General features: G+C 46.8%; 1 protein-coding gene across 1 annotated transcript; it reads left to right on the forward strand.

Annotated features, from left to right (window-relative positions):
• Positions 1-22075: 22075 nt before the first annotated feature.
• Positions 22076-49530, forward strand: LOC140208516 (NACHT, LRR and PYD domains-containing protein 3-like). The gene is made up of 11 exons (XM_072277253.1): positions 22076-22155; positions 28451-28547; positions 31902-32261; positions 32820-32986; positions 35877-36048; positions 36155-36220; positions 45744-47481; positions 47984-48070; positions 48226-48396; positions 48552-48719; positions 48884-49530. Exons 2-11 carry the CDS (start codon positions 28538-28540, stop codon positions 48972-48974), a joined length of 3030 nt encoding a protein of 1009 aa, XP_072133354.1. The 5' UTR covers positions 22076-22155; positions 28451-28537; the 3' UTR covers positions 48975-49530.
• The last annotated feature ends 22559 nt before the right edge of the window (positions 49531-72089 follow it).

Here is a 72089-nt window from a genome sequence, read left to right on the forward strand (position 1 = left end):
ACAATAAATTGGCGAGAGGGGTCTAGTTGGACCAGGATGGCAGCGGAGGTGAAAGGCCTCTTCAGCGAGAAGGTAGAGTCCACTTCGGGGGTCCAGTGAAAAGGGATCGTAGGCGAGGTGAGTCGAGTAAGGGGCGCTTCCACCCGGCTGTAATCCCTGATGAAGTGACGATAGAAGTTTGCGAACCCCAGAAATAGCTAGAGTTGCTTGAGTGTCGTGGGTTTTGACCACTCCGCCACAGCCTGGATCTTTTCAGGATCTGCCCTGACTTGCCTGCTCTCGATCATGAACCCGAAGAAACTGACAGAAGGGTCATGAAACTCGCACTTGTCACCCTTCGTGAATAACTTGTTCTCCCAAATCCTCTGCAAAACCTGACGGACATGGTGGGCGTGTTCCTGAAGACTACGGGAGAAGATTAAGATGTCGTCCAAACAAACAAACACGGACCGGTTAATAAAGTCCATAAGGACATCGTTGATCAGGGCTTGGAAGACGTCTGGGGCTTTGGTTATACCGAATGGCATGACCAGCTATTCGAAGTGACAAAGAGGGATGCTAAAAGCTGTATTCCACTCATCTCCCTCCCTTGTCCTGACCAGGTGGTAGGCACTTCGTAGGTCCAACTTAGAGAAGATGGTGGCTCCACGAAGGGGTTCGAAAGCAGAGTTGATAAGAGGCAGTGGCTACTTATTCTTTATGGTGATGTTATTCAGGCCCCGGTAGTCAATGCAGAGGCACGGTGAGCCGTCTTTCTTCCCCACAATGAAGGATTCTGCGCCAACTGGGGATGATGAGGGTCCGGTAATGCCAGCCGCGAGAGAGTCATTTAGGTAAGCCTCCATTACTTCCCTTTCTGGCCGGAACAGGTTATGAAGCCTACTGGTGGGTAGAGGGACTCCGAGCAGAAGATCAATTGCGCAATCATAAGGGACGTGTGGAGGCAGGGAAAGAGCCCGTTGTTTGATGAACACTTCGCCCAGGTCGTGATACTCTGCTAGAACCTTCGATAATCAGGGGTTTCAGAGGCAGACGGAGTCGCGGTGACTTTCACGGGGGAAAGGGTCGATTGTAGACAAGTGGAGTGACAGAACGGACTCCAGCTGGCTATCTTCCCAGTGGACCAGTCAATGTGGCGATTATGGCGGCTTAACCAGGGGTACCGTAGAGCTACAGGAGCTTGAGGAGAGGAAATTAAGTTAAATCGTACCTGCTGCCGATGGTTCCCGGAGACAATAAGAGACAGGGGTGGTGTGCAGTGTGTGAATCGGGCCAGAAGTCTGCTGTCCAGTGCCCGGGCTTCCAAAGGGGAACTCAACGGCTCCCGAGGAATTCCGGCCGGGAAGCTGTGTTTCCATCCAAAAGGTTTCCCTCAGCGCCGGAGTCCGCTGGAGCTGACAGAGGCAGGGACTGTGGGTTGTAAAGTAAAGTAGCTGGGATCTGCCTCCGGGTTCGGTGGACGGAAGGGAATGTTCTCTGGCTCACCAGGGTCCCCCTTTCTACTGGTGAGCCTTTTCTTTCGGCCGAAGGGGACAGGTAGCACAGAAGTGGCTGGACTGGCCGCAATAGAGACATTCCAGAGTCGCTCTGTGGGAGGAAGGCGGTTCAGGCCCAGCTACATGGTATCCTCTCCCGGGGCGGTAGAGACGGCCGGGCTGGGAGCTATTCTAGGAGCAGGAGGAGAAGAGAGGCTTGTGCTGGTGGAAGACGGTACTGAGTGCCGTTGGGTGGCCAAAGGTGGTGGACGACCAGTTCTTTCTCTATGGCGTTCTCGAAGACGATTGTCCAACCTGGTGGCGAGGGAAATGAAGGAATCCAGCCTGTCGGTGTATCTCTTGCAGCCAACTCGTCTTTCACCATGTTGATAAGACCATTCCGAGAAAGCCCCTGGAGCGCCTCGTCGTTCCACACCGAGTCGGCTGCAACTCTATCGAATATTCGGCAACACTGCATGAGCCCTGACGGAGAGTGAGTAAATACTTAGGGGCATATTTACCACGGACGGTGTGGTCGAATACCTTTCATATTTCTGTGACAAAGGTGGGAAAAAAGAGTAGATATCCGGTTGATTCTCCTAAACAGCTGTGTCCTACGCTAAGACACTTCCCCGCAACAACCCCATGCAATGTTTGACGTATCCGTGCAGTACATGGGTGACTGCTGTTCGAACACCAAGGAGCATTGCAGAAGGAAGCCCAGCACTTCCCCAAATCCCCAGCGTAGTGTTCTGGTTCAGGCACACGCGGCTTTCTTGGCGGGGGTGTTGCTGACGCGTAGGGGGTTGCCACTGCAGGCTGTCTGGGCTGGTTAGACAGGGTTCCTGGAGTGGATGGGATAAAATGAGTGGATGCACGGTCCACCTGGTCACCAATCTTCGTTACGTCAGCAGACAGGGAACGGAGGCTGTCCATGACCTCCCGAAGAAACTAATCGTGCAGACCCACTAGGGAGCACTATTCAAATGCAACACTTTCAGTCCAGTATTTGTCGCTTTCTGTTTTAACTACATCACGCCTCTATGGCCCTGTAACTCATCCCACTGGCTGTGATTATGCCTGATCTCCTGCTTTTCCTTTCTATTATCTCTGTTGCACGCGATCTGCGATTTATTTCTGTTTTCCCCTTCCTCACGCCTATCACTCCGGTCCCTATCCGCCTGCGAAATTAGTTTAACGCCCCTCCCCCACCCCCTTACATCGCTATTAAATATGCCCGCTGTCATATTGGACCCCTTTGGGTTCAGGTGTAATCCAGCCTTTTCGTACAGGTTGTACCTCCCCCAGAAAGTGTCCCAATGATCCAGGAACCCGAAGCCCTGTCCGCTACAGCAGTCTCAGCTACTCATTAATATACCTGATCGTGCTATTCGTTGGTACGAAGCACAGGCAGCAATCTCGAGATTACTACCCTGCATGTCCTGCTTTTCGACTTCCTCCCACACTCTGAATTCTCTCGTCAGGACCTCCTCCCTATTTCTACCTCTGTCATTGGTACCAACGTGTACCAAGACTTTTGCTGTTCACCCTTTCCCTTCAGAATACTCTGCTGCACGCGATCCGAGACATCCCGTAGCCTGCCATCTGGGAGTCAACACACCATGCGGATGTCTCTATCAGGCTGACAGAAACTCCTGTCTGTTCCCCTCACTATGGGATCCCCTATGACTACCGCATTCCTCATCTTCCTCTTTCCCTTCTGCACCACGGAACCGCGCTCAGTAACACAGACCCGATCGCTGTGATCGTGCTCTGTCAGTCATTCCCCGGAACCGCATCCAAAAACGAGATAATGATTACTGAGGAGAATGGCCACAGGGGTTCCCTCGACTATCTGAGCTCTTTCCCTCGCTCCCCTAACCCTCACTCATTTATCTAACTCCTGCAGCCTCGGGCTGACTAATTCCCTGTTGCTCCTCTCTATCTCCTCTTCACTCTCTTAAATAAGCTGTGGGCCATCATCCCTAACATTGTGTGACGAAAGAGGGTTACAAAAGTACACATAGACTAAGATGTTAACTGTCCTGTGCTGGCACCAGTGGGATCAGCAGTTGATCTGCTACCTGTCTTCAGGAGAAAGAGAGATAAATAAGACAATGGAGCAGCATTTGGAAATGTCAATGAAGAGACGAGAGAGTTTAACGGAAGGAGACATCAGTCTGGGTATTTGTCAAGATCGGCTCCGTTTGAACCCTGAACTGTTTGAAGTGTGATGGACAGGCGATACCCCAGCAGGGGGATAAAAAGGGACAGGTTCGCTAAGGCGACACACACGACACCACGGGGTAACGAGACCCTGGAAGCGGTGCCCCCCCCCCCCCCGCAAGTCGGCGGGAGTCTTTTGGAAGGCTGGTGCGGGACCAAGCCATAGACGCACAGGGTGAGAGGTACGATCGGCGGGAACCTGGTGTGTGTGTCCGCTCTTGCCTGGGTGCCAGGTTTACTGCAGAGGATCGACCGTATCTGAAGGAGGGGTCACAGTCGGTGACCTCAGAAGACGTTACAAAGGGCTCGCCCGAAAGCTGCCTGTGAGCAATATCGAAGGTCTGTTTGGGAATCCGATTTTCAATATTCATTTCGCTCTCTCTCTCCCGCGGCGACAGTGATTACTGTGAACTGAACTGAACTCAATTGAACTGAAATTTGCGTCACTTTGAAACTGGTCATTTACCCCTGGACGACGATAGAGCTTGATTGATCCTATTATCCTAGTTCTGTGTACATGTGTGTTTATTCATTGCTAACCTGCTGCATTTGCATCCTTACTATTAGAGTACTGTGTTGCTTGTTTCTTTAATTAAACTTTCTTAGTTCTAGTAATCCAGACTCCAACTGAGTGGTCCATTTCTGCTGGTTTGGCAACCCAGTTACGGGGTACATAACAATTGTCTCTCAGGAGCTGCATCTCGGTGCACCTGGCGCAGATGTGGCCATCGGGGGGACTGGAAGATTCCCAGGATTCCCACATCCGACACCCGGAGCAAAGTACTAACCCTACCGACATGCTCTCTATTCCATAAAGAACCATGTCTGGGTAATACGTACCCACTGAACACTCCGCCCCTGACTCTCCTGCTATGACGTCTTTCTCACACTCATCCCGCGGTTCTCCACCCCAGACATTCCCAGAATTCTTTGCTCCCGCCAGTTTCAATGGGTCACTATTGCGGACACGTCTCCCCCTCTGCCGTCCGATTCCTCAATGGACATTAAACCCATGAAACTACCATATATATTATTTCTGTTTTTTTGCACTTTTTTACCTATTCAATACCCATATACCGTAATTTATTTAATTATTTATTGATTTTTTTTTTTTTACGTTTTCTTCTATATTGTGCATTGCATTGAACTGCTGCTGCTAAGTTAACAAATTTCACGTTACATGCCGGTGTTTTTTAAACCGGATTCTGATTCTGATACTTAATGGAATTTAAGTCCTGCGGTATTTGTATTTCATGCCCCACCGACCACTTTTCCCTCACCACTTAGAAAATTGCCTAATCACTAGTGATCTTTATCTGAGTTATTCACTGCTCGCTAGTTCGCAGATGAAAACCGGAAATAAACTCTTGTCCCGGGTATCGTTGTGACTATACTAAGGATCCAGAAGCACCTTGCAATCTCAATATGAACGGATGGTTGCAGATTCGATGTTCGTGTTGTGGAGATGAGAATGCTAATCCGGAATATAGGATGCAGTTGCTCTGGGAGTTTTTGCCTCAACTTGGCCGCAGGGGAAGCCGAGGACAGATACGTCGCGGGATTTGCATGTGACAGTGTGTCTCATCTGGCACGGCTATTTCAAGGCCCTGCCGATGGGTAAAGGAAGAGGTGTTTTGACAGTCGTTTCACCTTTATCTGTCTTTTCCAGCGCTATAGTTCCCCCGGCCTCACCCCCGTGCCTTGTATATTTGAATTTCAAGCCTGAACGTTAGCAGGTTTTATGGAATGCGGAGTCAGTTAATAACAGACGAATCTTGTCAGTTATTGGTTAAAACAAGGTAAGTAAGTAACAATAATAAGCGTAACATTTATAGAGCAAATACTGAGCATGCAAACAAATAGGTGCAAATTCCTAACGAGGGAGATTTTGGGGCTAAGATTTAATCTAATCGGACTATGGACACATTTAGAATCGGTTGCGGAACCTGGTGGCCGGGGCTTTCAAGTTTTTGTATCATCGGCCCGATTGATGGTGACGGTGAGGGTGGTGGGGGAAAGAGAATTAAAGGCGTGGTCGGCCTTTGATTATGGTAGCTGCTTTTCCGAGCTGAGCTCGTTCCAGGAATCTTCAGCTACTGCTGTACCAAACCACAATGTATGCTTGTACGTGTGAAACCGAATCTCTCTATGTGTCCCTGTTTGGAAACTTTCCATTCAGGAACATGCTGGTGAGACTCTTCAGCAATTTGTGCTGGGGATCTTTCTCCCGACAGTGCGTTGTCGAAAGCTGCGACCAGCGCTTCAGTGGAAGCTGAAACGAGCCAATTACATTTGTAATAACATATCTTTGTACCTGTACATTGTGCCTCGTGAAATTAAAGGAAAACGTTTCCTGATGTGTAGCCACTAAGTTACATGCCAATCGAAATATTCTTCTGGTCTGAGTGTACTCCGGTTGTGTAAAATGCACGCTGTTCCTCTTCGTTCTGTCTAGTACACAATACCCTTCACGTTTGATCCATTTGTTGCCAAAAAACTGAATGCAAAATATTGCACCACAAAAATAGCGGCAATGATTCTGGGAACAGTGACTATGATCAGCTGTTTAAGTATCATTTACTGGTATTTCCGCTTCTCACAGTATTATACAATGATATTTGCTCCATTTATTTGTTTGCCTTCTCTATATTATTTCTCCTTATCTTTCGCGATGCCAATGAACTTATTTAATTGCACTCTCACTTCTGTAAATCCCTTTCCAGTTGGTTCTCTTGACGAATGGATTAACCGCCGGGCACGTTTTAGTCACCAGCAGAGGGCGCAGGAGACTCCGGTGTGCTGACAAGGGGCAGCGTGACAGAGACCCGGAGATGGACAAGGGCCCGGAAACCCTCGTTCAACGTGGTGCTTAAGGACCGTAAGAAATACAAGATAACACTTACGAAAGAAAGCAAAGAAGGGATTATGTCGCCTTAGCAGACAAGGTGAAGGAGATTCCTCAGGGGTGCCGCAGATATGTTAAGTGCTAAGGGATTGCTAGAGACTGACTTGGTCCTCTGGGAGATCAGAATGGTAAGCCGTGTGTGCAGCCAAAGAGATGGATTTAATGTGCATCTGTTTGAAATTGGGAGACGGAGAAACGGCATCAACTTCATGGACTATACAAATTACAGAGGAGTTGTTTGCTGCCTTGAGGCACATTATGAGGGATAAATTAAGGTTCGTCTTCTGCTGTTTTCATCTATATCAACGATCTGAATGATAATGTGGTTAAATGCATCAGGACATTTTCGGATGACGCCAAGCTTAGAAGTGCGTTCGGTAGCAACAACCTGACACTCAACAGCAGTAAGACGAAACAGCTGATTACGGACTTCAGGAAGGGTAAGACGAAGGAACACGCACCAGTCCTCATAGAGGGGTCAGAAGTAGAGAAAGTGAGCAGCTTCAAGTTCCTGGCTATCAAGATCTCTGAGGATCCAACCTGGTCCCAGCATATTTTTGTCGTAGTAAAGAAGGCAAGACAACAGCTATACATTATTAGGAGCTTGGAGCGATTTCGCATGTCTGCAAATACACTCAAAAACTTCTATAGTTGCACCGTGGAGAGCATTCTGACAGGCTGCATCACTGTCTGGTATGGAGGGGCTACTGCACAGGACCGAAAGAAGCTGCAGAAGGTTGTAAATCTGGTCATCTCCATCTTGGGCACTAGCCTACAAAGTATCCAGGACTTATTTAGGAAGCAGTGTCTCGAAAAGGCAGCGCCCATTATTAAAGACCTCCAGCACCCAGAGCATGCCCTTTTCTCATTGTAACCATCAGGTAGGAGATACAGAAGCCTGAAGGCACACACTCAGCGATTCAGGAACAGCTTCTTCCCCTCTGCCATCCGATTCCTGAATGGACTTTCAAGATTTGGACACTACCTCATTTTTTAATATGCAGCATTTCTGTTTTTGCACATTAAAAAAATCTATTAATACGTAATTAATTTACTTGTTTGTTTATTTATTATGCTTTATTTTTATTTATTATCTTCTTTTTCTCTGTCTGCTTGATTGTGTATTGCATTGAACTGCTCCTGCTAAGTTGACAAATTTCACGTCACATGCCGGTGATAATAAACCACATTCTGTTTCGGATTCTTAGGCTCCCTAATTATCTATCCATCTATCTATCTATCTATCTATCTATCTATCTATCTATCTATACACCAAAGACATTTGAACAGTAGGGTATAATGATCAGGGGAGGGAGCCTGCCGTGTATCTAAACAGTCATTGTTCCGGAAAGTTATTTAATTTTATTTAAGTTTCTGTAGAGTTCATAATTGATGTTCCATTTACACCCTCTCCCCGACCACGCCCGAAGTTGCCAAATATCAGTGATCGTTATCTGTGTTATTCGCTGCTGCTTTGGGTGATATTCGTACGCAAATTCTGCATGATTTTTTTTTCACTGATTTCACTTGCGATTTGATTCTAATAATTGTTTTTTTCGATAGACTTCCTGAGAAGCAATGATTAACGAACGTGACAGAGAACAAATCGGATAAAATGTATGATAATAGAGAACGCTTCCGGATGTTTATCCACTGATTTTTTTATGCTTCTCGCAGTGAACCTGGTGACGATTTTACTCCTGTCAGGAGGAAAGTGCGGTCTCTCCAGAGTTGTCACTCGCTACCTGGTTGCCATGGCAGCGGTGGATCTTATGGTCGTTGTCCTGGACCTAATATTGAGCAGGATCCCGCACACTGACGTGCCAATGGAGCTGTTCCGCTGGACTAGGAATATACCAATGTTTAATATCCACACCGTCCTGCTTTACACCGTCACCGAATGTCCGGTCTGGTTCACCGTCACTTTCACCTTTGACCGGTTCGTGGCCATTTGTTGCCAGAAGCTGAAAACAAAATACTGCACCGGGAAAACTGCGGTTGTGATTCTGGGGATGGTAACTGTGATCAGCTGTTTAAGAAGCATTTACTGGTATTTTCGGCTCTCGGGGCGTTATACAATGATAATTGATCCATTTATTTGTATGCGAACATCGCGTTATGTGTCTTTATCTGTCGCAATACCAATGGAATTATTTAATTACCTTCTCACCCCTGTAATCCCATTCCTGCTGGTTCTCCTGACGAATGGACTAACTGTCCGGCATGTTCTAGTCACCAGCAGAGGGCGCAGGAGACTCCGGCGCGCTGACAAGGGACAGGGTGACAGGGACCCGCAGATGGAGAGTCGCAGGAAATCCCTCGTTTTACTGCTGATCATCTCTGGCAATTTCGTCCTGCTGTGGGCACCGTTCACTGTGTATTCTGCGTGGAACCGGCTGTCTGCTTCCTCTGCGGTAACGCTGCCTCCTGATTCTCTGCGAGGACTGGGCTCGGTGCTGCAGCTTCTGAGCTGCTGCACAAGCACGGCTCTTTACGCCGTCACCCAGACCAAGTTCAGGGAGCAACTGAAGGACGCGATAAAACATCCCCTGGCTCTCGTTGCTGCGAGGATGTCATGAATTACTGATGTTTCCTTGCCTGGCCCAACTAATTCACCGCTCATTACAGGCAGATTCCGCACCAATGGAGCCCGCGTTCTCCTTGTCCGTCTCATTCCTCGCCAGCTTTACCATCGCCCATGATTCCTCACTCTGGCTCACTGACGATCATTTTAATCGTTTGTTTTTCTGCATTCACCAGTTTATATCCACCTCTCTTCCCCAGTGGAGCGAGCTATTTTGTTAGTGTAGATCAGCGCCATCGTTGTGAGCCACAGTTCTGCCGTCGAAGTCCCACTGTTCGCCTGTCCCAGCCACACTGCTCCGCTCCAGCTTGAAACCTCTCCCGTGTCCGCGAAACCTCTCCGGTTTAACAGTGACTGCGAACGGTCAGGTTCACCCACTTCGCAGGTCATACTGGAAATCGGCTCTTGTCCCGGGTATCGCTCTGATAAATTCATGAATTGCAGAATCATGTTGCAATCACAATGTTAACGCAAGTTTGAAAAATCGATGCTAGCGTTGAGGAAATGCGATTGTCAATTGGCAACGTAGGGGTGCAATTGCTCTAGCGTTTTTTTTGGGCGCGGGGGATAGCAAGGACAGACATGTCTCGGGATTTGCATTGTATCTGTTGCCCAGCGCTATTTCAAGGCCTGGAGATGGGTGGAGGGAGAAGTGTTGCGACAGTTATTGCAACTTTATCTGTCTTTCCCAGCTAAAGTTGTTTGTTTTTCCGATACTGGTGGGGTGCTGAATTTAATGATGCTTTGAAACACGAACGTTATCAGGTTTTTCCCAACGCGGATGGTTCAAGAGAGCCGAAACTCTACGGGTTGCCTCTATTACAGAGGCCGGATCAGACCGAAACTGTATCACTGAATGTGTCTCACTGAGCAGAGAGGAAGGAGAGCCGACCGAGGAACTGTCTTCTGGAAAAGATCAGGAAAGCACGAGTAAAGCTACAGAGTACAGCAAACACATAATTACAGGCTCGGGCAGGTCTTCTACTCCACTGATAAAATATTATTGAAATGATCCCGAGTACGATAATATGGACTCTTCACCTCCCATTTATTCCGTTGTGATTTCCCCCTTTTTTGGGCTCCTTGTTGTTCAGTGTATCTGCAGTTGTTTCACTTTATTCAGCATTGCTACTGTTTGACCTTGTTCTGTTTGTTCTACTTCATATAATGATTTGGACTGTACACAAGACTGGATTTTCACAGAATCCCAGTACATGTGACGATATTAAACCGATTCCAATTGCATCCACCTGGAGAACAAATCTGAATCAGTCTTCCCACCATGGGGGAGTCACAGTCCGTGGACAGATCGGGCCGCCTTGTCCGGACCACAGTGAGAGGTGAGCGGCGACTTGGATATCAGGGGTTCGCAACTTCACAGAGTACGTCACGGCGGTACGTCATTTCCGGGTAAGGTACTCTTCCTGACTAGAACTGGATGACGATAGCTTTATGCCCTTCTATCCTAATGTAAAACCAGATTATTCTGATCTGCTGCCTCCGCTGGGCGCTCGCGCAATTTGTTTCATATCTGTAGCAACTCACCTGGTAAGGAACAAAGCGAACCAACATTTTCTGTGTTCGCTGTATTTCAGAAACATCTTTGGGACCTGGCTGCTGACGCCTCCTTGTGTGAGATATATTGCAAACTGGTTATCGTCTGCCGATAATCGCGTTCCTCTCAACCTCAGGGTGTTTCTCTACAGCGGACACAAACCGATCCAGTTTATCCGTTTCGCGCTGGTTTATGATTATTCCTCTCACATGTACCGAGATACAGTGGAACTGTGTCTGGCGTTTTGTTCCATGAAACTCCAATCATGACACAATGTATTGAGTGGAACAATGTACAGCAATATCATGTCTCTGTTCTTATGCACCGTGTCTCGTGTAATTAAAGGAAACATGCATTTCAGTGTAGATGGAAATGTTGGGCTGGGGATTCATCCTTCAGTGGTCCCGGGAATCTTTTGCATCCAGGAAGCCGTTCTGTTCTCACCCTGGTCCGGGCAAAGAAACGCGGGGAAATACAGCGCACATACTTTGGTGTTTTACCTATCGGGATCTATAGACTTAAAACACTGGAACGGCTCGTTCCTTCAGACTTATCACAGACCTAATGTAATTGGTGTATGTTCTAAACTTACCAGACTTCCCAAAATCTCTCAAAGTCATTTAGAGTCATTGGGCCAGCCGAAAAAAAATGAGCTGAAAATTGGTAGATCAAATTTCATGCAGGTAACTGCGAGCTGTTGTACTTTGGGGTGACTTACATGTTGAACTTTGAGGCACCGATGAGCGCGGTGGAACAGAGGGATCCGGGAATAGAGATCCATAATCTCCCTAAAGCGGCATCACAGGTCGACCCTGTCGTAAAGAGAGCTTTTGGTACATTGACCTTCATAAGTCAAGGTATTCAGCATCGGAGGTGAGATGTTATGTTGGAGTTGAATAAGACGATGATGAGGCCGAATTAGACATAGACATAACATAGTACAGCACAGTACAGGCCCTTCGGCCCACAATGTTGTGCCGACCCTCAAACCCAATCTCCCATCTAACGCCCCACCTGAAATTCCTCCATATACCTGTCTAAGTAGTCTCTTAAATTTCACTAGTGTATCTGCCTCCACCACTGACTCAGGCAGTGCATTCCACGCACCAACCAGTCTCTGAATAAAAAATACATTCTCTGATATCCCCCTTGAACTTCTCACCCCTTACCTTAAAGCCACGTCCTCTTGTATTGAGCAGTGGTGCCCTGGGGAAGAGGCGCTGGCTATCCACTCTATCTATTTCTCTTATTATCTTGTACACCTCTATCATATCTCCTCTCATCCTCCTTTTCTCCAAAGAGTAAAGCCCTAGCTCCCTTAATCTCTGTTCATAAGCCATACTCTCTAAACCAGAGCAGCATCCTGGTAAATCTCCTCTGTACCCTTTCCAATGCTTCCACACCCTTCTTATAGTGAGGCGACCAGAAGTGGACACAGTACTCCAAATGTGGCCTAACCAGAGTTTTATAGAGCTGCATCATTACCTCGCGACTCTTAAACTCTATCTCTCGACTTATGAAAGCTAACGCCCCATAAGCTTTCTTAACTACCCTATCGACCTGTGAGGCAACTGTCAGGGATCTGTGGACATGTAACCCCAGATCCCTCTGCTCCTCCACACTACCAAGTATCCTGCCATTTACTTTGTACTCTGCCTTGGAGTTTGTCCTTCCAAAGTGTACCACCTCACACTTCTCCGGGTTGAACTCCATCTGCCACTTCTCAGCCCACTTCTGCATCCTATCAATATCTCTCTGCAATCTTTGACAATCCTCTACACTATCTACAACACCACCAACCTCTGTGTCGTCTGCAAACTTGCCAACACATCGTTCTACCCCCCACATGCAGGTCGTTAATAAAAATCACGAAAAGTAGAGGTCCTATAACCGGTCTTTGTGGGATACCACGAGTCAGAACCCTCTAATCCGAATGTACTCCTTCCAGCACGACCGCCTGCCTTCAGCAGGAAAAACAATTTTTAATCCACCTGACCAAACTTCCCTGGATCCCATGCCTTCTGACTTTCTGAATAAGCCAACCGTGTGGAAACTTGTCACATGCTTTTTTAAAATCCATGTAAATCACATCCACTGCACTTCCCCCATCTATATGCCTGGTCACCTCCTCAAAGAACTCTATCAGGCTTGTTAGACACGATCTGCCTTTCAGAAAGCCATGCTGAATGTCCCTGATCAGACGACGGTTCTCTAAGTGCCCATAGATCCTATCTCTGAGAACCTTTCCCAACAGCTTTCCCGCCACAGACGTAAAGCTCACTGGTCTATAATTACCTGGACTATCCTTACTACCTTTTTTGAACAAGGGGACAACATTAGCCTCTTTCCAATCCTCTGATACCATTCCCGTGGACAACGAGGACATAAAGATCCTAGCCAGAAGCTGAGAAATCTCTTCCTTCGCCTCGTGGAGCAGCCTGGGGAATATTCCGTCAGGCCGCTGGGATTTATCCGTCCTAATGTATTTTAACTACTTCAATACCTCTTCTCCCTGAATACCAACATGCTGTAGCGATGTGCTACACACAGTGCTAGAATAACGACACGTAGTCGGTAAGTGGAGTTGCGATAAAAGAGATTTATTCAAACTTTGCGGCCTCCTTTAAAGCCTTCCCGTTCCCGCCCTCCCTGGGCAGGCTGCTGTGGGGAATGCATATTCCCAGACCCTTTCCAAGCGCGGGATTTTCCCCCTGCTGGTGAAGATGGCCTGGCACCCTTTTTGGGGCCGGCCCTCTGCCTGCGCGCGCTGTTTCGTTAGCCGGTTCTTGTGTGCTAGAACGTGAGTCGCCACAGTATCACATTAACCAACCCAAACCCCTTGTCCTCTAGTAGCTGAGTTCCAGAAAACATCTGGTCAATGGGATGCTCTGGTCCGAGATTAGATGATCCTCTTAGATTTATGTTTCAGGCAATCGACGGTGATGGGGATGAAGGAGCGGTTGTCCCCTCAGTGAGTTGGGCAACCACTTCCAGTTTGTACCCGGAGGATAAAGATAATTCACATCTTTGCACTCGCCCGAGTCAAGGTGGAGACAACGGAAGAGAGAAACAGATGGGAGAACGTGTTTATTATGTGGTCTTCCGCAAATAAAGTGGGGGATAATTAACCTGATATGAATGGATTTTAACAAGGCATTAAAGATATCCATGGTAGGACCAATTATAACGTCAGAAGGTTTGGTATCCAGGGAAAGTTTGCTGGTGGATTCAGAACTGACGCTCACAGAAGGCAGATGATAGTTGTGGATGGAGCGTTTTCTCTCTGGGTATCCGTGACCAGTGGTGTCCTGCAGAGATCTGTTCTGAGACCCCCGGCTTTTTTCAGTTTTTATCAATGATTTGGATGAGGAGGTGGAAGGGTGATTTATTGTATTTTCAATGATGTGGAGGTTGGTGGAATTATGGAGAGTACAAAAGTTTGTCACAGATGACAACAGGACAGTGACAGGACGCAGGGCAGCGCTGAGAAGTTACAGATGGAGTTCAACCCGGAAAGGTACGAAATGATTCACTTTGGAAGGATGAATTTGAAGGCAGAGGTGATACTTTCTCGAGTCAACCGAGGGCCACACAATAGTACGAGTTGCACAATGGAAACAGAGTGATGAGACTCTCTCCAATAAGGCGACGGCCGCCCATCGGTACGAGTACCACAATAGTCACGGAGCGGTGCACTGCAAGAGCAGAAGGAAGTGTGATTGACAGGAGAGCTTGACCACATCCGCTGCTCTGCACGTACTTATAGTGACGCTCGAAAGGCAATATAGCTGAAAATAAATCAGGAGATAAAAAATCAACTTCCTGGCAAATGATACAACAACCTGAGAACCTGCGGATTGTTCGTAGATTTTACTTAACATATTTGTTCAAACACAGAATGGTGGGAGAAAGAGTTGTAGAATTGTGGCAGGTTTGAGAATATTTTTAAAGTTAAATAGACTGCAACGCACATTACAGGAATGGGGTGATCAAGTCATTGACTGGCAGAGGTCAGGTTCCTGCCAAACGACCCTTGTGTGCACTGGAAAACATTGTTCTTCAAACTGTCCACAGCCCTCGTTAATTTCCCGAAGGCACGTTCCCTTTTTGACCTCAGGTCTCTGGAATATCGCTGTGGATATTTTAAAGTGTTTTGAGGGATATGTGCTGTGTATTTTATTGGCACTCATGTCAGCTGTCACTGTGATTTCCATCATTCAAACCGCAGAAATGACTGGAACGAGGAAAGAAAAGAATCAGCGAATGTTCCCCTTTAATAAAGAAGTGTTCTCCATTTCACCTGCCAGAACAAACTCCTTCCCTCAATTTCAGAAGGCAATGTGTTCCTTCAAATGTTACAAAATGATTCGACTTCAAGATGAATGAATGCCTACTTTCAAAGCAACACAGATATTTTTTTTTAAATCCAATTTAATAGCTGAAGCCAGGTATCATGGAAAATAACGTGAAAAAAGCACATCATATTTTGTTTTAAAGTAAATAAATTGCAATATCCCTTGAGGAATGACATTCATGACATGGGAACAGAGTGAGTAAAAATACTTTAAGGTAAGTGTTTGTGCAGTTGGTTGTTATTAATGTCCCTGACAAGATAGCCACGCTAAATGCCTCAGTGGAATTGCACTCACCTCAATAAAACTCTGCTAAACCGATCCCCAGTCCATCTGAGCAGCTGAAACGCTCCGTACAACTGAACGCTGCTTCTGACGGAATATGGGATATCCGGCGATTTACTATATCGCGGCCATTTTCTATCCCACACTTGTAGCGGTTGGTGTCCCCGGTAAGATGCCGGAGCTGGTTACTTTATGTACGGTGCCGTCGTCTTGCTGTTGCTCTGCTGCGGGATCCGCACTGTTACTGAGCACGGATGCGACCGTCGGCTGAAACGTGTTGCCGGAATGGAGGGTTCAGGCATATGATTGTTTTATTTGCATTTTCCATACTTAGATCGCAGTGTTTTCCGCTTTTGTCAATTAAATTCGTGCCGATAATGTCACTGTTTCACAATTTCACCTCGCTAGGCTTTCTGAAGTGACACCGGTCTCTGCTTTTCTAGGTCCGAGTCTCTATCAGTGTAGGAACTTCGACCTTATAACAACGAAGCAGCTTATTTAAATGATTGTCCAGTCTATGTTCGACACGTAGGTCTGTTCTTCTGTAAATTTTACTGTAATTTTCAGTAAATGAGAAGTCGTGCTTCATATCTCCTTGACTCCACTTTGTCACCGCTACAAACAATCCCTTCAGCTATTTCACATCTAATAATGGAAATGGTGTTGTTTACAGGAGCGATCGTCCGTTCACCGGTACGTGAGTCGTGGAAATCGGATGCCTCGCTCTAAACTGTGGGAAGGTCGCCAATCCACCGACACTCACATCCGTCATTGTCCTCCAGCCGGAGTGCAGCGACCGAGTCCGTACACACTGGACTCCCGCTTTCCACTTCCAAACAGACCATACCCTGCGTCGCATCGGTAGAATGGGGGCATTCAGGGAGCTGATCATATTTGTATTTTGTTTCCAAATTTCTTGCAGTTAACTTAACGGCGATTGTGATCCTCTCTCGGGGAAAATGCGGACTCTCCAAATGCATCACCGGTTACCTGGTTGGAATGGCAACAGCGGATCTGATGGTGGTTATCGTTGTTTCTTTAGTGGAACAGACCAACAATATCTACATTTATTCCAGATCCCTGCTCTTTACTCCTGTATGCGCTCTGACAATTACATTTCGGTCTGTAACAACGGACTGTTCTGTTTGGTTTATGGTCAGTTTTACCTTCGATCGCTTCATCGCAATATGTTGCCGAAAGCTGCGGGAACGATACTGCACCGAGAGAACAGCAACGGTGGTTATCGTGACCGTGGTTATAGTGAGCTGCGGGAGATGTGCCCCGGTTTACTTTGCAATTGAACCTTACGTCATCATTGACAATACGCCGTGGCGGTGCACCGGCACATCTGAATTCGCTACTTCACCCGTGTGGAGAGCATACCAATTACTGGGGAGTATTTTAACACCATTGCTACCAATCGGCTTAATCCTGGTGTTTAACGGGTTAACCGTAAGATATATCGTTGTGGCAAATCGAGTCCGCAGAATGCTTCGGCACAGCAGCGACAATCAGAAAGATGCCGAGGTGGGAAAACGCAGAAAATCGATTATTTTGCTGTTTTCCATATCAGCTAATTTCATATTATTTTGGATGCCCTATGTAGCCCATTCCCTGAAATGGCAACTGCAAAACTATTTTTACCAGAACAGATATTTGAGTTCCCCAGTATACATCCTACAGCAATTTGGGTTAATGTTACTATTGCTCAGCGTGTGCACCAATACTTGTATCTATACACTGACACAGAGGAAATTCAGAGAAGAGCTGAGGAATGGAATGAAGTATGTGTTTACATTAAATGGCCATCTGTGTAGATAACACCCGCCTCCAATGGCAATTCAGCGGAATATTCAAATAAAGCCGTTTCACAATGAACAGGGTTGGCAAATATGTCATAAACTTAATTAATCATACGCCTGCTCATCCTGAAATTGTAGAATTGGCGGAAGATTGCTGACTTCATACAATTCGGGTAGGTAGCAATACAAACGTTCAGTGCTGCTGGCGTGTTTGTTACAATGGTTGAGGTATGTTGCAAACTATCACAGACACTCGACTGTCACAAGGGCAGGGATGGCTGCAGGACTTTCCGTGTTTTAGATGTTGAAAAATGGGCAGGGTCGGGTAACAGAGTGTAAAGGGAGTGCGAAGGCAGATCAGGGATAGTAAGGCAGATGCAGAAAGGGAGGGCAACGTGCAGCGTTCGTTTGTTAATAGACTGTGAGACGAACACAGAAACATGAAGGGCGCGATCTCCCTATTTGGAGTATTCTATACAGCCGCTCACCAGATTAACAAAAAAAAAAACCCGCAACGGGAACAGCGAGGAACGGTTCGGGAGCGGAACGGCGACACGTGTCATGCTATTGGCACGGGTAAATGAAACAATATTCTTTGGGACCTGCCCAGGGTAAAAGGTTTCGGTATGGCAGAATATCTCAGTTGTGTCCAGGAAGGATTCACGTCACTATAAGAAGACAGGCGGATAGCGAACAGTCCAAACCGGATCTAACATTAGAAAAGGAAACGGGTCAGGTGACAGATCTCTCCGCGGGTCGGCATTTCAGAGCGATAGGGCAGAACTCCCCGACATTTACCTTGCACGGGGATAGGACCAGGAGCATGGAGTGCATTTTATTGGGGCTCTGCGAATTATGGGGCTACCTGACAGGAACTTGGGAAGGTAAATTGGGAAATGGTGTACTCCGGGAAATGCGCAGCAGATATGTGGTGATTGTTGAAGGAACAATGACATGAGGTTCAGTATAGGCTTGTCTCTTTATGGCAGGGAAAGGATGATAGCGTAAAGTAACCCTGGGAGACAAGAAGATTGGAACGATTCAAGAGGAAGAAAGAAAGATACTTAAGATTTAGGAAGAAAGGATCACATAGGGCTATGGCGAGTCACAGTGCAGACAAGAAAGAATTTAACAGTGGACTTAGAAGAGGTAGAAGGGGGGTTGAGAAGGCCTTGGCGAGTTGCACTGTGAAGAGCAGGAGGAGACTGGAGAGAGTGGGGGCAGATCAGAGGAAAACTTGTGTCTGGAGTCCAAGGAGGCAGTGAATCTCCTCACCGAATACATTGATGAATGTGAACACAGCGAAAAAAAGCAGATATGCTCGAACATGCCGACGCTGAAAAAGAGGATGCGCTGGAAACTTGGAAAACATTATGATGGATAATTTCCCCGATATAGGAAAGGATATAGTCCAGGCAATTTTGGAAGGCGAGCGAAGTTACTGCTGAGCTTTTGGACAGGATATTTGTGTCTTCGCTGGCCACAGAGGTAAAACTAGACGATTTCAGGTTGGAAAAAGTTATTCATTTGTTGACGTAAGATAACAGCTATACTTCTTGAAATTATAGACCAGGGAGTCTTACATCAGTAGTGGGTAAACTACTGGAGAGGATTATTGAAGAGGAAATTAATGAGAATTTGGAGAAACGTAGTTTGGCTACGGAGAGACAACATGGCATGTTGTCCTTCCTGAGCCAGACAGAATTATTTGAAAAAGTGAAATTAAAACAAACAGAAGAATCAGAACAGTAGATGTGGTTGCATCAATTTTGGTCAGAAGTTTGATCAGTTCCCCATAGTAGACTCATTCAGAAAGTCAGGAGGCGGGTGAACCAGGGAAACCTGGCTGCTTGGTTCACAATTGGCTTACTCACAGAAGGCAGATGATTAGAGTGAATTCTGACCGGAAGGCAGCGGGCAGCGGTGTTCCACAAGGAGGATCGAAATTTCGGTACACTTTACAACTATACTTGAAATCTGCAGTTACGGTGCTCCGAGAAATAGGGCTGAGGGGAATAACCGATTTAATCTGATCACCCAGCAGCAGCTGGATAATTTATAGAATTATATTATGAAGACTCGCAGTCCTCTTTTATTGTCATTTAGTAATGCATGCATTAAGAAATGATACAATATTTCCTCTGGTGTGATATCACAAAACACCGGACAGACCAAGACGGAAAAAACGAACAAAACCACATCATTATAACGTGTAGTTACAACAGTGCAACAAGACCATAACTTGATGAGGAACAGTCCGCATCTCACGCAGACGGGAGAAGGAACAAAAACTCTCCCTGCCATGCCCGACCACAGTCAACTCTGAGTCTTCAGAAAACTTTGAGCTCCGATCAGCCCTCCGACACCGAGTACCGAGCACCATCTCTGTCCGAACGATTCGACCTCAATCATCTTTATTAGAGGTGTACAAGATAATGAGAGGCATTGACCGTGTGGATATTCAGAGGCTTTTTCCCAGGACTGAAATGGCTAGCACGAGAGGGCACAGTTTTAAGGTGCTTGGAAGCAGGTACAGAGGAGATGTCAGGGGTAAGACTTTTACACAAAGAGTGGTGAGTGCGTGGAATGGGCTGCCGGTGGCGATGGTGGAGCCGGCAACGATAGGGTCTTTGAATGGTCTCCTGGATGACTATATGCAGCAGTAGAAAACTAGAGGGCTATGTGTAAAACCCAGGTAGTTCGAATGTAGGGACATGTTCAGCACAGCTTTGTGGGCCGAAGGGCCTGTATTGTGCTGTATGTTTTCTATGTTTCTATGACCGCACCTTTCCGAGATTTAACAACTTTTCCATTTATTTGTGCTTCTCAAAAATGTGTACAGTACAATTAAACCTCCCCCGGAAGTTCAAAATGAGCAATCCAGGCTGCCTTATATTTCCACACAACTAAAGGGGAGAATCGGTTAATTACCCTTTAATTTAAATTTTGCACTCTTATTTAATTTAATACACACACACACACACACACACACACACACACACACACACACACACACATATATACATGTATTAATTTACCTTTTTCGTCTATGATGAATTACATTGTACTGCTGCCGTAAAGATCACACGTTCCAGGACATTGCCGGTGATATTAAACCAGATTCTGAAATTGTCAGGGGAGACCCTCCCACCGGTCACGTGATCACACATTACCGCAGATGTGCAGCAGTTGCGGTTGTTACGGGCCTGCGGTTTCGCACTGTGGACTGTTACTTTAAGAGCGCCTGAGTGAGGCGGGACTATGACGTCAATCACAAGCTTTCGCAGTTTGTGCAGATTAAAATAGACAGACAGAGAGATAGATAGAGAGAGAGAGAAAGAGAGAGAGAGAGAGAGGGAGGGAGGGAGGGAGAGAGAGAGAGAGAGAGAGAGAGAGGGAGGGAGGGAGGGAGGGAGGGAGGGAGGGAGGGAGAGAGAGAGAGAGAGAGAGAGAGAGAGAGAGAGAAAGAGAGAGAGAGAGCACAGCTACTCTCGCAGTCTGAGTAAGAGTTGGAACTAAGAACTGCCGGGGCAGGTTTGCTCCAGATGTGTGTGTCTCACACTTCGTATTATCCACCGGAGTGGATTCAGGAATGATCTGTGGGACCACTCGAAGTTAACCCTTGCCTGGGTATATGATGTGGTAACCACTTGAAGACGACATTCCTGTGACAGGTCACTTTTATGAGATATTTGAGTGGACTTTGGATCGATTCAATGGATAAGATCTTCGACGACGGCTCTTTCGTTTATCTGTGAAATTCGACGTGATCGCCTTCTCTCTACGGTTGTCTGGGATTACAGATATCTCTCTCTCTCACATCATTCACATCGTGGACAACTGAACTTGCATATTTCACCCTCGTAAGACTCTAGCTTTGTTTCCAAGTTTGTTACCTCGGAAGCCACACACATATATATACCTACATAACACTGTTAACTTTTCTTTATCCTGCTTAAGTTAAGATATTATAAGTAGTTACTAATAAAGATAGTGGTTTTAACATCTAAACCAGACTCCATTTGTAATCTATTGCTGCTGGTTCGTAACACCGGTTTGTTTCCCAAGTCCCACCCTCCGCTCTGCTTTACTGAGCCGAGGGAGGGATCGCTGACTGCGGGGTGAAGACATCAAGTTCACATCGGTGCGTATCGAGGCCGGTCCCAAGCGGGGAGGCCTGATGTTGGGCAGTCAGTCCCGTTAACTTCTCCGAATTGGCGGCCTCGCCCCGCTTCCTGGAGCAGAATCTGCCGGCGTCGGTCCGGGTTGTGGGACCTTCACAGCGAACCATCTGAAATGAGCCTCTGCTCAGTCCCTGTTGTTCTAGTTCTGACGGGCGGGGGAGGAATGAGGCGGTGATGCCGGGACTAGACCCCGCTTTCATCTTTCATCTTTCGTCCGTTCAGACAAGGCGGTGGCGTCCAGATCAGTCACCTCCTCCCACTGTGGATGGGCATTTGTTTTTCAGCCCATTTCACAGTTATGACCTGCTGAAGTGCAGCCATTGTTTCCCGATGTATGACCCTATTTACGGGAGATTTGGACCTCTTGCATTAATCTGTGCTGCTCAAAAAATTGTACACACACACACACACACACACACACACACACACACACACACACACAACGTCCTTATTGTGGTTCACAGTTTTTCTCTGTTATTATGTATTACTTAGTATTGCTGCCGTAAAGACAACACATTTTTATGACACGTGCCGGTGATATTGAACCTGATTCTAGTATTGACATGAGAGACTCATCAATCCCGTTTACCGCGGAGCTGCAGCATCTGCAGGTTTGTGTCCGCTCCCCCACCACCGCTCTCCGCCCACCACAGCGCTGGAGACGCGGAGCTCATACTGCGCATGCTCAGTCTCGATAGTCGGTGGTTTCCTTTCCGTTCAGTGTTGATGCGGATCGTCGGCGGGGAGCCGGGGGAAGATTGACTGTCTGCGGGGGAAGCTCCCATCGGTGAGTATTGAGGCCGGTCCCGAGCGGGAAATCTGACGATGGGTAGTGAGTATCGTTAAGTCACACGGACAGGCGGTTTCGGTCCGGGTTGCTGGCCAAAACTTGCCGGGGTCGATCCTGGTTGTGGGACCTTCACACCGAGCCGCCGGAGATGAGCCTCCGCTCAGCCCCTGTTGCTCTAGTCCTGGGAGCGGGATGAGGCGGGATGCTGGAACTACTCCCATCTGTGGAGTTGTACCCGGGGATCTTTATGTCCATCACCCGGCCCGGTAGCGGATCTAAACTTCACCTGCAGCGATGCCTGGGGTCGACAATTGTTTTACATAGTTCCAGTACACGGGAAGCGGCCATTCGGCCTGTCGTGCTTTTGCAGACAGAGAAGATTAATGGCAGTAACTCCACGTTCGAGGCATTTCCCCACGTGTATGAGCAGTTTTATCTTTCACCCATTGAGACCAGTAGTGACATCCAGATCAGTGACGTCATCTCTTTCTGTCTGGGCATTTTGTTCTTGATTCCATTCCCCTGTTACGACTTGCCGATATTTCCGGGTATATGACCATATTAATGTGAGAATTAAGCGTATTCCATTTATGTGTGTGTGTGTATATATATATTATCTGAATGGGGGCTGATTAGGAAAAGGGGAGGTGCAACGAGACCTGGGTGTCATTATACACCAGTCATTGAAAGTGGGCATGCAGGTACAGCAGGCGGTGTAAAAGGCGAATGGTATGCTGGCATTCATAGCAAGGGGATTCGAATAGTGGAGCAGGGAGGTACTACTGCAGTTGTACAAGGCCTTGGTGAGACCACACCTGGAGTATTGTGTGCAGTTTTGGTCCCTTAATCTGAGGAAAGACCTCCTTGTCATAGAGAGAGTACAAAGAAGGTTCACCAGATTGATTCCTGGTATGGCAGGACTTTCATATGATGAAAGACTGGTTCGCCTAGTCTTATAGTCGTTGGAAGTTAGAAGATTGAGGGGGTATCTTATTGAAAGGTATAAAATCCTACAGGGATTAGACAGGCGAGATGCAGGAAGATTGTTCCCGATGTTGGGGAAGTCTAGAACGAGGGGACACAGTTTGAGGATAAAGGGGAAGCCTTTTAGGACCGAGATTAGGAAAAACTTCTTCAAACAGAGAGTGGTGAATCTGTGGAATTCTCTGCCACAGGAAACAGTTGAGGCCAGTTCATTGGCTATATTTAAGGGGGAGTTAGATATGGCCCTTGTGGCTAAAGGGATCAGGGGGTATGGAGGGAAGGTTTCTGAGTTGGATGATCAGCCATGATCGTACTGAATGGCGGTGCAGGCTCGAAGGGCCGAATGGCCTACTCCTGCACTTATTTTCTATGTTTCTATATTTCTATGTGGGTTCCTCAATAGTGTGTACACTTTAGTGAAAACTCTCTACAGATGTTCCAGAGGAAAAACTCGTTCTCTCTGATGTTTCCACACAATTAAAGTGGGGAATCGTTTATTATTGTCATGTACCGAGGTATAGTGAAAACCTGTCTTGCGAACCATCCATAGTAATCAATACATTACAACAGAACATTGAGGTGATGGAAGGTAAAATAATAACTGAATGTAACAAATCATTATGGTTACAGAGAAAGTGCGGTGCAGGTAGACATATGGTCCAAGGTCACATGGAGTTAGATAGCGAGGTCGACAGTCCATCTTATTAAGCTGTGTCCTATCATACTGGGAACATTCAATTTGATATCACAGCAAAATGGAGGCCATCCTTCAGCCCAGTGGTATGTTTCTGTTTTCTTTTAATCTTCCACCGGATGGGTGGGGAGAGGTGAGAATGTCCAGGTTTGTGGAGAACTTTGATTCTGTTTCCTGTTTTGCTGAGGCAACGGGGAATATAGAGACAGTTCATGGGGGGTGGGGGCGGCCTGTTTCTATGTTGTGCTCAGCTGTGTCCACAGTTCTCTGATGTTTCAACTTCTCATGGGCAGAGCAGCAGCCGTACGAAGGCGGGAAGTATCCAGATCGGATACTTTCCATGACTCATTGATAAAGTTTGGTCAGGGGCAAACGGTATATGCCAAATTTCTTATTGTTTGTTCTAGCTGTGTCATTTTAGGATACCTCACTGATCAGTATCAGCAAACTTTCTTCTGACCTATGTCATCGTTGTAAAGTGCTCTCTTTCACCTTTTACTTCATTTAATTTTCCAGGATTCGTTGTTGTTTTATTATTTTTTTCTTTTTTTGTGTGTTTTTGTTGTTGTTTTTTTTTCCTTTGTTAACAAGAACTACCAGAGGTCTAATTGAATACAGCACGAGGCAGGGTAAAAGCAGGCATTACAATTTTAGTTTCCCCGTTACAAAATGGCTGCAGTGTTAATCTTTGTAATAATGAAACTCACAGCATCTGATGTTGAGTTTGTTGTTTCCTTTTTCGGTTATTTTCGGTGAGCCACTTCCTCCGTTTCCAGGGTAACGGCCCGTCAGAGCTGCAGCAAGTGTTGTACTTTTTATCGCTCTGTGGTCACCGCCTCTCAGCGTAGAGACAGTGGCCTCAGGAGCAAATGTAACAGAGTGACAGTGGGAGGAAAGGATGCTGTGAGCATTGACTGTATGGGATGTATTACACCAGGGTCAGGATGAACTGAGAACTAACAAATGGGTTGGGGTGGGGTGGCATTTACTGTTTAGGGTGTTGTTGATATTTTACAATCAGTTACTATCTGTGCATTAAAACGAGGAGGGAGAGAATACTACAGTTGCAGGAAATTCAAAGTAAGGAGGAGAAAATACTGGAAACGCTCAGCAGATAGGCAGCATCTCGAACAGTCTCAGTTCTGAAACTGGGTCTTCCACCATTTGTCCTTTCAGAGATGTAGTCTGATGAACTGAGTTCCCAGCATTTTCTACTGTATAATTTTACATTTTGTTCCTGCTACACTGCAGGAAACATGGCAGCCAGCTGTACTGGGCGAGATCCCACGCAGCAAGAAGATTGAACTGGGATTAGCTGAGACACTGCCGCATATTACCGGCAGCAAAGAGCCCTGGGAGAGTTGGTGCTTGAGATACAATCTTGGGATGGGGGCTCTAGGAATATGGAACTGGTAGTGTTTGGGCTTCGGTCTACGTTGGTGCTTTTACAGATGTGGCTGGATGTTCCTCCTTCCGCAGTGAAGCAGACGTCTCCAGGGGCTGGATATTGGTAGCGTGAGTCTGTCAGTGTGAGATGTGGAAACACCCAATGTGATATGTGGAAAAGATGTGTGAGGCTCTCGGTGTGGGCTGTGACCCTCTGAGGTTGGATCCTGGAATACCACACGTTTTCACCCAGATAAAATGAATCAGGGGATCAGGTTGTCCGGGTTTATGAGATGTTGAGCGAGTATTTCTGTTCTGTGCTCAGATGTTTGGTTCTGAGGTTCTGAAGTTCTGAAGCAAAGCAGAGAATGAGTTCCCATTCCATCCCTCGCAGGGAGAGGCTGTGATTAATACGCTATTTTGTGTTTGCCCCAGTAGAAATAGACCGGGGTTTCAGAATTCAATTCACTTTTGGAAATTCCCCCTCACTGTCAACTGTCTATCTGCCAGTGGGAGTCAAAGGGAAACTCAAGATGCTGAAGATAGAACAGAACATGGAACAGTACATCACAGGAACAGGTGCATCGGCCACAATGGTGTGCCAAACCAGATAAAAAGTAAATCAAACCCCCCCCAAAAAAAAATAATGACGCCTACGTACACAATGTCCATATCCTCTCAATCTTCCTCACACCCATGTGCCTACCTAAACATCTCTTAATAGCTTCCAATGTGTTGGCTTCCACCACCATAACAGACAATGCATTCCAGGCATCCACACCTCTCTGAGTAGAAAAACTTACCCTAACATTTCCTTTGCAACTACTCCCTCACACCTTCATTGCATGTCCTCTGGTATTAGACATTTATAAACAGTGAAACAATACTCCCCGTCTACTCTATCTATGTCTTTCATAATCTTATAAACCTCCATCCGATCTTCCCTCAGTCCCTACCACTCCATGGAGAACAACCCAAGATTTTCCACTAAAAACTGGATGATGTTTGAATCCATTCTGATGAAAGGTTAGGAAACCGAATTGCTAACTTTTTTCCTCTCCCCACAGCTGTTCCTTACCTGCTGAGCATTTCTAGTGATTCCAGTTTATCTGTATTACATTCACCCTGGAACATTTTGTGAGAGTTGACAGAAGAGTAAAGAAGGCACAGCTTTTCCCAGTACATTATCCTGGTACCAATTGTCCTGTTTTCCCCGGAAATGTATTCAGTACAGCTGTTGATAACAAGGTTCACAAGAATAATCTGAGGAATAAGCATTATGCATGTGGAGCATTTGATGGACCTGGGCCTGTGTTCAGTGGAGTTCAGAGGGATGGTGGTTGGGGTTTGGTGGTGGTGGGGGGGGGTGGAAGTTAGGGCGGGGGTGATTATTTACACCAACTGAATAACAGCAAGTCTGGATGCAGTGGGAATGGAGAGGGTGTCTTGATTAGACGGAGAGTCTGGGATCTGAGAGTGCTGCCTCAGAATAAAGAAGCTTCACTTTAAAACTGAGGTGAGAGCAATTACTTCAGCCAAATGTTGGTTCATCTGTGGAATTTGATGTCACAGAGGGTGGTGGAGGCTATTGTTGGGTATATTCATGTTCTGGATTGCTAAATGGGTTGAGTATTATAGCAGGGAAGCAACAATACAGTGTTGGAAAAATAATCCTTCATGATTGATTATGGAGCAGACTAGAATGACCATTTTACCTAATTCTGCTATGTATTATGACTTGTACCATGACTGAATGATGACCTATCAAAAAAAAAGAGAAAATCTGCAGTTTCTGGAAATCCGAGTAATGGATGGCATGTTATCACCATTACACAGACCTGACTGTTACAAGGGCAGGATTGGTGTTTGATGCTCCAGGTTTTAGTTGTTTCATAATACATATGGGGGTGGGGGGTGAATGGGGGGGAATTCTCTGTACTAATTAGGGATGGTATCACAGCGACATACACAGAGGACATCAATGTGGGTGAAAGTCAGAAACGGAAAGGGGGCTATCATTCTGGGAGTATTCTATAGGCCTCCCCCAAAGCCACAGGGATAATGAGAGCAGATAACTTGGCAGCGTTGGGAAAGGTGCAAAAGCAACAAGGTTGTTATCATTGTTGACCTCAACTTTCCTGATGTTGATCCAACCTCCTTGCTCCAAAATGTGTCAATGAGGCAGAATGTGTTGTGTGTCCAGGAAGTATTCTTGACCTAGTATGTGTATGGGCTAACTCGAGGAGTTGCCATACTGTATCTAGTATGAGGCAATGATGCAGGTCAGATGACAGATGTCACGATGGGTGGCCCTTTTGAGATAGTAACCACAACACCCCAACTTTTATCATGGTCATGGACAAGGATAGTAGCAGACCCTACGAGACAGTATTTAATTAGTGGATGGATAGTTACAATGGTATTCGGAGCAACTTTGGGGTGTAAATTGGGAAAACATTTTCAAGGGGAAATACACAATGGAAATGTGAAGGTTGTTTTAGGAACACTTATATACAGTTCCACCCACAGTGAAAGAATGTTTATATAAACAAACTGTGGTCACAAGAGATGAGAACATTTAAGCAAGAGGGAAAAGGAAGCATTATTTAGGTTTAGGAAGCAACATCCAAGCAAGCCTCTAGGAAATTATAAGGTAGCCTGGAAGGAGCTTAAGTAATGACTTAGAGGTCGAAGGAACTTGAGGTGTCCTTGAGAAGCAGGATGAAGGAAAGCCCAAGGCGTTCTACATGTGGGAAAAGAAGAGGAGGATGAATAGATTGAGGGTAGGACTACACAGGAGCAAAGGAGGAAATGTGCCTGGAGGATGCGGTGATGCGGTGCTTAATGAATGCTTTGCTTCAGAGTTACCAATGAGATACACAGTGATTGTGACGATAGCAGTTGGGATGTGTAGATGGAGTGAAGAGGACAAGAGTGAAATGGGCCCAACACAGGAAATTGGGACCAACTCTGTGGGCACTGTGGTCAGCATTGTCTCATTGTGCTGAAGGGTCTGTGTCTGTGCTCTGTTGCTCTCTGACTCTGTCAATAGGATTCGCCAGATATCACTGGACTGACGTACAGACATGGTGTGGGAGTTGATGTTAACAGGGAATGTTTGTTCCCTAAGCAAACTGCTGCTCTGATACACAGGGTGGCGATACGGTCACATTTTGCAAAGAATCGTACTCTCTCTGACTCACTGTCTGCTTGTTGTATGTAATTCAGGGCATCACCAACAGCTGGAACTGTCCTGCACCGCGACCAAAGTGTAAACAAGACGACAACAATCGACAATCATCAGTCAGAATCAGAATGGCTACAGGTATGTTCACTGGGATCTTTATCATTAAACTTCTGTCCTGTAGCTGCACTTCGAAGGTTCAATCGTTAGGCATTAATATCGAAATAGTAAAATGGATTCAGCAGTGGCTGGATGGGAGATGCCAGAGAGTAGTGGTGGATAACTGTGTGTCAGATTGGAGGACGGTGTGTAGCGGTGTGTCTCAGGGATTGGTAGTGGGTCAAGTGTTGTTTGTCATATATATTAATGGTCTAGATGATGGGGTGGTAAATTGGATTAGTAAGTATGCAAATAATACTAAGATAGGTGGCATTGTGGATAATGAAGTAGATTTTCAAAGCTTGCAGAGAGACTTAGGCCAGTTATAAGACTGGGCTGAAAGATGGCAGATGGAGTTTAATCCTGAAAAATGTGAGGTGCTACATTTTGGTAGGACTAATCAAAATAAGACATACATGGTAAATGGTAGGGCATTGCAGAATACAGTAGAACAGAGTGATCTAGGAATAATAGTGCATAGTTCCCTGAAGGTGGAATCTCATGTGGATAGGGTGGTGAAGAAGGCTTTTGGTTTGCTGGCCTTTATTAATCAGAGCATTGAGTATAGGAGTTTGGATGTAACATTGAAATTGTATAAGGCATTGGTAAGGCCAAATTTGGAGTATCGTGCACAGTTCTGGTCACCAAATTATAGGAAAGATGTCAATAAAGTTCAGAGAGTATAGAGGAGATTTACTAAAATGTTGCCTGGGTTTCATCTCCTAAGTTACAGAGAAAGGTTGAACAAGTTAGGTCTTTAGTCTTTGGAGCATAGGAGGTTGAGGGGGGACTTGATAGAGGTGTTTACAATTATGAGGGGGATTTATAGAGTTGATGTGGATAGGCTTTTTCCATTGAGAATGGAGGCGATTCAAACAAGAGGACATGAGTTGAGAGTTAAAGGGCAAAAGTTTAGGGGTAACATGAGGGGGAACTTCTTTACTCAGAGTGTGGTAGCTGTGTGGAACGAGCTTCCAGCAGAAGTGGTTGAGGTAGGTTCGATGTTGTCGTTTAAAACAAATTGGATAGATATATGGACAGGAAAGGAATGGAGGGTTATGGGCTGAGTGCAGGTTGGTGGGACTAGGTGAGAGTAAGAGTTCGGCATGGACTAGAAGGGCCGAGATGGCCTGTTTCCGTGCTGTAATTGTTACATGGTTACTAGTTCAGATGAAGAAACTTACACAGGTGCTAACAGGGCAGAGAAAAGTGTCATTGATCCCACTGGTAAAGCAGCTTTGTGTAATTGATCAGTCCAACAGTCCCAGTGCAGGGACCTGACACCAGTAATGGTCGAATGACTTCGTTCACCAGGCAAAGCTCCACCTGAGTGAAAGGAGCCGGAGACCCTGAATCAGTAGGTTGAGAGTGAAACACAAACAGGAATGTGACGGCGGTGTTGTTTGTTACGTAAAAGTCCAGGCTCAGGGTTTGTTGCACATCGGCCTGTTTAGAGGTGAAAGACATCTCCAACTTTTATTTATAAAATTCAGATGAGGGAAATTTTCCAAACTCTGAGGGAAAGTAGATGAGGGAAATTTTCCAAACTCTGTTTTCTGTAACCGAGCCGAGAACATTGCCAGCCTTGGAAATGGCTGAGGATCAGGAGACACTTCATTTTAGATAAACTTGTGGTCTGGTTTGGTGTATCACTGTCTGGTATGGAGGGGCTACTGCACAGGACCGAAAGAAGCTGCAGGAAGTTGTAAATCTGGTCAGCTCCATCTTGGGTATGAATCTACAAAGTACCCAGGACATCTTCAGGGAGCAGTGTCTTAGAAAGGCAGCGTCCATTATGCAGGACCTTCAGCACCCAGGGCATGCCATTTTCTCACCGTTACCATCAGAAAGCAGGTACAGAAGCTTGAAGGCACACACTCAGCGATTCAGGAACAGCTTCTTCCCCTCTACCATCCGATTCCTAAATGGACATTGAATCTCTGGACACTACCTTAGATTTTTTTAATATACAGTCTTTCTGTTTTTGCAAGTTTTTAAAAAATCTATTCAATATTCGTAATTGGTTTACTTGTTTATTTTTTTTATTCAGTATTTTTTTTCCCTGCTAGATTATCTATTGCATTGAGCTGCTGCTGCTAAATTAACAAATTTCACATCACATGCCGGTCATAATAAACCTGATTCTGATTTTGTTTTAATATCCCAATCCATGTCTGGTCTGTGGCCAAATGGTGAAAGTGAGTTCTCAATATTTCCCTCTTGAGATGATCTGCTACCTGAATTTAAATTCCCAGTGCCTCTGATGGGAGACCCGGTATAACCAGTGACCAACTGTCACTGTCTCCGGTGGGCATTGTGATTGTGCTCAACTCTGTGATTCCAGGTGGAATAAAACAGAGATTACAGCCTGGAAATGAATCCTTTTATTTGTGTTTACAGCCTCCTCTGACTGCGTGCAATTTATACTCATCACCCGCCACGTGAAAAAATGCCCCTTCAGTCCCTTTTAAATTTCTGCCCTCGAGTCTCAGACTCCCCTAACCTGGGAAACATATTATGACTATCCACCCTCTCTGCACCCCTGATTACTTTATGTACGTGTGTAAGGTCACCCTTCAAGCTCCCCTGATCCAGGGCAAACTGTCCCAGCCGAAACATATAACACAAAAACCAAGCAGCTCCATCCAGTAACATACTTGACAATCTTCTCGACAGTCTTTCCAGCTGAATCACATCCATCCTATAGATCAGCAACCGCAAATGAATGCAAAGCTCTCTCGGTGAGACCTTAAGTTTAGCTACGAGCACGCCAAGATGCTCCCTTTGCCAATGACTTGTATAGTTGTTACATGACAATCATCCTCCAGGTGACGGGATGGGACCCAGGGGACCAGGCATCAAGGCAATGGTCAGTCTGTGACCCAGGGGACAAGGCAATGTGTGACCAAGCAAATGGAGAATGTGTGATCTAGGGGATCGAACCATGAGTAATCCAATGGCTTGTTTGTGAGTGACACAGGTGACTGGACAGTTTGTAACCCAGGGAGATTTATGTTTATGAAAGATAATCCCAGTGATAATTCCCGGTATCACCTGATGCTGTTCCATTAATAACGGCTGGTTATCAGTGTGTTCAACTAATGTGTAGTCGGTGATCAGTATTACTGTGTCTATCCAGTTCTTTTTCTGGGAGTGGATGTGTCCAGACACCGGCTTGTCGGGATGGTCACCTAGCAGGAAGTGTGGTTCACATTCACCAGCACAGTCCCACTCCAAATCTGGTCAGCCGGAGTCTCAGCTCCATTGCAGACACCCATTGTGAATCCTTGTTTGAGTATAAATCACTCTAAACCTGCTATTCCTCATTTACTTCAGGTGGGATAATGAATCGAGTAGGGAAAGGACTGAAGAGGTTGTTACCAGTCAACTCATCGAGGGAAGATGATCGGGACACGGGAAGCAAGGTACCAAAGCAGGGTCAGATTGAGAGCAATGTCCCAGTGGAATGCGGTCCAGCCGCAGCAGAAGTGGAGCAAATTCAGCCCAGAGACAGTGACGTCAGAGATACTGAGCAGGACCCTGGAACCGGTACAAGTGAGGCGACTGTCTGTCAGCCCAGAGACAGTGACATCAGAGACACTGAGCAGGACCCTGGAAACGGTACAAGTGAGGCGACTGTCTGTCATCTCGGAAGCTCATTAAACACGGAATTGTCAAGTGTCCAACAAGGAGCAGGTGAGTGAAATATGAGGGTAATGTGTTCACAGAATGAGGCAGGAAGCGGGTAAATGTGATTCCTTGTTGGAGGGTTGGTCAGAAGGGGGAAATGTGTAGGTGTGGTACATGTGGTGTAGTGGGGCACCCGTTAACCCCACTACAGGAAATGTACCACCTGCTCTGATGATTTCCAGTATGTGTATCGGAGGAAATGCAGCTATTCAGATAAGAAAGTATTTCCGCGATATGATCTAATGGAAATGTATTCACCAGGATGGAAAGAGTATCTCTGGGAAGCAACTATCGTTGACAGTCCCAACATTTATTGCCCATCTTAAACTCAAATAGGTGAGTGGGTGCGATGGTGAGAGAGACAGGTTCCTAGTGAATGTGATCCTTCTGGTAACGTCATGCCCAGCGCATTGATGGGTCGGTTTTAAGGCCAGTGTTGGAGATTAGGACAAAATCCATGTTTCCAGCTGAAGGCAGGTGAACACTGGTTTGTTGGGTTGGGTGAGAGCGGTGGAGACAAGCGATATTTCAGTTTGTGACTACATTCACTTTTTATATTCACAGAGCCAGAGTTTACAATCTCCGACCTCCTGGCAGAGGGGGGTGAATATCGACTGTACCAACTGACAAAGTTCTACAGGGACAGACTCAAACAAGCGATTGAAGAAAAGGTTGAAAGACTCGGTTGGATGTTGACAAAGGAGGGACATTTCAGTAGAGAAGAAAATGAGGTGAGTGTATTTAGTGTATTGTCACCGAACTGCCGGTATCAGAGGGAATAGTGATCAATATTCATCTCCTGCACGTTCTAGGAGTTCCACATGGCAATGGAGACTTTGATCTCTGATCGTCTCCAGCAGATCTGGTTTCAGCTGTTGAGGTGGAGAGTACTGGGAACTACAGGTTCAGCGTCGCCTTTTCCTCTCACACGTGCTGTATTTATCAGTGTGATATACGAGCAGTGGCTGCATATCTGGACTGTTGAAAAGGCATTCAGTCTAAAACTAATTTTGTGTCTTATTAGGACCGTCGGTCAAATTCACCTCAGCTCATTAATCCAGGATGAATATTAAACTGTCAGATTGTAAACTGGGACAACTGGCTACACTGCGATACTTGAGGGAGGGAAACCTGCTGACCACAGCTGGTCTGGTCTCCATCTAAGTTCCCTAACAGAGTGGCTGACTTGTCATAGTCATAGAAAAGTACAGCACAGAAACAGGCCCTTTGGCCCATCTATTCCATGCCAGACTACTGAAGCTGCCTATTCCCACTGACCTGCACTGGGCCATGGTGCTCTATACCCTTACCATTCATGTATCTATCCAGACTTCTCTTAACCACTTGTACCACTCGCACTGCTAGCTCGTTTCACGATCTCACCACCCTCTGAGTGAAGAGTTTCCCCTCATTTACCCTGTCTATACACCTTATAATTTTGTTTACCTCTATCAAATCACCCTTTAATCTTCTATGTTCCAAGGCATAAAGTCCTAACCTGTTCAATCTTTCCTTATACCTCAGGTCCTCCAGTTCCAGCAACATCCTTGTAAATTTTCTCTGTACTCTTCCAACCTTCTTTACCTCTGTCCTCGAAGTAAGTGATCGGGTCTGCACACAGTACTGAAAACTAGGCCTCACCAACGTTTTATTCACGTTCAACATCATATCTCACCTCCTGGCTAGTGTGCCAAATACTTTCTGTCCAATCTATCAACCTTTGCTGCCACTTTTAATGATTATGCACCTGTTCTCTCAGATCACTTTGTTCTACCACACTCCTAGGCCCTACCGGTCACTGTATAAGTTCGACCCTGCTTGGTCCTTCCAAAGTGCAACATGTCGCACTTGTCTGCATTAAATTGCATCCGCCATTTTTTCAGCCCATTTCACAGCTGGTTTAGACACCACTGCAAGGTTTGGTAGTCTTCCTCACTCTCCACTACACGTCCCCACTCTTGGTATCATCTGCAAATTCGCTGATCCAGTTAACCACATTTTCACCCAGATCATCGATAGAGATGACAAACAACATCGGATCCAGCACCGATCCCTGTGGCACCGTACATGTTACAAACTCCCAGTCAGAGATTCAACAGTTTCTAACCACACTCTGTCTTCTTCCAAAAAACCATTGTCTCATCCAACTTACCAGTTTACTTTGACTGCTGAGCAACTGAACATTCTTGCCCACCCTCCTTTGCGGTACCTTGTCAAATGCCGTGCTAAAGTCCAAGTATACAACACCCACTTCCTTCCATTCATCAACTTTCCCGGTAACTTCCTGGTCCAACATTCAGATTGGTTAGACATGAACGACCACGCACAAAGCTGATATCGCATGACATCAAAAATCAATAGGTTGTCCTGAAAGGGCATATATATCAGACGAGCATTTTGGTAAGCTATTTTACATTATTAGCTGGCCTACCTTCATATTTCACACTCTCTGTACTTACAGCTTTTAATTGCTTTCTGCTGGTTAGTAAAAGCTTCCCAGTCCTCCAGCTTTCCACTATATTTTGCTATATTCTATGTATAGAGATTGTTGATCATCCTCCCTTTGGAATAATCCTTCGTATTTGGCATTATCTACCTCTACCTGTGTCTTCTGAATCGCTTTCAGAATCTTCATCTATTCCTGCTTTGCTGTTACCTCTGCTAATGTCCTCTTCCAATTTATTTTTGCCCAGCTCCTCTCTCATTTCTCTGTAATTCATTTATTCCAGTGTAAACTGATACATCTGACTTTTACCTTCTCCCTCTCAAACTGCAGTGTCAGTTCTGCTATTTTATGATCACTGCCTCTGAAGGGTTTATTTACCTTAAGCTTCCCAATCAAATCTGGTGCAATACACAACACCGAATCCAGATTTGCCTTTCCTATAGTGGGCTCAACCACAGGCTTCTCTCAAAAACCATCTCATAGGCATTCTATAAATTCCCTCACTTGGGATTCAACACCGACCTGATTTTCCAAAAGCTACCTGCGGAATGAAATTCCCCATGACTATTTTAACATTGACCTCTTTACATGCCTCTTCTCTCTCCCACTGGAATTTGTAGCCCACATCCTGGTTACTGTTCGATCACGGTCATTTTGTTCCTACGCAGGATATTAACAGCTACACCGTCCAAACTGCTATCACTTCTTTAGAAGGACATTTCATTTTTTATGACAACAGAGTCACCCAACCCTTTCACCCACCTGCCTATCCTTTCGATTAAATATGTATCCTTGGATGTGAGCACCCAAATATGATCTTCTTTCAGCCACGATTCAGTGATGCCCACCATCCATTTTTTGTTCTCTCGCTCTCCCCGTCTTCCGTTCTTGTTGTCACATCTTTTTGATGTAATGTTACACATTGATGGATAAGTAAATTAATCACGTTGAATATACTGCAGGGTGACAGTAAATCCTTATTCTTTCACAATATTGATTTAGAATTTCCCTCAGCTACTGTTTCTCTGTTAACGACTGAACCCAGGGAGGATCAGGCAGCAGCCCAGTGACTGCATCATTTCTGAAGCTACTGGGACCATGAACAGATATTTTCCTGCACATTCTCCATGTCTGTCTGTCTGCTTCACAGTAAATTTATTACTTTCCTTTTCTAGAAAGTCACTGAACTGACAGAGAAGGGAAACCGGACTGAGAGTTCCAGACTCTTCCTCAGTTTGGTGATGGGTAAAGGCTCCCGGGCCCGGAGGGCGATGTGGGAATCCTTTGTGACATGGAGGACTGAGTTACCGAAGTTGGACAGAATACTGAGGGAAATACAGGAACTCGGTACGTTAAAACCACACACTGAACACAAAGGCACATTGAAATAAACATTTTAGTAATTTTAATTATTTTAGCTCTGTTTCCATGGATTCTTTTTATATTTAAACAGGTCCTGATCCACAGGAATACATGAACATCGCCCAAGGGTTATCTGAATTACCCACTCAACTGATAGGTGAGTGATGAAATGCTCAGTTCAAACCACACCTCAAGTGTTAGTCTGTGACTTGGCAAAACCTGGGAATCAAAATTCACCATTAGCCATTCGCTGATCTCTGGATTGAAGTAACAATTCAAAGTATCTCTCTTTGCAGCCTGAATATTCTACATTTTATTTTTCTATTAATCCATCTGTTGGTTCTGCTGAAGACTTCATTCCAGGTCCTAATGCTCTGGGAATGCCCACACACCCCAGGCAGGCTCCTGATACACTGTATGACCCAGTCCAGGTGACTTTTCTATCTTCAGACCTTTCATCTTCCAAGCCCCTTTTCCTTTGTAATAGCACTACACACAATTCTGTTCACTGATGTTCTTTACCTTTTGTAATTCCGCTAGTGACTTCCACAGAGTTTGTCTGGCATTTCCTTTTCACCCATTACTGCAGCTACAATATCATTTTTCAGCGGTCCAATATCGACCCTCTCCCGTTTTTTTACGCTTTACATATCTGGGAAAGTAAAAAAAATATACTTTGGTATCCTTTCTTATATTATTGACCATATCCTTGCATTTGCTGTACATTCATGTATATCTAGGACCATATATTACATAGTTGCCTTCGACATGACCCAGATATTAAATTCCAGATACCAGAACTCTATGAAAAAAAACAACCACAATTGCTGTAAATTTACCACATCTCACCTTAACCAAATGCTCTCTGGTATTAGACACCAGTATTATGTAAAATTAACAAACAAAATACAGGCTGTCAACCCAAATCTTATCTCTCAAACTTGTGTACCTCTGTCAGATCTCTATTCTAACTCCAGAGTAAACAAACCAATTTTATCAAACCTCGACTTGTAGCACATGCCACTGAATCCAGGCAACACCCTGATGAGCCTGTTCTGTACCCTCTCCAATCCTTCTAAAAGCTGGACAATCAGAAGTGAATACAATACTCCAGATGCAGATATAAAATTCTCTAAAAGTGGCGTCACAGGTAGATAGGGTCATAAAGAGAGCTTTTGGTACATTGGCCTTTATTAATCAAAGTATTGAATATAGGAGCTGGAATGTTATGGTGAGGTTGTATAAGGCATTGGTAAGGCCGAATCTGGAGTATTGTGTTCAGTTTTGGTCACCAAATTATAGGAAGGATATAAATAAGGTTGAAAGAGTGCAGAGAAGGTTTACAAGGATGTTGCCGGGCCTTGAGAAACTCAGTTACAGAGAAAGGTTGAATAGGTTAGGAATTTATTCCCTGGAGCGTAGAAGAATGAGGGGAGATTTGATAGAGGTATATAAAATTATGATGGGTATAGATAGAGTGAATGCAAGCAGGCTTTTTCCACTGAGGCAAGGGGAGAAAAAAAAGCAGGGGACATGCGTTAAGGGTGAGGGGGGAAAAGTTTAAAGGGAACATTAGGGGGGGCTTCTTCACACAGAGAGTGGTGGGAGTGTGGAATGAGCTGCCAGACGAGGTGGTAAATGTGGGTTCTTTTTTAACATTTAAGAATAAATTGGACAGATTGAAGACAAGTGCGACGTGTTGCACTTTGGAAGGACCAAGCAGGGTCGGTCTTATACAGTTACCGGGAGGGCACTGAGGAGGGTGGTAGAGTGAAGTGATCTGGGAATACAGGTCCATAATCATTAAATGTTTTGGATGGGGTTTGCGTCTTGACAACTTGATTGAGTTCCTCCAGGATGTGACGATGGTGATGGATGAAGTTACACATGGATGTTGTCTGGAAACCATAGAAACGATAAAAAAAACTACAGCACAGAATCAGGTCTTTTGGCCCTTCTTGGCTGTGCTGAACCCCAAACCACCTCAAACATTCTCTCTTTCATACTCCGGTGAGGCAGAAGCTATAAAATGGTGAAGGTGTGTACCACCAGCCTCAGGGACAGCTTTAAATCTGCATTTATAAGACCATTGAATGGTCACTTACTATGTTATTATTGGCTCTTAATAATAATAAGACAATTATTTAATTGTAGCATCGTGCATCTCGTAACTAATAACAACTCACTTGGATAACCACATTATACTCACAGGAGAGCAGAAAGAATACCATTTGGGTATGAACAACAGATAACAGATTATGTAATTTTATTTCAAAACCTGTGGAAAGCAGAAATCTTTCAGTGTAATGTTGTCTATCAAAAAACATTTGATTCTCTCCCTCACATGGTTAAGAGAGGTTCCAAATAGATATAAAATTCATCCAATACTTGTGAAATTTCTACAACATCTGATGAATCATTGGCGTAAAATAATCATCCTATTAACAACCACAAAGAGACAACCACCATTATCAAAATAAATTGAGGGTTTTTCCAGAGAGACTCACTAAGGCCAATATGGTTTTGTTTGGCTTTAAACCTGCTCATAATTTACTGAAATGGACAAAAATTAGGCAACAAATCAGGTAAAAATACGAATTATACCTTTGCACAGCTATACATTGATGATTTGAAATTATTTGCTCTTGCATCAGCAAAGCTGAAACAAATAATTCAAATAATGGAACTAATTTCGAAAGATATAAGCATGAACTTTAGACTAGAAATATACAAAACATGAAACATAAAGGTGCAATAGAGCCAGTAAAATATCAAACAGAGCATCAGGATACAATGCAACAGAATATCAAACATATATTTAGGATATCAATAAGCAAAGAAAATAGATAATTGTGTGATAAAGGAAAACCTTCCAACAAAATTTACTTTAAGACCAAAGAAAATCTGAATTTATTGCAAGTCTGAAGAAAATCTGAATTTACATCAAGGATCAAGAAAATCTGCCAAACAGAGCTGAACAGTAAAAATATAACAAAGGTAGTATACAGTCACTATGCGTATATTGACGTACAGTTTTGGTATAATATCCTGGTCTGAAACAGATCTGGAAAATATGCAAAGAAAAATAAGAACTTAAATGACAGTTTCTAGAAAACACCATGTGCACTGGATCACACTTAGATTGATATGAATGAGGACAGTATGAGTACGATGAAAAACAGATCTAAAAAAATGAGACAACAGCCAGATAAAAATTCTCAGAATCAGGGTTAATATCACAGACACATGTCGTGTAAACTGTTTTTCTGCACCAGCAGCACAATTACAGTAAAGTGTGCTCGGTGAGTGTGTGTTTATGTATGCACTTGTAGAAATAGAGTTGTATCAGCGTGAATTGATCAGTCTGATGTCCTGGTGGAAGAAGCTGTCACGGAGCCTGTTGGTCCTGGCTTTTATGCTGTGGTACCGTTTCCCGGATGGTAGCAGCTGGAACAGTTTGCGCTTGGTGAGACTTGGGCCCAGAATGATCCTTCGGGTCCTTTTTACCCCGTCTCTGAAATGTCCGGAATAGTGGGAAGTTCACATCTACAGATGCACTGGGCTGTCCGCACCGCTCTCTGCAGAGCCCTGCGATTGAGAGAAGTACAGTTCCCATACCAGGTAGTGATGCAGCCAGTCAGGATGCTCTCAACTGTGCCCCTGTAGAAAATCGTCAGCATTTGGGGGCCCATCCCAAACTTCCTCTACCATCTGAGGTGAAAGAGATGCTGGTGTGCCTTTTTCACCACGCAGCCGGTGTGCACAGACCATGTGAGATCCTCAGTGACGTGAATGCCAAGGAAATTAAAGCTGTTCACCCTCTCAGCCCCAGATCCATTGATGTCAATAGAGGTTAGCCTGTCTCCATTCCTCTTGTTCTTGCGACATTGCGACCAGCTCCTTTGCTTTTGCGACATTGAGGGAGAAGTTGTTCTCCTGACACCACTGTGTCAGGGTGATGACTTCTATGTAGGCTACCTCGTTATTATTTGAGATTTGGCCAATCAATACAGTATCGTCAGCAAATTTAATTAGCAGATTGGAGCTGTGGGTGGCGACACAGTCATGTGTATACAGAGAGTAAAGGAGGGAGCTTAGGACACAGCCCTGAGGGGCACCTATGTCGAGTGTCAGAGGGGCAGAGGTGTGGGAGCCCACTCTTACCACTTGCCGGTAATCTGACAGGAACTCGACGATCCAGCTGCACAAGACAGGGTCGAGGCCGAGGTCTCTGAGCTTCTTGTCCAGCCTGGAGGGAATGATGGTACTGAATACTGAACTGTAGTCCAAGAACAGCATTCTCACATACGCATCCCTCTTCTCCAGATGTTCAGAGGTGCTGGCTGTCCACTCTATCTATTCTTCTTAATATCTTGTACACCTCTATCATGTCTCCTCTCATCCTCCTCCTCTCCAAAGAGTAAAGCCCTAGCTCCCTTAATCTCTGATCATAATCCATAATCTCTAAACCAGGCAGCATCCTGGTAAATTTCTTCTGTACCCTTTCCAATGCTTCCACATCCTTCCTATAGTGAGGCGACCAGAACTGGACACAGTACTCCAAGTGTAGCCTAACCAGAGTTTTATAGAGCTGCATCATTACATTGCAACTCTTAAACTTTGTCCCTCGACTTATGAAAGCCAACACCCCATAAGCTTTCTTAACTACCCGATCTACCTGTGAGGCAACTTTCAGGGATCTCTGGATATGTTCCCCAGATCCCTCTGCTCCTCCACACTACCAAGTATCCTGCCATTTACTTTGTGTTCTGCCTTGGAGTTTGTCCTTCCAAAGTGTACCACCTCACACTTCTCCGGGTTGAACTCCATCTGCCTCTTCTCAGCCCACTTCTGCATCCTATCAATGTCTCTCTGCAATCTTTGACAATCCTCAACACTATCTACAACACTACCAACCTTTGTGTCATCTGCAAACTTGCCAACCCACCGTTCTACCCCCACATCCAGTTCGTTAATAAAAATCATGAAAAGTAGAGGTCCCAGAACAGATCCTTGTGGGACACCACTAGTCACAACCCTCCAATCTGAATGTACTCCCTCCACCACAACCCTCTACCTTCTGCAGGCAAGCCAATTCTGAATCCACCTGGCCAACCCTCCCTGGAACCCATGCCTTCAGACTTTTTGAATAAGCCTACCGTGTGGAACCTTGTGAAATGCCTTACTAAAATCCATGTAGATCACATCTACTGCACTACCCTCATCTATATGCCTGGTCGTCACCTCAAAGAACTCTATCAGGCTTGCAGGACACAATCTGCCCTTCACAAAGCCATGCTGACTGTACCTGATCAGACCATGATTCTCTAAATGCCCATAGATCCTATATCTAAGAATCTTTTCCAACAGCTTTCCCACCACAGATTTAAGGCTCACTAGTCTGTAATTACCCGGACTATCCCTACTACCTTTTTTGAACAAAGCAACAACATTCACCTCCCTCCAATGGACAATGAGGACATAAAGATCCTAGCCTGAGGCTCAGCAATCTCTTCCCTCACCTAATGGAGAAGCCTGCTGAATATTCTGTCTAGCCACGGGGACTTATCCTTCCTAGTGTATTTTAACAACTCCAACACCTCCTCTCCCTTAATACCAACATGTGCCAGAACATCAGCCTCACTCATATTGTCCTCACCACCATCAAGTTCCCTCTCATTGGTGAATACCGAAGAGAAGTATTCACTGAGGACCTCGCTCACTTCCACAGCCTCCAAGCATATCTTCCCACCTTTATCTAAAAGGAACCTACATTCACTCCTGTCATCCTTTTGTTCTTCACATAATTGAAGAATGCCTTGGGGTTTTCCTTCACCCTACTCACCAAGGCCTTCTCATGCCCCCTTCTTGCTCTTCTCAGCCCCTTCTTAAGCTCCTTTCTTGCTTCCCTATATTCGTAAATAGACCTATCTGATCCCTGCTTCCTAAACCTCATGTATGCTGCCTTCTTCCACCTGACTAGATATTCCACCTCACTTGTCACCCATGGTTCCATCACCCTACCATTCTTTGTTTTCCTCACCGGGACAAATTTATCCCTAACATCCTACAAGAGATCCCTAAACATCGACCACATGTCCATAGCACATTTCCCTGCAAAAACATCATCCCAATTCACACCTTGTAGCCTCATAATTTGCACTTCCCCAATTGAAAGTTTTCCTGTCCTCTCTGACTCTATCCTTTTCCATGATAATGCTAAAGGCCAGGGAGTGGCGGTCACTGTCCCCCAGATGCTCACCCACTGAGAGATCTGTGACCTGACCCGGTTCATTACCTAGAACTAGATCTAGTATGGCATTCCCCCTCGTCGGCCTGTCAACATACTGAGACAGGAAACATCCTGGACACACTTAACAAACTCTGCCCCATCTAAACCCTTGGAACTAATCAGGTGCCAATCAATATTAGGGAAGTTAAACTCACCCATGATAACAACCCTGTTATTTTTGCATCTTTCCAAAATCTGCCTCCCAATCTGTTCCTCTGTATCTCTGCTGCTACCAGGGGGCCTATAGAATACCCGCATAGAGTAACTGCTCCCTTCCTGTTCCTGACTTCCACCCATACTGACTCAAAAGAGGATCCTGCCACATTACCCACCCTTTCTGTAGCTGTAATAGTATCCCTGACCAGTAATGCCATCCCTCTTCCCCTTTTTCCACCCTCTCTATCCCTTTTAAAGCACTGAAATCCAGGAATATTGAAAATCCATTCCTGCCCTGGTGCCAGCCAAGTCTATGTAATGGCCACTACATCATAATTTCATGTATGTATCCAAGCTCTCAGTTCATCACCTTCGTTCCTGATGCTTCTTGCATTGAGGTACACACATTTCAGCCCTTCTACCTTACTGTCTTTACACCGTTTATTCTGCTTCTCTTTCCTCAAAGCCTCTCTGCATGTTAGATCTGGCTTTACTCCATGCACTTCTTTCACTGCTCTATAGCTCCGGGTCCCATCCCCCTTGCAAATTAGATTAACCCCTCCCGAACCATGCTAGCAAACCTACTTGCAAGGATATTGCTCCCTCTCCTGTTCGGGTGCAACCCATCCAATCTGTACAGGTCCCACCTTCCCCAGAAGAGATCCCAATGATCCAAAGATCTAAAACCCTGCTCCCTGCACCAACCCCTCAGCCACGCATTCAACTGCCATCTCCTCCAATTCTTACCATCACTGTCACGTAGCACTGGCAGCAATCCTGAGAACGCACCCTTGAGGTCCTGTTGTTCAGCCTTCTGCCTAGTTCCCGAAACTCACACTTCAGGACCTCATCCCTCTTCCTGCCTATGTTGTTGGTATCAACATGTACCACGACTTCTGGTTGCTTTCCCTCTCATACCAGGATGTCGTGCACCCGGTCAGAGGCATCCCGGACCCTAGCACCCAGGAGGCAACAAATTACGCGGGTCTCCTTCTCACGTCCACAAAATCTCCTGTCTGCTCCCCTGACTATAGAGTCTCCAATGACGACAGCTCTCCTCTTCTCCGTCCCACCCTTCTGCACCACAGGGTCAGACTCAGTGCCAGAGGCCCTGCCACCGTGGCTCACACCTGGTCAGCCGTCCCTGCCAGCAGTATCCAGGACGGTAAACTTATTATTCAGGGGAATGGACACAGGGGTGCTCTGCGCTACCAGACTACACACCTTCGCTTTCCCCCCTCTGACTGTCACCCAACGACCTGCTTCCAACAGCCTAGGTGTGACTACTTCCCTGTAGCTCTCATCTATGACTGCCTCATTCTCCCTTATGAGTTGAAGGTCATCCAGCTGCTGCTCCAGATTCCTTACACTGTCTCCCAGATCGCCCAGATCTTGACACACTGTGAGACCGCACACTCACCTGACAGGGCCTGACACACTGTGAGACCCCAAACAAGGACCTGACACACTGTGAGACCACACACACCCCTGACAGGCTCCTAACCCACTGTGAGACCCCAGACAACCATGATAATGTCCTGACACACAGTTAGACACCACACACAGCCCTGACAAGATCCTGTCACACTGTGAGATCCCACAAACCCCTGACAGGTTCCTGACAAACTGAGAGACCCAACACACACCTGAGACGGTCCTGATACACTGTGCGACCTCACACACCCCTAACAGGGACTTGACACATTGTGAGATGCCACACTCCCCTCAGAGGGTACTGACAAACTGTGAGACCCCATACACCCCAGGCAGGGCCCTGACACACTGTGAGACCCCGCACACCCCTGACAGAATCCTGACACACTCTGAGACACCACAAACACCTAAAAGGTCCTGACACACTGAGACCACACACTCTCCTGAAAGGGTCCTGACACACTGAGAGACCCCACACAAAAATGACAGGGTCCTGACACACCGTGCGACTGCACAGACTACAGACAGGGTCCTGACACACTGTCAGACACCGCACACTCCTGACAGGGCCCTGACACACTGTGAGTCACCACACACCCCTGACAGGGTCCTGAGATTGTGAGATCCCACACACTCCTGACACGGTCCTGACAGACTGAGAGACCCCACACATTCCCTGACTAGATCCTGTCACACTGTCAGACACCACACACCCCTGACAGGGTCCTGACACACTGTGAGACCCCAGACAACCCTGACAGTGTCTTGACACACTGTGAGACCCCACACACCCCTGCCAGGGCCCGAACATACTGTGAGACCCCACACAGCCCCGGACAGGGTCCTGACACACTGTGGGAACCCACACGTCCCTGACAGGTTCCTGACATACGGTGAGAATCCACACACCCCTGAAAGGGTCCTTACACACTGTGAGACCCCACAGACCCCTGGCACGGTCTCGACTCACTGTGATACCCCACACAACCCTGGCAGGGTCCTGATGCACTGTGAGACCCCACACACCCCGGAAAGGGTCCTGACACACTGAGAGACCCCACACACCCCTGACAGTGTCCTGAAACAGTGTGAGATCCCACACGTCCCTGAAAGGGTCCTGACACACTGAGAGGGCCCACACACCCCTGACGGGGTCCTGACACACTGTGAGACCCCACACAACCCTGACAGGGTCCCGACACTGTGAGACCCCACATACCCCTGACAGGGTCCTGACACACTGTTGGACCCCACACACCCCTGACAGGGTCCTGACACACTGAGAGGGCCCACACACCCCTGACGGGGTCCTGACACACTGTGAGACCCCACACAACCCTGACAGGGTCCCGACACTGTGAGACCCCACATACCCCTGACAGGGTCCTGACACACTGTTGGACCCCACACACCCCTGACAGGGTCCTGACACACTGAGAGACCCCACACACACTCGGCACATCAATGCTGGGGATTGAAAGTTTCTTCCACAGGAATAAGTGACAGCTGGAACAGCAGTGGAAGGTAGTCCAGTACGGGACAGTCGGGGGTCAGTAAACTACCAGGGAAATACTCACCTTCACAGCACAGTTAATTGTGAAATGTGATGATCTGGTGTTTATCTGGACCAGGCCTCCCTGTCCAGTCAGGGGTCTGTTAATGGATTTTACTTTGCTGTACAAGCATCCATTGATTAATCCAAATAATGCAATAACTTTCAGCTAATTCTTCTGTGTTTAAATATTGATTTCTGAGATGAGGCATCTAACAGTTTGTTCACTGTCTTTTCCCATGGAAGATGTTCAGCAGAAACACAAGGAGACTCTACGGGCACAAACTGAAATGCTGAGAGTGAACACGATCCTGATGAGGGAGAAGGTGAAGGTTTTCCAGCTGGTTGATCGATACGCTGAGCTCACGGTCATTTCTATTGTTCGAGATCAGAGACTGGTGGAACATGAGCTGCTGGCAAGAGGCAGAGACCACGAGGAGTGGAGAGAGGAACATCTCCGTGGAGAGCTGGAAAAAATCCGAACTGATCAGTTATTCCAGAGCAGTTTTTCCCAGAGTAAATCCAAATCTGGGAGTTCGGCAGCAGTGGCCGGAGTCGCGGGGATTGGGAAAACAACAATGGTACAAAAGATTGTTTATGACTGGGCCACGGGGAAAATATACCAACAATTCCAGTTTGTCTTCAGTTTCAAATTCCGGGATTTAAACTCCATTAACTGCAGAATAAACCTGAGGGAACTGATTCTGGATCAGTATCCTTACTTTAGGAATATCCTGAGAGAGGTCTGGAAGAACCCAGAGGGATTGCTGTTTATATTCGATGGTTTAGATGAATCCAAACACAGAATCGATTTTGCTGATAGTCAGAGAGATACGGAACCCAAGCACCAGTGCTCAGATCCCGAGTGGTGGTGTGAAGTGTCTGACATTGTGTACAGTTTAATCCAGGGCAAGCTGCTCCCAGGGTGTTCAGTGCTGGTGACCACCCGCCCCACTGCGTTACATTTATTGGAAAAGGCAGAGATCAGTGTCCGGGCTGAAATCCTGGGATTTGTTGGTGAGAAACGGAAAGAATATTTCATCAGGCATTTTGAAGATCAGACGGTGGCAGCAGCTGTTTTCAAACACGTGAAGGAGAACGAGATCCTGTACACCATGAGCTTCAACCCCTCCTACTGCTGGATCCTCGCTCTGGCACTGGGCCCCTTCTTCACACAAAGATTCAGGGACCCGCAGCGAGTTCCCAAGACCATCACCCAACTGTACTCCTGCTATATTTACAACATCCTGAAAAACCACGGCCGTGAGATTGAGAACCCCCGTGATGTGTTACTCAGGGTTGGTGAGATGGCCTTCAGAGGAGTGTACGAGAAGAAGATTGTGTTTACAGATGGAGATTTGATCAACCACAACCTGCAGCCTTCCCAGTTCCTGTCCGGGTTCCTGATGGAGCTTCTGGAGAGAGAGGATTCTGCCCGGTGTGTGGTGTACACATTCCCACACCTCACCATCCAAGAGTTTGTAGCTGCAGTCGCACAATTCCTGATCCCAGATGGCAGAGATATTATGAAACTCCTCACTAAAGCCCACAGCACGACAGATGGGCGGTTTGAGATATTCCTCCGTTTTGTTGCTGGTCTCTCCAACCCAATGACAGTTCGGGGCCTGGAGGAGTTTCTGGGTCCATTTCCTCATCAAACAGCCTGCCGGGTGATTGACTGGGTGAAGGAGGAGGTTAAACGCCAGAGTGGAAACATGAGGAATGAAGCTGGTAAAGGGAGCCTCCTGAACACATTGCACTACCTGTTTGAGTCTCAGAATCGTGGACTGGCTCAGGCCGCACTGGGATCTGTGGAAACACTTTCATTCAGTGGAATGACACTGACCCCGATTGACTGCGCGGTCCTGTCTCATGTCATCGGACCCTGTGATACAATAAAACGGCTCGACCTGGAGAACTGCCACATTCAGTGTGAGGGAATCCAGCGGCTGGGACCCGGGCTGCACAAGTGCCAAGAGTTGAGGTAACTTGATTTATCTCTCACTCTGAACTGTGAAACTGTTACATTGTGTTGTTTCAATGTAGAGGGATTTGGGTAAAACTGTAGTAAATCAAATTGTGAAGAATTGTGACAAATGCCACCCCACTTTGTCCTGTGGGATCTCTCTTCCCCATCCCCCTTCCTCCTGTTTCTTCCACCGTCTCCCACAAACCTTCCTCTCTGTGGGATTTTCTCCCACACTTCAACCCTGCCCCTCCTGACCCTCTCACATCAGGAACACTTTTCTAGCCATCGGGGAATGAGACAGAATATGTGGAGTTTACAGGATCACACCGACAGACTAAATTACCGACATTCGGTGAATACCCTGGAGCTGGGCAGTGAGGGACATTGACAGTGATGGGAACTCCAATCAGTGATTTACTGAAGGGTTTAATGTTTCCTGAAATATCCGAGTGAAAGAAATTCCCTCAGACCCACGGTTTGAATCACTTTGTTCATCAATTTGTCTGTTTGTGTTTAGACTTGGGGAGAATGACCTGGGAGATTCAGGAGTGAAACTGGTGTCTGCGGCTCTGAGGAAACCAAAGTGTAAAATACAGAAACTGTGGTAAGTACCAGACTGTGGGAGATTGTGTTTACAGTCACTGTGTGCCTGACACTGAACATTAATGTGATCAGTAATTGTGTTAATGATAAACACTGGGGATTTGTACCGTCTCCAGTCTCTCTGTGTCCTTCACCCTCACTCTCTCTCATCTCCAGGCTGAAACATGTCGGTCTCACAGATTCTGGTGCCGAGGGTCTCGTCTCCGCTCTCAGTACAAACCCATCACTGACGGTGCTGAACCTGAGTAGTAATAAACTGGGAGATTCAGGAGTGAAACTGGTGTCTGTGGCTCTGAGAAATCCGGAGTGTAAAATACAGAAACTGTGGTAAGTACCAGACTGTGGGAGATTGTGTTTACAGTCACTGGATGTGTGACACTGAGCATTAATGTGATCAGTAATTATGTTACTGATAAACACTGGGGATTTGTACCATTTCCTGTCTCTCTGTGTCCTTCACCATCACTCTCTCTCATCTCCAGGCTGGACAATGTCGGTCTGACAGATTCTGGTGCCGAGGATCTCGTCTCCGCTCTCAGTACAAACCCATCACTAACGGAGCTGATCCTGAGTTACAACTCGCTGACAGACCGATCTGTCCCCGCTCTCCGCCGCCTCATACTGACCCTCCCGAGTCTGGAGTGGATCCTGTGAGTGTTTGTGTTAATGTTCAGTGTGATAAAATATCAGCAGATCCGCGGGTTTTCTGCTGATATTTGTCTGTGAGTGTTGTTGAAACATTAACCCCAGTCCCCTGTTACTGACACGGTTGTGTAATCTGATTATTTCATCTTTACTGTTCCATGTGTTTCAGGCTGCTGGGGAATCAGTTCAGTGGGACCGGGAGGAAGGAACTGAGATCTCTGCAGGGAGTCAGACCCGGACTGACAGTGGGGATCCTGTGAACATCTGAATGTGTGAACATCCCTGCCCGCGGGATGGGGACATTTTGGCCGAAACCCCGCCGTCCCCTTTAACTCCCGCCCTTCCCCTTACCTTTAATGGCCACGCGCCAGGTCTAATTCCCAACGGTTTTAACGGAACTGGCTTCAGGCTCGCGCTGTGAGCCATTCGTTATTCTGCGGTAGTGACGTATTTCCACCTCCTGTCCAGCGGCGCAGCTTCCGCCGGATGTGCCGGTTCGAGACTCTCCTATTTGAGACTCCAGGGAATTACAGAGACAGGAAGATCCCGGGTGCCGAGGCTCAGTCTGGGACACCGGTGTCCCGGGGAGGGATTATACGGGGAGAGACTCCTTTTGCTCCCTTTGCTGAGGACGGTGCATTCGGCAAGTCTGTTAAATTGACAGACAATTGGCAGTGACCCTGGATCTGCAGCGATCCCGGACATGGCCCTGAAGTGTGATTTTATAAACTCAAACACGGGGAATTCTGCAGATGCTGGAAATTCAATCAACACACATCAAAGTTGCTGGTGAACGCAGCAGGCCAGGCAGCATCTCTGGGAAGGGATACAGTCAATGTTTCGGGCCGAGACCCTTCGTCAGGACTAACTGAAGAAAGAGCTAATAAGAGATTTGAAAGTGGGAGGGGGAGATCCGAAATGATGGGAGAAGACAGGAGGGGGAGGGATGGAGCCAAGAGCTGGACAGTTCATCGGCAAAAGGGGATATGAGAGGATCATGGGACAGGAGGTCCGGGGAGAATGACAAGGGGGAGGGGGAACCCAAAGGATGGGCAAGGGGTATAGTCAGAGGGACAGAGGGAGAAAAAGGGGAAATAATAAATAAATATGTCTGGGGCCCTGACTGTCCCATCACACACTCCTGTGGTCAGACACAGCGTGAAGCTCCCTCCACGCTGTCCCATCACATAATCCCAGCTTTCCCTTATCCATTCGTCCCCCCGATCCCTCCCCATTGATCTCCCACCCAGCACTAATCCTTGTAAGTGGAACAGGTGCTACACATGCCCTTACACTTCCTCCCTCACCACCATTCAGGGCCTCAGACAGTCCGTCCAGGTGAGGCGACACTTCACCTGTGAGTCGGCTGGGGTGATATACTGCGTCCGGTGCTCCCGATGCGGCCTTCTATATATTGGCGAGACCCGACGTAGATTGGGAGGTCGTTTCGCTGAACACCTGCGCTCTGTCCGCCAGAGAAAGCAGGATCTCCAAGTGGCCACACGTTTTAATTCCACGTCCCACTCCCATTCTGATATGTCTATCCACGGCCTCCTCTACTGTAAAGATGAAGCCACACACAGTTTGGAGGAACAACACGTTAAATTCCGTCTGGGTAGCCTCCAACCTGATGGCATGAACATTGACTTCTCAAACATCAGTTAATGCCCCACCTCCCCTTTGTACCCCATCCCTTATTTATTATTATTATCATTATTATTTTTCCCCGTTTTGTTTCTCCTTTTTCTCCCTCTGTCCCTCTCACTATAGTGGGTTCACTTCCCCCTTTCTTTCTCCCTAGGCCTCCTGTCCCATGACCGTTCCCCTTCTCCATCTCTGTATACCTTTTCCCAATCACCTGTCCAGCTCTTGGCCCCATCCCTCCCCCTCCTGTTTTCTCCTATCATTTCGGATCTCCCCCTCCCTGTCCCACTTTCAAATCTCTGACTATCTCTTATTTAAGTTAGTCCTGGCGAAGGGTCTCGGCCTGAAACGTCGACTGTACTTCTTCCTATAGATACTGCCTGGCCTGCTGCGTTCAACAGAATTTTTGTGTGTGTTCCTTGGTTAATGTGGCCGCCAGGGATGGAGTGAGACACTGACTTACAATGGCCACTGTCACACACAGAATCTATGGCGAAGGAACATACGGTGCCCGTGGATACAATCCCGGGATCGAGTGTGTTATTGATTGTAATAACAGTATTTTAATTTATGTTTTATATAGTCTTGCGTACTGTATATATGTTTTAATTCTAATAATTTTTAAATTGAATAAACAAATGTATATATCTCAGATATTCACACGTACACATATACATGTAGGTTTTGGGGAGGAGGGGTGAGGGGTTTGGGAGAAAGAGGAGTGACGGGCCGAGGAGCGGACTGATGAGACGGTGACCGTGGCGAATTTACTGACTGAAGAGGGGATGAAAAGGGGAGGTGAAAGTTCCTGTCACAAACTGGTGGGCGACCTGGATAAGATAGAGATGGGATGAGGAGGAGTGAAACGACAGGAAGGGAGTGGGAGTGATGGGACCAGGAAGGAGGGAAAATGATGGGACGGGGTGGGAGATGAACTGATAGGACATGGAGAGAGTGGAAGTAATGGGGCGGGGAGCGAGAGAAAATGGGACGTGGTCGGAGGGGAAGTGATGGGACGGGGAGGGAGGGAAGTGACGGGACTGGGAGAGAGTGGTCTGATAGGACAGAGTGGGGATGAACTTGATGAGGAGTGTGAGCGAGTGAATTAATAGTGAGGGAAGGATGGGTGGTTACGATCCTTTGCAAATAAAACGGACGGCAAGAAAGTGGGGTGTGGATGGGGAAAGGAGGAGCGAGGGGTTTGGACGCGGTCAGGGCTGATGGGACAGAGAGTTGAGTGTCTCAACTGTTACATGCTCCAGGAGATCTGTTTTTTTTTTGTGAGAATGATGTAATGGTCGTTTGGAGGTCACCTGATGTGATTTTCCCGCCGATGTGAGGTCACGTGATTATATGTGCCCCTCCCCCCCGTGACTATATAAGGGTCGACCCAGGTGACGAAGTTGGTTTTGAGTTTGTAGATTTCCAGTTGAACGTGTTGTATCTCCGTTTCTGTTGCGTGTTTGTTTTTGCTGACGTAGTTTCATTTTCTAAACGGAGATGCGTTCTCTTGCAGAATTCCATATTATTTGGACTGTAAGTTTTTGCTAGATGTGTTGATTTACTCAATTCCAACTTTAGAAGGGAGTGAAGAATTCATCAAAGTGCAGGATCGAAGGATCGAGAGAAGTCGGCATCATTTGGCAGTTTAATAAAGGATCGACCTTACTGAGTCTTCGTTGGAGTAGCAGCTACCTGCATCGAGATAACTCTTGCCAAAAAACAATGAGTTCATGCAAAGGTGTGCTGTCTTTCTCTAAAGGAATTTAAGGTCAGTCGATTTAAACTGTTTATTTTCGGCATCGTGAATCCTGTGGACAGAATCAGCAGTAAAGTTGCGTCTGTGAAGAAATCCTTCTCCAGAGAAGTCTCTCCCAATTGAACGTGTAAATCTGTTGGACTTTCGAAGTTATCGCTTTAGGAACTATATCTGACTGTATCGTTTTAAGAACTGTTTTCGCATTTAACGCTTTAAGAACCAGAGCCGAGTGGCGAGTTGGTGAACGGCTCCATACCTGTTTACTTCCGGTTAAAGATTTAGTATGTTTTTTTTTCCCATCTCGCTTATCGGTGTTTAATAAATGTTTGTGTTTTTTTTATATAACCTGTCTCGATTGATATTCATTGTTGCCGGTTACGTAACACAACGGAGGGAGAGGGGAGCGACTCACTCAACGACGGAGGGAAGTGAAATTTCCCATCAGAAAATGTTCACCTCCCAGGATGTGGTGGGTGGCGGGAGAAAGGACAAGGGGACGGAGAGGGGAGGGTGTCAGGAGTGACGGGGTGAGCAGGGGGGAGACTCACTGGGTAACAGAGAGAGAAACGATCAGGAGAGGCGAAAATTGGCATCGCAAAATCGCAGCCACCCAGCGTAAGTTGCACAACATCGAGGTGGTGGAGGGAGGGAAGGAGTTTGCGAGTGATGGAATGGGAAAGGGGTTGACAAGATGGTGAGTGTGAGGGAGTGACACACTTCGTGGGAGGAAGTGGGAGGGAGGGTCACACACTGTCACAAAATGGCTGTCCGCAGAAGGTTAAATGGAGAGTCGGGAGAGCGGGCGGGGGGAGGAGAGGATAGATGAGGAGTTGAGATTGAATAAACAGGGAGGGAAGTGAGTGGAAGGTGAGGAAAAGGATGTGACTATTTCTAAATGCTGGGAGAGCGGTTGTGAATGGTAACCATCACAAAATGGCCGCCAGCCAGGGTGAGACGGACGGTGATGGAGGGGACAGAGAGCGGAGTGTTTCAGGAGTGACCGGATGCCGAGGGTGGGTGAGGGCGACTCGTAACAAGGGAGCTGAAACTGGGGGGGGGGTACCCACGGGGAGGAATGTGACCACGGGAAGAGGCTAGCACCCTTACCCTCCCCGTCTCCAAAATCCGGCCTTGATTTTTCTTTCAGGCCGCTCGGCCCGAATCCTTCGGGCTGTCCCGTGGAGCGGGGAACGTGACGTCACTGGGGCCCGTCAGAAGTCGGGGTGGGCGCCGGTTTGCTGGAGAAGATGGAGGCGAGGTCCGGCGGTGCGGGCTGGTTAGCGTGGATCACCACCATTTTCTGTGGGTGGGGGAGAGGGAGGGATCAGATTGAGGAGGGGAGGGGAGAAAGAGAAGGTGAGGAGAGGAGACGGGATCCACTACCCACTCCCTCAGCCACTCTCTCCATCTGTCCCCTCTCTCCACCCCTTCTGTACCCTCTTCTCCCTCCATCAGTTGATGATGGCCGTGAGGACGGACATCACCAGGGAGACCAGGCAGTTCACCAGCAAAATCACCGTCATCCCGCTGACAAACCTCTGCCAGAGGGAGAGAGGGAGACATGGGGTGAGAGAGAGAGAGAGGGGGGGGGGCTTGGGTCGGGGAAGAGAGAGACAGAAGAGAGGGGAGGGGGGGTAGAGTCGGGAGCGAGAGTGTGGGGTAGGCGGAGGTGGGAGACCCAGACGGGGAGGAAGAGACTGGGGGGCGATGGGTGAGGAAGAGAGGAGGTGAGTGGGAGAGAGAAGGGGAGAAAGAGGAGAGGCGGCAGAGAATAGTTGATAGAGGGAGAGTCAGACGGGGGGGAGAGAGTGGTGGAACACAGAGGGAAGAGAGAGGGGGGAGGGAAACGTGAGAGGCAGGAGATGAGAGAGGTCGGACAGGGAGGGAGAGAAAGGTGGAGAACAGAGTGGGGAGAGACAGAGGGTGAGAGATAGTGACGCCCCAGGTTTTGTGGAGACGGAGAGGGGGGGACAGGGGTGACAGGTTTTGGGGAGACGGAGAGGGGGGACAGGGGTGACAGGTTTTGGGGAGACGGAGATGAGGGACAGGGGTGACAGGTTTTGGGGAGACGGAGAGGGGTTGACAGGGGTGACAGGTTTTGGGGAGATGGAGAGGGGGTGACAGGGATGACGGGGTGACAGGTTTGGGAGACGGAGAGGGGGTGACGGGGTGACGGGTTTTGGGAGACGGAGAGGGGGTGACAGGTTTTGGGGAGACGGAGAGGGGGTGACAGGGATGACAGGTTTTGGGGAGACGGAGAGGGGGTGACAGGGGTGACAGGTTTTGGGGAGACGGAGAGGGGGGCAGGGGTGACAGGTTTGGGGAGACGGAGAGGGGGTGACGGGGTGGCAGGTTTGGGGAGACGGAGAGGGGATGACGGGGTGATGGAGAGAGAGTGACAGGAGTGACAGGTTTTGGGAGACGGAGAGGGGGTGACAGGGGTGACAGGTTTTGGGGAGACGGAGAGGGGGTGACAGGGGTGACAGGTTTGGGGAGACGGAGAGGGGGTGACAGGGGTGACAGGTTTTGGGGAGACGGCGAGGGGGTGACGGGTGACAGGTTTTGGGGAGACGGAGAGGGGGGACAGGGGTGACAGGTTTGGGGAGACGGAGTGGGGGTGACGGGGTGACGGAGAGGGGGTGACAGGAGTGACAGGTTTTGGGAGACGGAGAGGGGGTGACGGGTGACAGGTTTGGGGAGACGGAGAGGGGGTGACAGGGGTGACAGGTTTTGGGGAGACGGCGAGGGGGTGACGGGTGACAGGTTTTGGGGAGACGGAGAGGGGGGACAGGGGTGACAGGTTTGGGGAGACGGAGTGGGGGTGACGGGGTGACGGAGAGGGGGTGACAGGAGTGACAGGTTTTGGGAGACGGAGAGGGGGTGACAGGGGTGACAGGTTTTGGGGAGACGGCGAGGGGGTGACGGGTGACAGGTTTGGGGAGACGGAGAGGGGGGACAGGGGTGACAGGTTTGGGGAGACGGAGTGGGGGTGACGGGGTGACGGAGAGGGGGTGACAGGAGTGACAGGTTTTGGGAGACGGAGAGGGGGTGACAGGGGTGACAGGTTTTGGGGAGACGGAGAGGGGGTGACAGGGGTGACAGGTTTGGGGAGACGGAGAGGGGGTGACAGGGGTGACAGGTTTTGGGGAGACGGAGAGGGGGTGACAGGGGTGACAGGTTTTGGGGAGACGGAGAGGGGGACAGGGGTGACAGGTTTGGGGAGACGGAGAGGGGGTGACAGGGGTGACAGGTTTTGGGGAGACGGAGAGGGGGTGACAGGGGTGACAGGTTTTGGGGAGACGGAGAGGGGGACAGGGGTGACAGGTTTGGGAAGACGGAGAGGGGGTGACGGGGTGACAGGTTTGTGGAGACGGAGAGGGGGTGACAGGAGTGACAGGTTTTGGGGAGACGGAGAGGGGGTGACAGGTTTGGGGAGACGGAGAGGGAGTGACAGGGGTGACAGGTTTTGGGAGACGGAGAGGGGGTGATAGGTTTAGGGTGACGGAGAGAGGGTGACAGGGGTGACAGGTTTTGGGGAGACGGACAGGGGGTGACAGGGGTGACAGGTTTTGGGGAGACGGAGAGGGGGTGACGGGGTGACAGGTTTTGTGGAGACGGAGAGGGGGTGACGGGGTGACAGGTTTTGAGGAGACGGAGAGGGGGTGACAGGGGTGACAGGTTTTGGGAGACGGAGAGGGGGTGACAGGTTTTGGGGAGTCGGAGAGGGGGTGACAGGGTTGACAGGTTTTGTGGAGAGGGAGAGGGGGTGACAGGTTTTGGGGAGTCGGAGAGGGGGTGACGGTTCCCTGAAAGTGGGGTGACGGGGAAACGGGGCGGTGAAGGCGGCGTTCGGCATCCCCGCCATCGTCGGACCGGACACCGGGAACAGGAGACCGGAGCTCCCGGGGATTTACGGGGATGTCTCCGGGACTGGAGGGTCTGAGTTACGGAGAGAGGTCGGGCGGGTTGGGAATTTATTCCCGGGAGTGTCGGGGTGACCTGACAGGGGTGTGTAAAACCACCAGGGGCACAGACAGGGTGAATGAACACAGACATTTCCCCAGGGTCGGGGAATCGAGAACCAGAGGGCGCAGGTTTTACAGATTTAATAGGGGACCCGAGAGGAAACCTTTTCACCCAGAGGGTGGCCCGTCTGTGGAAGGAGCTGCCAGAGGAAGTGGTCGAGGGATGAAGGGGGAAGAGAAGGGAGAGGAGGGAGGGAGGCGGTAGGACGCTACAACAGAGGGGAGCGCTACAAGGAGCGCCGTGCGTTAGCGGTACCCAATGCAAGAGAAGTACAGGATGACGGCGGAGGTGCAGATCACATTCGCGACCAGACAGGCGATGGTCTGTCGTGGGGGGGGGGGGGGAGAGAGAGAGAGAGAGAGAGAGAGAGAGAGAGAGAGAGAAGGGAGGGAGGAGGTAAGACGGGTGTGGGTGGACATGGCCGGGGAGGAGAGAGGAGGGAGAGTTGGGGGTTGAAGTGCGGGGTCGGGGAGGTTGGAAACAGTCGGGGAGAAAGAGAAGGGAGCTCGGTTGAGCAGGAAAAGGGCAGGGTGGGGGAGAGAGAGAGAGGAGAGGCGGGAGAGAGAATAGTCTATAGATACGAAAAGGAGAGAGCGAGGGGAGACGGAGATGGGAGAGAGACCTGAGAGGGCAGAGAGGGGGGTTGAGGGGCGGAAAGGGGTAAGACAGAGGTTCAAAAGATGATCTTTCTTATCATTTTATTACCACAGTCTCACAATGCTGCACTATGTGAAACGCTTCCACATCACATCAGCTTGAGCACTCTACGCTCACTGTTCAGACTAATGCACAGCTGATAACTGCCTCTCCTAAATCTACCCTGATAAAATTTTGGTTATACTAATGAATTAGATGTATCAGTGAAATCTGTGCAAATAAGTGAGCCAAAAACTAAACATTAGAGTTTCAATGGGTGTTGTCTACTTGAGCGCAAAGAAGCAGTAGCTAGTGAGTCAATCTTAACCAAGTATCAACTAATTTATACCAAACTGGAAGGAAGTAATTTCAATCCCCACAAGATCTATTTATTTATTTATTTGTTGAGATACAGCACGGCCCTTCCGTCCTTTAATTCAAGACACCAAGCAATCCCTGATTTAACCCTAGCATAATCATAGGACAATTTACAATGACTATTTAACCTACAGGTTGCTGGCACTGTAAAGCATTGTGCTAACGATTATGCTACGTGTTTGCTCCAGGGACTGCAAAACAATTGAACCAATTTGGCTTTAGAGGGGGCAGACTGCTAAGTAGTATCCACTGTAATTAGGTTAAGAGGACAGACTGCATAAACATCGTTTGTATTCCTATGGTTCAGCTTGTTGCAGGGTGAGCTGGATGAATTCGAAATAATTAAGGCATTCAGCAGGGAGGATAAAGTGAAATTATTTCCTCCTGTGGACAAATCTTGAACAAGGAATATCTACTTAATTTACGAGCTAGATCATTTGGGAAGAAATTAAATAAGCCTTTTTAATAATACAGAAGAAGACTGGACTTCTTTCCACACAGGAATGTGGACCATAGACCAGTTCAGAAATTCAAGGGATCTAATGCCAAGGCAGAAAAATGGAACTGATGTGCAAGATCTCATTAGATTACTGCAATGCAGTCTTTGCTGGCCTTCCAAAGCAATCTATTGACAAACTTCAATTCATTCAGAATGTTTTTGCTAGACTTTTAACCAAATCTAGGACGAGCATATCACTCCCATCCTATCTACTCGGCACTGGCTTCCTGTACCTTCTATAATTAATTGTGATGTTCTCTGAAGGTAGACGGAGAGAGGGGGAAGGAGATAGAGTGAGAGGGAGGACGAGAAAGATGTCACAGACGGGCAGGGAGGGAGATGCGAGAGAGGTAAAGAGAGTGAGAGAGGGGGAAGGAAATGGTCTCCTCCTACCTCTCAGCGACACATCAGACTCCGGCCGCAGGAGACGCTTCACAAACGCCCCAACTTCCCTCGGAGGGAAATGGAAATAAATCAGAAAGCGGACATTTACTTTGACGGTTGTCCCGCCGTGACAGAAAGTTCGGGAGACTGTGTCAGCGGGGGTAACGCCCACTCGGCTGGTCCGCCTCCGCTATTGGTTGGAAGCAGTGATTGACATCACTTCGCACCAATGGGAATAGCGCAGCGCTGACTCCTCGGTTGACAGCGGTGGGGGGGGCTGGTCACGTGATTAGTAGCCTAGACGTTAAACCGAGAAAGCTCAAGTTTACCAGCGCGTGGGTGACGTAAGACACCGCGCACGTGAAGGCAGATCCCGGTGTGGGGAACCCCGTGTGACGTCAGGCGCGAGGGTGCGCCTGTGTGACGTCACCTGTGGGGGAGCGCTCATGTTTAAAAATACCTGAATGGACGTTTCTTCTGAATCAGTGTGACAACAACATTAATCACGGGTTTCATCACTGAATCCAGTGTTGTGAGATGTAAAGTCCCCTGTTATGTGTCCGGCTGTGCCGTGTTGTTGGTGGAGTGGGCAGCCTGGTGTTTGTCTCGATTCGGGTCACAACACCAGAATTGCCAGCGGGGTCCACACACAGTGTAGTAGTCAACAGAAAACCTCCCGTCCCTGCGGTCTCTGTCTCCTGGTAAACTCAACACCCTGACCATGTGGACCATAGACACCCCTTCCTCTCAAAGTCAGGGAATCACTCAGACAGCTGATCGCTGAGAGGAATTATATTTATTGGTCATTAAAGTTCACCCAGATTCGTTTGGACGGATTTGATGTGGAGTTCGGGGTGTCACAGTGAAAGGGCCGGACGGCCGAATTCTCTCCGTTGTCCAAACATCCTTCCAGGTGAGGGGACACTTCACCTGTGAATCTGTGAATATATATATATGAATAGGGCTTCTTACAATGTTAAGCACTGAACCAAAATGAAAGAAATATATGAAGTCCAGAGCTCCACAGAAATGTAGTGATAGTTAAGACATTAACAAGCTTATAGCCTATCACTACATTTCAGTGTATAACTAGTACAATAAAGCATATAATACTTAATTTAATAATATGACAAAGTATTGCACGGTTGCAGTCACTAATTATCATAAAATATATTTGGCAAATAAAGTAACGTTGTTTGCTTAGAAGCCATAGGGTTGCTGGTGAGAAAATTTAACTTTTGTATTAGCGAGTTCTATGTCAATGCATCGGATGACAGATTTACGAGTGAACTCGAATATTGAAAGGAAAGGACAGAGAGGTCGTGGAGGGCTATCATCTGTTTATCACAACGCCATAAATACAACTTAAATATACAAACCATAGGCTTGCTCCCTGGCTTGAGATTCTAAATTGGAGAATGGTGCTTTATTCACAAAATCCTCATAGCCCACAGTGACTGTGCACTGATCCCAGCAATGGAACCCGCAACTGCAGCCTCACAGTGCACTGTGTACTGACTGCAAAGCTATGAAATTGCATGTGAATAGCCTCCCCTCCCCCAGCTCCACTGAGATCATATCCCATAGTGTGTGTGGTAGGCTGGGTGTGGTTGGAAATTTCTAAAGTCATGGAGAAACACAGCACAGAAACAGGCCACTCGGCCCGAGTAGTCACACTGAACTATTCTGCCGAGTCCCATCGACTTGCACCATGACCGTAGCCATGAACTCCACTCCCGTCCATGTACTTATCCAAACTTCTGTTAAATGTTGTAATCGATTCTGCGCTCGTCACTGCCACTGACAGCCTGTTCCACTCTCACCACTCTCATGTTCCTCTTAATCATTTCACCTTGCACCCTTAACCTGTGACCATTATCCCATCCAACCTCAATGGGAAAGAGCCTGCTCGCACTTACCCTATACAACCCCTCAAAATGTTGTACACCTATATCAAATCTCCCGCCATTCTCCTACGATACATGGAATAAATATATTATCTATTTAAGCTATCCTTATAACTCTGCCCTCAAGACCCGGCAATATCCTCGTAAACTCCCTGTGAACTCTTTCAATCTTATTGATAGCTTTCCTTCTGAAAGGTGTCCAGAACTGCATACAATACCCCTAATTCGGCCTCACTAACATCTTTTTCAATGGCAACATAACATCTCAACTCTAATACTCAGTAGCTTTACTTATGAAGGTCAATGTAACAGAAGCTCTCTTTACGACCCTATCGACCTGTGGTGCCGCTTTCGAGAGATTACGGATCTCTATTCCCGGATCCCTCTGTTCCACCGCACTCATCAGTGACCGTGTATGTCCTCCCAAAATGCGACAGCTCGCAGATAGCTGCATGAAATTCCATCTGCCAATTTTCAGCCTATTTTACCGTCTGCTCCAAAGACTCTAAATGACTGCAATGACTGTAATAGATTTTGGGGAAGTCTGATTAGTTTTGAACACACTCCAATGACATTAGGTCTGTGCTGAGTCTGAAGGAACAAGCCGTTCCAGAGTTTTAAGTCTATAGATCCCTATAGGTAAAACACTAAAGAATGTGCACTGTATTTCCCCGCGGTTCTTCGCCCAGACCAAGGTGAGAACAGAACGGCTTCCTGGATGCAAAAGATTCCCGGGACCACTGAGCGATGAATCCCCAGTCTAGCATTTCCATCTAAAATGAAATGCATGCTTCGTTTAATTACACGAGACACGGTGCATAAGAACGGAGACATGATATTGCTGTACATTGTTCTACTCAGTGCATAGAGTAATCATTGGAGTTTCATGGAACAAAACGCTGGAGCGGAGCAGTGCGCCTGGAACAGGCGAACAGTGTGCTTTTGACGGTGGAAGAGTGCGTCATAACGATGGCGCTGATCTACACTAACAAACGTAGGTCTTTTCACTGGGGTAGGGAGGGGAATAGAAACCGGCGAATGCAGAAAAGACGATTGAAATGATCGTCAGTGAGCCAGAGTGAGGAATCATGCGCGATGAGTCAGGAGGCAGGTAGTTAGGTGATTGTCAGGAGAGAGAAGGGGAATAGACAGAATGAGCAGAGTAGCCCTGTGGCTATTCCCATCAATAATAATTATGCCGTTTTGGATACTGATGTTGGGGATGACCTACCAGGGGCGAGTTGCAGTGGTCACTTTTCTGGCACCGACACTGGACCCTCAGAGAGGAAGGAGGGAAAAGAGGAGAGCAGTAGTGATAGGGAATTCGATAGTTATGGGAACAGATAAGAGGTTCTGTGGGAGAGATCGAGAATCCCGGATGGTCTGTTACCTCCCCGGTGCCAGGGTCTGCGATATCTCGGATCGAGTTCTCAATATTCTCCAGAGGGAGGGTGAGCACCCAGATGTCGTGGTCCAGGTAGGGACAAATGACGTGGATGAAGGAGGTGGAGATCCTGCAAAGAGAGTTAAGCTAGTTAGGTGCAAAGTTGAAGGACAGCACCTCCAAGGTTACAATGTCAGGACTGTCGCCCGTGTCACATGCTAGAGAGGCTAGAAATAGGATGATAGCGCAGCTAAGTATGTGGCTAAGGAGTAGGCGCAGCAGGGAGGACTTTATGTTTATGGACAATTGGGCCTTGTTCCAGAAAAGGTGGGACCTGTTCCGACGGGACGGGTTGCACCTGAACTGGAGGGGGACTAATATCCTTGCGGGAAGGTTTGCTAGTGCTGCTCCGGGGGGTTTGAAGTAGCTTTGCGGGGGCGGGGGGTGGGGAATCAGAGTGTTAGAGCAGATAGTGCGGTAGAGGAGGATAAAGGTCATTCGAGAACTGCAAGTATAGACAGAAATCAAAGGTTTGTACAGGATAGAAATGTTCTCAGGTGCATCTATTTCAATGCAAGGAGTATTGTAGGTAAGGCAGATGAGTTTAGGGCGTGGATTGACACGTGGGATTACGACATTATTACTCGGGGCTTTTTATAGGCCGTCCAATAGTAACAGGGATATCGAGGACCAGATAGGGAAACAGATCCTGCAAAGGAGTAATAATAACAGAGTTTTCGTGATGGGAGATATTAATTTCCCAAATTTCGATTGGCATCTCCCGAGAGCAAGGGGTTTAAATGGGGTGGAATTTGTTAGGTGTGTTCAGGAAGGTTTCTTGACACAATGTGTAGATAAGCCTACAAGAGGAGAGACTGTACTTGATTTGGCATTGAGAAATGAACCCGGTCAGGTGTCAGATCCCTCAGTGGGAGAGCATTTTGAAGATGCTGATCATAATTCTATCTCCTTTACAATAGCATTGGAGAGAGATGGATGGGAACAGACAAGTTAGAGAAGCGTTTAATTGGAGTAAGGGTAATTATAAGGCTATCAGGCAGGAAATTGGAAGCTTAAATTGGAAACAGATGTTCTCAAGAAAAAGTACGGAAGAAAGGTGGCAAACTTTCAGGGGATATTTGTGTGGAGTTCTGCATAGGTATGTTCCAATGAGACAGGGAAGTTATGGTAAGGTACAGGAACTGTGGTGTACAAAGGCTGTAATAAATCTAGTGCAGAAGAGAAGAAACGCTTACAAAGGTTCAGAGAGCTAGGTAATGTTAGAGATCTAGAAGATTGCAAGGCTAGTAGGAAGGAGATTAAGAAGGAAATTAGGAGAGCCAGAAGGGGCCATGAGAAGGCCTTGGCGGGCAGGATTACGGAAAACCCCAAGGCTTTCTAAAAATATGTGGTGAGCAAGAGGATAAGACGTGAAAGAATAGGGCCTATCAAGTGTGACAATGGGAAAGTGTGTATGGAACCGGAGGAGAGAGCAGAGGTACTTAATTAATACTTTACTTCAGTATTCACTGTGGAAAACGATCTTGGTGATTGTTGTGATGACTTGCAGCAGACTGAAAATCTTGAGCATGTAAGTATTAAGAAAGAGGATGTGCTGAAGCTTTTGGAAAGCATTAAGCTGGATAAGTCGCCGGTCCCGGATGCGATGTACCCCAGGCTACTGTGGGAGGCGAGGGAGGACATTGCTGAGCCTCTGGCGATGATCTTTGCATCATCAATGGGGACGGGAGAGCTTCCATAGAAACCATAGAAACCATAGAAACTACAGCACAGAAACAGGCCTTTTGGCCCTTCTTGGCTGTGCCGAACCATTTTCTGCCTAGTCCCACTGACCTGCACACGGACCATATCCCTCCATACACCTCCCATCCATGTAGCTGTCCAATTTATTCTTAAATGTTAAAAAAGAACCCGCATTTACCACCTCGTCTGGCAGCTCATTCCATACTCCCACCACTCTCTGTGTGAAGAAGCCCCCCCTAATGCTCCCTTTAAACTTTTCCCCCCTCACCCTAAACCCAGGTCCTCTGTTTTTTTTCTCCCCTTGCCTCAGTGGAAAAAGCCTGTTTGCATTCACTCTATCTATACCCATCATAATTTTATATACCTCTATCAAATCTCCCCTCATTCTTCTACGCTCCAGGGAATAAAGTCCCAACCTATTCAACCATTCTCTGTAATTGAGTTTCTCAAGTCCCGGCAACAACCTTGTAAACCTTCTCTGCACTCTTTCAACCTTATTTATATCCTTCCTGTAATTTGGTGACCAAAACTGAACACAATACTCCAGATTCGGCCTCACCAATGCCTTATACAACCTCATCATAACATTCCAGCTCTTATACTCAATACTTTGATTAATAAGGGCCAATGTACCAAAAGCTCTCTTTACGACACTATCTATCTGTGACGCAACTTTTAGGGAATTTTGTATCTGTATTCCCAGATCCCTCTATTCCACTGCATTCCTCAGTGCCTTACCATTAACCCTGTATGTTCTACGTTGGTTTGTCCTTCCAACGTGCAATACCTCACACTTGTCAGTATTAAATTCCATCAGCCATTTTTTAGCCCATTTTTCCAGCTGGTCCAAGTCTCTCTGCAGGCTCTGAAAACCTTCCTCACTGTCTATTACATCCCCAATCTTTGTATCATCAGCAAACTTGCTGATCCAATTTACCACACTATCATCCAGATCATTGATATAGATGACAAATAACAATGGACCCAGCACTGATCCCTGTGGCACACCACTAGTCACAGGCCTCCACTCGGAGAAGCAATTCTCTACCACCACTCTCTGGCTTCTTCCATCGAGCCAATGTCTAATCCAATTTACCACCTCTCCATGTATACCTAGCGACTGAATTTTCCTAACTAACCTCCCATGCGGGACCTCGTCAAAGGCCTTACTGAAGTCCATGTAGACAATATCCACTGCCTTCCCTTCATCCACTTTCCTGGTAACCTCCTCGAAAAACTCCAATAAATTGGTCAAACATAACCTACCACGCACAAAGCCATGTTGACTCTCCGTAATAAGTCTCAGTCTATCCAAATGCTTGTAGATTCTGTCTCTTAGTACTCCCTCCAATAACTTACCTACTACCGACGTTAAACTTACTGGCCTATAATTTCCCGGATTACTTTTCGATCCTTTTTTAAACAACGGAACAACATGAGCCACTCTCCAATCCTCCAGCACCTCACCTACAGACAGCGATATTTTAAATATTTCAGCCAGGGCCCCTGCAATTTCAACGCTAGTCTCTTTCAAGGTCCGAGGGAACACCCTGTCAGGTCCCGGGGATTTATCCTCTTTAATTTTCCTCAAGACAGCAAGGACCTCCTCCTTTTCGATCTGTACAGTTTCCATGATCTCACTACTTGTTTCCCTTAATTCCATGGACTTCATGCCAGTTTCCTTAGTGAACACAGACGCAAAAACACTATTTAAGATCTCCCCCATTTCCTTTGGTTCCGCAAATAGCCGACCACTCTGATCTTCAAGAGGACCAATTTTATCCCTTACAATCCTTTTGCTCTTAATATACCTGTAAAAGCTCATTGGATTATCCTTCACTTTGACTGCCAAGGCAACCTCATGTATTCTTTTAGCCCTCCTGATTTCTTTCTTAAGTATTTTCTTGCACTTCTTATGCTCCTCAAGCACCTTATTTACTCTCTGCTTCCTATAAACGTCATACAACTTCCGGAAGATTGGAGGGTTGCGGATGTTTTCCCTTTATTCAAAAAAGGAAGTAGAGATAGCCCAGGAAATTATAGACCAGTGAGTATTCCCTTAGTGATTGGTAAGTTGATGGAGATGATCCCGAGAGGCAGGATTTGTGAACATTTGGAGAGGTATAATATGATTAGGAATAGTCAGCATGGCTTTCTCAAGGGCAGGTCGTGCTTCACAAGCCTAATTGATTTTCTTGAAGAGATAACAAAAGAAATTGATGAGGGTAGGGCAGTAGATGTGGTCTACATGGCTTTTAGCAAGACATTTGACAAGGTCCCTCACGAAAGACTCATCTAGAAAGTCAGGAAGCTTGGGATCAGTGGAACCACGGCTGTTTGGATAAAAAAAAATTGGCTTAAAAGAAGAAAGAAGAGGGTAGTTGTGGAAGGAAAGCATTCTGCCTGGAAGTCGGTGACTAATGGAGTGTCGCAGGGATCTGTCCCGACACCACTGCTCTTTGTAATTTTTATAAATGACCTGGATGAAGAGGTGGAAGGATGGGTGAGTAAGTTTGTGGATGATATTAAGATTGGAGGAGTTGTGGATGGAGCTGTTGGTTGTCGAAGGTTACACGAGGATATAGACAGGATGCAAAGTGGGGCAGAAAAATGGCAGATGGAGTTCATTCCGGACAAGTGTGAGTTGATGCATTTTGGAAGGACAAACCAGAAGGCTGAGTACAGGCTTAATGGTCGGTTACTTAATAGTGTGGAAAACAAAGGGACCTTGGGGTTCAAATTCATACATCCCTCAAGGTCGCTGCACAGGTTGATAGGGTAGTTAAGAAGGCCTATGGGATGCTAGGCTTCATTAATAGGGGGATTGAGTTCAAGAGGAGAGAGGTCATGTTGTAACTCTACAAATCTCTCGTGAGACCATACTTAAGAGTATTGTGTTCATTTCTGGTCACGTCATTATAGGAAGGATGTGGAAGCTATGGCGAGGGTGTAGAGGAAATTTATCAGGATGTTGCCTAGATTGGAAAACAAGTCTCATGAGGCAAGGTTAGCACAGCTGGGACTCTTCTCTTTGGAGCGTAGAATTTGGATGGCTTGGTCTTGCATTGAATATCGTCACAAATCAGCCCTTCATCACAGGGGCTCATGCTTATTGGACACGACGATTACGCAACAAAGTGGCATCATTATACATTTGAGAGGGGCCTTGATAGAGGTCTACAAGGTTATGAGAGGCTTAGATAGGGTGGATAGCCAGTACCTGTTTCCCAGGGCACGAGGGCATATGTAGAAAGTTAAGAGAGGAAGGTTTAGGGGAGATATCAGGGGTAATTTTTTTGCACAGTGGGTTGTGGGTGCCTGGGATGACTTGTCAGGGATGGTGGTAGAGGCTGACACGTTAGGGGTATTTAAGAGCCTCTTGGACAGATACATAGATGAAAGAAAATTAGAGGGTTACAGGGTAGTGTGGGATTGTACTTTTTTAAGAAGTATATCGGTCGGCACAACATCGAGGGCCGAAGGGCCTGTGCTGTGCTGTAGTGTTCTATGGTTCTATGGTTCTAATGACTAACACTCTAGGAGGTGGAAATATGTAGTGTAGCCCTAGATAGGTATAATAATAATAATAATAATAGATGGTGCATTTATCCCTCCAAACAAAGCCTGCGACTGCCAAAGAGCCAACGATTTAGTTTGGGTAAAATGTGTTATGTATCTCCAGGAAGGCTTTGTGAATTAAGATGTAGATGGTCCTCGATTACAAGTGGTTAGACAGAACAGATAGAACACACCTTCAAACTAAACACCTAAATGGTGCGAATCGTAATTTCAGTGGCCTAAGGGATGAACTCTCAAATGTTATTCGCAAACGTCGGACAAGTTTGAAGTTTTTAAGAAGATATTGGTGGCATAATATCGACATTAAAGCAAAAGACAGTGCTGGCAGAAGTATGCAAGCTCTTTTGGCAATTTTCAATATGGGCACGGTCAGGACAAATGAGGAGATATGTGCCAGATACATGTAGCTGACCTCAAGCCAGTTCCTTGTGGACAACCTCTTGCTGGCGGATGGCAATGGGATGTTGTGGTGAATGATGGTATCTACAGATCGTGGTTCAGTTTGGCAGGTGAAATGCAGCTCAGGAAGGTGCAGCATATGCATTTAGAAGGAATTAATGCGCAGAAAAGTTTCTAGTCAGGTCGAAATAAGAGATTTATATTAATGTTACGAGTCGTAGTGTTCTACTTCCTGAAGGCTAATTTGCAGGTTAGTTTGATGTTAAAGAAGGTAAGTGAAATGCTCACACTCATTAGCAAAGGACACGAATTTGCTCCTACAGATGGCGTCGATAGCAAGTTATTGGGTGCAGCTAAGAAAATGTTTGATAAGCTGTTGATTTGTGACGGGATTAACGGATGATGTGGGAAGGAAGGGGTTTGTGGTTGAGAAACGTATCACCCAAGAAAGAACAGCAGAAGTGTTCGATGGAACCAGAGAGCCAAATCTGCTTCCGTATCCTGTGTTTTCATGGTCTTAACACGAGCCTTTCTACCGTCAGAATTAACTATCGGGTCTTCGTTCAAAACCTTAATAATGTGTGTATCGACGCTTCGACAGTGTTGCGTCCATTAAGACTCCTTGATACCTTCTAAAAGCCCAGGGAAATAAGAAATAATGGCTCCTTCCTCACAATGTAAAGCAAGCCATCTTCAGAAATAGATTTTCTGTAGATGGTAATTGGACTTTGTTGAGTCATTCCCTCTGCAGGAGAGCACATCACAAAGTTGATACCAAATCATTGGACATAGATAAACACGACAGTTCAAGATAGGATTTCCGTACACAGTGATGATGTCTGCTCACAGCATGTTGACCGGCGTGCCAATGTTGGATATCATCGGCTAAATCTTTTTTACTGTGCTGCCGATCACTCGAAGCATGGAGCAGACCCGATCTGATCTGAGGAGCTCCCAGAGTGAATGCCGCCCGGTCACCTTGTGACAACAGAATTTCGCCAGGTTCTCCCTTTCCGAGAAGCCATTTAGGTCACTTGACCAATGGGTATTTTCGCAGGAGTTGGGGAAACATTATCGAAATTGGTGTGGCGGTGACGAGAGTGTGAATATTCTGAAAGAATATAAATAAAAAGTAAGATGATTTTAATAATTTGTAACAGGCGGATGTCGCAGGCTGCGGGTGGCGAAAGGTCTGTTCCATTGCTATGTTCCTCTTGGGCCCCGTTATCTAGTGACCGCCAGTTCTGTGGGCCGAGATGGAAAACACTGCGACCGCCTCTGACTGGAGCTCAGATATTTTGTTTATTAGTTACTGAAATAATTAACATGAACGGATATTTCGCTGAACTGATGAACTGCTCTCTGAACCTGGACTGAGTCATCCCATAAATAAACGTGTTTGTGCAGCAATTTAATATCTGCAGCATATCTGCGGAGAACTGAAATATGATTTCCGAATCGTTGTAATACTTTGGGTCGAGCCCGGCAATGATGTAATAAAGGAATTCGGCAACATTCACCGACCACAGGATGATGAAGCTGCCGGAGATGGTGAGAAGTAAGATCACAGACCTCCTCCTGCTCTCCATCTCCGGGTCACTGCGGTTCTCCGTCTTGCTCTGACCCCTCAGCCCCTTACGGACGCGACTGGTCACCAAAATGTGCCTGACTGTCAGAGCGTTGAGCAGCAGTATTAAGACAAACGGGAGTAATGGAGTTAGAACGGTAGAAAGCCAGTCATAGCCCACCCACCCGGGATCCGTATTGTGGTCCGGCCTTTGAATACAGTCCCAGGGTATATTGTCAATCACTTTTGCAGGATGATAAACAAAAAAAATGGGCACATCTTTGAAGCAGAGCAGAACAACGGTTGTTGTCAGATTCACAACCGCAGTTTTCCCGGTGCAATACTTTGCTTTTTGCTTCTTGCAACAGATGGCGACAAACCGATCAAACGTAAAACTGACAGTGAACCAGACAGAACAGTCGATGGCTGCCGCACTCAGGGCAGAGATCACGCTGCACACGGGGGTGATGTCCAGGAAAGTCCCGGGAAAGTAATAATAACTGACCCGCCACAGTATGACCTCAAAGATGATGGTGAGTAGATCCGCCGACGCCATGGCCACCAGGTAGCGAGTGGTACAGGTGGAGAGACCGCACTTTCCTCGGGACAGGATCACAATCGCCACTAAATTCACTGGGCAAAGAGCAAATAAAGAATTAATGAATTACTGTCTCGCCCACTCGTGGATCTCAGGGCAAAGATAAGCTGGAAACTGTGAACAATAAAACTTCCCAGATAATTCATTTCTGGAGATTTAAAACATTTAAAGCGGAGTCACCGATGCCTGACACGCGTGCATGCTGAATGAAACGGTACGATACGCGGCACTGGGAAAGGAGCAGTGTTTGAGAAGGAGGTATTGTTAACTGATCGCTGTTGTAGAGCACTCAGTAGAAATCTCGCACCATCAACTTTTCGACTGATGTGTAAAGCCCGCATTCCTCGGCAGCTCCGTTAGCGAACAGGATTGCTGCGTTCCCGTCACATATGTTCTGTCACTCTGTGAAGTGAAGCCCTGCTCCCTACTTCTCTGTCCATTTGCAAAGCTAAACGTCAAAGAAAATTTATTTTCCCCAGTTCGAGTGTCGTTGTCTTCTTCTCACCTCCGTTTGTCACTTGCCCACAGGGTCCCCACATAGTTTGTTTCTTTCAAATTCTGCAACTATTCTAGGACGGGGTTTCTTCATAATATGTCAAAAAATCCGATCAGAAATTTCCAACTTTCAATGTAAAGAATTTACCTGATCCACCGAAGGATTCAGGTATTTCGCACGTTCATGCATAAGCCATCCGATTTCCAAACGAAAAGCAGTACAGATTATTCTGCGTCTTGTAGCGGTTGCTCCAAGTTACTTCAGCATTTTCCCAAGTTCTTTGATACTTATTGTTCCAGAGTGGACTGTCGCATATACCTTGCCCCGTTTGACCTCTAACTGGTGGGATCTTAACTACCCCTTCACTGCACGGATAATAGTGCGTGGATGCAAACACATATACACTAAAACGCCTTATTTGAGATTACGAAACTCCCGATGGTTCAGACTCTAACTGATAAGACATGATTCGCTACTGATACAGAATATCAGCAAGTAGGCGGCGAGCGCGCTGGATTACCAGAGTTTACTTTGACAGTGGCTTTGCATTGACAAATCAAAACTGTCTGCTATTAATTCACAAAATCAATCTCCCAGATCTTGCACTCGCCATCTGTTTCACCTGCCGGTTTATTTTCAGCACAGGCCAAGGATTAAACTACAAGGGAACTTCTGAAGGAACACAGAGTTTTGCCACAATGTCTGCACCGCACTCACTGATACACCGACATCGCAACGCTGTCGGTATCTGAACGAGTCAAAAGACCGCGCGCAAAGAACCGCAAATGATAGTTCGCCGATGTTCTTACCAGGCACACCAATAACCGCAATGACCATGTAATAAATCTTTCTCACGCGGTAAAATGTTTCAAGCATGCTGAGTGAGATTCAGCCTGTCTTCCCTCTGCCCGTGATCTGGCTGAAGAAACTCTGAGCTGATAAATCTCCACGCTCATACATTTATACTCGCTCCAGCACACTGAATATTCAATACTACACAAGGCTGACGTGTCTTCACACAGCTGGGATAAAAATAAACATGATGTCATTCAAATAAAATCCCAATTGTGATGAGGTATGGATAGCTTGACACGAAATTACAATATGATTCGCGAAGTCAGGAAATGTATTTGCGAACCACTCTCGGGCCAATCGGCCAATCAAATCAATTGCAGAAAGCAACTTTTATAGAAATGAATAAATGGTCAACGTTTCCGGAAGGCCCTACTTCAAATTAATTAACGCATTGTCGAGCACCCCAGTTCCATCAACAGCAAGCGAAGTTTTCTAGTGGCTGACCATTTTAATTGTTAATCCCAATCTCGGTCCACGGCCTCCCCCTAGCCAATATGAGGTCATTCTCAGATGGAGGAAAAGCACCGTATATTATGCCCAGGTAACAATCAATCATAAACAATAAGCATGGATATCTCCACTGCATTGTTTTGAATGGAGGCTGACTGACGAACAGCGTAAATAATTACAGAAATCAATAGTAGCTGCTTGTTTAACGGAGGACTTGATAAAATTACAAGAAAATGCTAAGGCAGAATTGCACGGATGAGAAAGTGATAACGAATGTCAACATAAAGCAGAGCCGAGCAGAAGTGTGAGAAATTACTTAGAGAAACAAAAGTAAACTGGAGGTCAGCGATGCGCCACCAGCAGTCTGATCCTTCTGTTTACTCTATGTTGAAGTGACGGTCATTTTGAAGGAGGAAGTCCTGCCAGTGATCTCACTCACGTTCGAGAAGTGCAATAACATGAATTGTTAATCTTCACGCTCGATGGTGAAAGTTTGCTTTCATTCATGAAATTCCTGAATCTACGTCACATTGTTTGCGCGAAGTCGGGGTAACCTGCCCAGTTCAGGAAACTGCCAATATGACCAACTGGGGATGGCGGGAATTCCCTGGTTGACGTCATTAAGATTGATGCGAAGGTTTCTTTCAGCATAACAGGGACAAACAAACGCTGGTGGGAAGAGCCGGTACTGCAGGGGGACTCGACGTGCACTCTAAACGGAGAGTAGAAGTTCTAAACGTAGAGAGGGGACAAAAAAGTAATACTTCCCGTCGATATTCGTCAGAAATGCGTTCTTTACAGTTGCAATGTTCACTAAGGGAAGGGGAAATTCTGTTGTGCTTCTTCAACAATAATTTCGATAGTCTCGTGTCCGTAAATAAGAACAAATACCTAGGGCTGAGAGACATCTTATCCTATGGTGTCGTGTGATAGGCTGGTGGAAATTTCTAAAGACATGGAGAAACACAGCACAGAAACAGGCCACTCGGCCCGTGTAGTCTTGCTGAACTGTTCTTCCGAGTCCCATCGACTTGCATCATGACCATAGCC

The sequence above is a fragment of the Mobula birostris genome, chromosome 13 (genome assembly GCF_030028105.1).
Source record: "Mobula birostris isolate sMobBir1 chromosome 13, sMobBir1.hap1, whole genome shotgun sequence".
NCBI classification, from domain to species: domain Eukaryota; kingdom Metazoa; phylum Chordata; class Chondrichthyes; order Myliobatiformes; family Myliobatidae; genus Mobula; species Mobula birostris.

What these genes read in the sequence shown, in the direction of transcription:
- LOC140208516 (XM_072277253.1), top strand. An exon ending in TGTAAAATACAGAAACTGTG is followed by an intron (nt 48,071 to 48,225) that starts GTAAGTACCAGA and finishes TCTCATCTCCAG; the next exon opens with GCTGAAACATGTCGGTCTCA. An exon ending in TGTAAAATACAGAAACTGTG is followed by an intron (nt 48,397 to 48,551) that starts GTAAGTACCAGA and finishes TCTCATCTCCAG; the next exon opens with GCTGGACAATGTCGGTCTGA.